Source organism: Oncorhynchus kisutch, linkage group LG3 (genome assembly GCF_002021735.2).
Source record: "Oncorhynchus kisutch isolate 150728-3 linkage group LG3, Okis_V2, whole genome shotgun sequence".
NCBI lineage: Eukaryota > Metazoa > Chordata > Actinopteri > Salmoniformes > Salmonidae > Oncorhynchus > Oncorhynchus kisutch.
The window spans coordinates 47,652,524-47,713,471 of NC_034176.2; the positions used below are offsets into that span (position 1 = coordinate 47,652,524).

The window sequence follows — 60,948 nt, forward strand, 5'->3', positions numbered from 1 at the left end:
TGAACTCTGGAGAAAAAAAAACTAGGTTGAATCATGACATCAGTGATCTTCAGGTCAAAGTTCCCAACTTGGAATTCTGGGTTGAATGACCGTTCAAAACATATTTTCCCTGTCAGAGCTCATTTTTGTCAGATTTTCCAAATTGTCTTGAACTCAGTCTTTGATTTCACAGTTCCGAGTTTCCAGTTGTTTTGAACGTGGATTGACAGCATGGCCAATATTGAATGATTATCCTTTTAAGCTTGGAAAAGAGACCCTTAAACCTGTCTGGGATAGGCGTTCCGCTAGCGACCCACCTCGACAACATCCTGTGAAATTGCAGAGTGCCAAATTCAAATGACAGAAATCGTAATATTAAACTTTCATTAAAATACAAGGGTCATATATCCTTTAAAAGATAAACTTCTTGTTAATCCAGCCTGCCACGTTGTCAGATTTCAAAAAGGATTTACGGCGAAAGCACACCATGCAATTATCTGAGGACAGCGCCCCGCATACAAAAGCATGAAAAACATTATCCAGCCAAGCAGATGCACCACAAAAGTCAGAAATAGCGATAAAATAAAGATCTTCATTTGAAGATATTCATCTGGTTGCAATCACAGGGGTCCCTGTTACAGTGCCTTGCGAAAGTATTCGGCCCCCTTGAACTTTGCGACCTTTTGCCACATTTCAGGCTTCAAACATAAAGATATAAAACTGTATTTTTATGTGAAGAATCAACAACAAGTGGGACACAATCATGAAGTGGAACGACATTTATTGGATATTTCTAACTTTTTTAACAAATCAAAAACTGAAAAATTGGGCGTGCAAAAAGCCCCCTTAAGTTAATACTTTGTAGCGCCACCTTTTGCTGCGATTACAGCTGTAAGTCGCTTGGGGTATGTCTCTATCAGTTTTGCACATCGAGAGACTGAAATTTTTTCCCATTCCTCCTTGCAAAACAGCTCGAGCTCAGTGAGGTTGGATGGAGAGCATTTGTGAACAGCAGTTTTCAGTTCTTTCCACAGATTCTCGATTGGATTCAGGTCTGGACTTTGACTTGGTAATTCTAACACCTGGATATGTTTATATTTGAACCATTCCATTGTAGATTTTGCTTTATGTTTTGGATCATTGTCTTGTTGGAAGACAAATCTCCGTCCCAGTCTCAGGTCTTTTGCAGACTCCATCCGGTTTTCTTCCAGAATGGTCCTGTATTTGGCTCCATCCATCTTCCCATCAATTTTAACCATCTTCCCTGTCCCTGCTGAAGAAAAGCAGGCCCAAACCATGATGCTGCCACCACCATGTTTGACAGTGGGGATGGTGTTTTCAGGGTGATGAGCTGTGTTGCTTTTACGCCAAACATAACGTTTTGCATTGTTGCCAAAAAGTTCAATTTTGGTTTCATCTGACCAGAGCACCTTCTTCCACATGTTTGGTGTGTCTCCCAGGTGGCTTGTGTCAAACTTTAAACAACACTTTTTATGGATATCTTTAAGAAATGGCTTTCTTCTTGTCACTCTTCCATAAAGGCCAGATTTGTGCAATATACGACTGATTGTTGTCCTATGGACAGAGTCTCCCACCTCAGCTGTAGATCTCTGCAGTTCATCCAGAGTGATCATGGGCCTCTTGGCTGCATCTCTGATCAGTCTTCTCCTTGTATGAGCTGAAAGTTTAGAGGGACGGCCAGGTCTTGGTAGATTTGCAGTGGTCTGATACTCCTTCCATTTCAATATTATCACTTGCACAGTGCTCCTTGGGATGTTTAAAGCTTGGGAAATCTTTTGGTATCCAAATCCGGCTTTAAACTTCTTCACAACAGTATCTCGGACCTGCCTGGTGTGTTCCTTGTTCTTCATGATGCTCTCTGCGCTTTTAACGGACCTCTGAGACTATCACAGTGCAGGTGCATTTATGCGGAGACTTGATTACACACAGGTGGATTGTATTTATCATCATTAGTCATTTAGGTCAACATTGGATCATTCAGAGATCCTCACTGAACTTCTGGAGAGAGTTTGCTGCACTGAAAGTAAAGGGGCTGAATCATTTTCAGTTTTTGATTTGTTAAAAAAGTTTGAAATATCCAATAAATGTCGTTCCACTTCATGATTGTGTCCCACTTGTTGTTGATTCTTCACAAAAAAATACAGTTTTATATCTTTATGTTTGAAGCCTGAAATGTGGCAAAAGGTCGCAAAGTTCAAGGGGGCCGAATACTTTCGCAAGGCACTGTACATAACAAATGGTCCTTTTGTTCAATAAAGTCCTTCTTTATATCCCCAAAAAGTATGTGTATTTGGCGAGCGTCATTCAATAATCCACCGGTTTCCCCTCGTTCAAAATGCGTACAAAATTAAACCCAAATGTTACCAATAAACTTGGTCCGAACATGTCAAACAACGTTCCTAATCCATCCTCAGGTACCCTAATATGTAAATAAACAATACAATTTAATATGGAAATTAGTATATTCAATACCGGAGATAAATAACCAAGTGCGTCACAATCATTTTCTAACCAAGCAGATGCATCACGAAAGTCAGAAATAGCTCTAAAATAAATCGCTTACCTTTGAAGATCTTCATCTTTTTGCAATCCCAAATGTCCCAGTTACATAGTGAACGGTCGTTTTGTTCGATAAAGTACTTCTTTATATCCCAAAAATGTCTGTTTATTTGGCGCATTTGATTCAGAAATACACCTTTCCAACTCACCCAACATGCCTACAAAGGAATGTAAAAACTGACCTAAAAACCTGGTCCAAACAACATTTGTAATCCAACCTCAGGTATCCTAATATGTAAATAATTTATCAAATTTAAGACGGAATAAACTGTTTCCAATACCGGAGAAAAACAACACGGAGCGCACTCTCATTCACGGGCACCAAAAGACTAGAGTCCACCTGAGTGACACTTCGAAAGAACACGACTACTTCTTAATTTTAAAAATACAAAACATCGAACAATTTCTAAAGACCGTTGACATCTAGTGGAAGCCATAGGAACTGCAATCTGGGTTTTAAAAATGTGGGTTTCCCATAGAAAAGCACATGAAAATCCAATGACCTCAAAAATTGTCCTCAGGGTTTTGCCTGCCAAATCAGTTCTGTTATACTCACAGACAATATTTTGACAGTTTTAGAAACTTTGGAGTGTTTTCTATCCTAATCAATTATATGCATATTCTAGCTTATGGGCCTGAGAAATAGGCAGTTTCATGTGGGCACGTTTTTCATCCAAACATCAAAATACTGCCCCCTAGTCTCAAGAGGTTAACAAAAGTCTCTCTCATCTTAGTGTGCCAGAGCGCAGAATAACTGATTTGTTTTTGAACGCTCAACACCAATTGAATATGTCCGGTGTCAGTAAACATCGGCAACAAAGTGTAATTAAAATGTTGCAGCAGCACAGTCACCAACGCTCTGGATAACATGAAAACTGCCTAACCAGCTCTGCTAGGGGGAGTAAAAAGGTCAGAGTGGGAACTTGACTGTGGTTGTGAGGTCAGAGCTTTCAGAACAACCCTACTTACAGTGGGGCAAAAAAGTATTTAGTCAGCCACCAATTGTGCAAGTTCTCCCACTTAAAAAGATGAGAGAGGCATGTAATTTTCATCATAGGTACACTTCAACTATGACAGACGAAATTAGATTTTTTTTCTCCAGAAAATCACATTGTAGGATTTTTAATGAATTTATTTGCAAATTATGGTGGAAAATAAGTATTTGGTCAATAACAAAAGTTGATCTCAATACTTTGTTATGTACCCTTTGTTGGCAATGACAGAGGTCAAAAGTCTTCATAAGGTTTTCACACACTGTTGCTGGTATTTTGGCCCATTCCTCTATGCAGATCTCCTCTAGAGCAGTGATGTTTTGGGGCTGTTGCTGGGCAACACGGACTTTCAACTCCCTCCAAAGATTTTCTATGGGGTTGAGATCTGGAGACTGGCTAGGCGACTCCAGGACCTTGAAATGCTTCTTACGAAGCCACTCCTTCGTTGCCCGGGCGGTGTGTTTGGGATCATTGTCATGCTGAAAGACCCAGCCACATTTCATCTTCAATGCCCTTGCTGATGGAAGGAGGTTTTCACTCAAAATCTCATGATACATGGCCCCATTCATTCTTTCCTTTACACGGATCAGTCGTCCTGGTCCCTTTGCAGAAAAACAGCCCCAAAGCATGATGTTTCCACCCCCATGCTTCACAGTAGGTATGGTGTTCTTTGGATGCAACTCAGCATTCTTTGTCCTCCAAACACGACAAGTTGAGTTTTTACCAAAAAGTTATATTTTGGTTTCATCTGACCATATGACATTCTCCCAATCTTCTTCTGGATCATCCATTTGCTTACCGCCCAAATAGGTCCACAGACGATGCAATCTCAACCACACTGCACACTGCCCTAACCCATCTGGACAAGAGGAATACCTATGTGAGAATGCTGTTCATTGACTACAGCTCGGCATTTAACACCATAGTGCCCTCCAAGCTCGTCATCAAGCTCGAGACCCTGGGTCTCGACCCCGCCCTGTGCAACTGGGTACTGGACTTCCTGACGGGCCGCCCCCAGGTGGTGAGGGTAGGCAACAACATCTCCACCCTGCTGATCCTCAACACTGGGGCCCCACAAGGGTGCGTTCTGAGCCCTCTCCTGTACTCCCTGTTCACCCACGACTGCGTGGCCACGCACGCCTCCAACTCAATCATCAAGTTTGCGGACGACACAACAGTGGAAGGCTTGATTACCAACAACGACGAGACGGCCTACAGGGAGGAGGTGAGGGCCCTCGGAGTGTGGTGTCAGGAAAATAACCTCACACTCAACGTCAACAAAACTAAGGAGATGATTGTGGACTTCAGGAAACAGCAGAGGGAACACCCCCCTATCCACATCGATGGAACAGTAGTGGAGAGGGTAGTAAGTTTTAAGTTCCTCGGCGTACACATCACAGACAAACTGAATTGGTCCACCCACACAGACAGCATCGTGAAGAAGGCGCAGCAGCGCCTCTTCAACCTCAGGAGGCTGAAGAAATTCGGCTTGTCACCAAAAGCACTCACAAAATTCTACAGATGCACAATTGAGAGCATCCTGTCGAGCTGTATCACCGCCTGGTACGGCAACTGCTCCGCCCACAACCGTAAGGCTCTCCAAAGGGTAGTGAGGTCTGCACAACGCATCACCGGGGGCAAACTACCTGCCCTCCAGGACACCTACACCACCCGATGTCACAGGAAGGCCATAAAGATCATCAAGGACAACAACCACCCGAGCCACTGCCTGTTCACCCCGCTATCATCCAGAAGGCGAGGTCAGTACAGGTGCATCAAAGCTGGGACCGAGAGACTGAAAAACAGCTTCTATCTCAAGGCCATCAGACTGTTAAACAGCCACCACTAACATTGAGTGGCTGCTGCCAACACACTGACTCAACTCCAGCCACTTTAATAATGTGAATTGATGGGAAATTATGTAAAATATATCACTAGCCACTTTAAACAATGCTACCTAATATAATGTTTACATACCCTACATTATTCATCTCATATGTATACGTATATACTGTACTCTATATCATCTACTGCATCTTTATGTAATACATGTATCACTAGCCACTTTAACTATGCCACTTTGTTTACATACTCATCGCATATGTATATACTGTACTCAATATCATCTACTGTATCTTCCCTATGCCGCTCTGTACCATCACTCATTCATATATCTTTATGTACATATTCTTTACCCCCTTACACTTGTGTCTATAAGGTAGTAGTTTTGGAATTGTTAGCTAGATTACTTGTTGGTTATTCCTGCATTGTCGGAACTAGAAGCACAAGCATTTCGCTACACTCGCATTAACATCTGCTAACCATGTGTATGTGACAAATAAATTTGATTTGATTTGAAATGCTCTCTAGCAAACTTCAGACGGGCCTGGACATGTACTGGCTTAAGCAGGGGGACACGTCTGGCACTACAGGATTTGAGTCGCTGGCGGCGTAGTGTGTTACTGATGGTAGGCTTTGTTACTTTGGTCCCAGATCTCTGCAGGTCATTCACTAGGTCCTCCCGTGTGGTTCTGGGATTTTTGCTCACCGTTCTTGTGATCATTTTGACCCCACGGGGTGAGATCTTGCGTGGAGCCCCAGATCGAGGGAGATTATCAGTGGTCTTGTATGTTTTCCATTTCCTAGTAATTGCTCCCACAGTTGATTTCTTCAAACCAAGCTGCTTACCTATTGCAGATGCAGTCTTCCCAGCCTGGTGCAGGTCTACAATTTTGTTTCTGGTGTCCTTTGACAGCTCTTTGGTCTTGGCCATAGTGGAGTTTGGAGTATGACTGTTTGAGGTTGTGGACAGGTGTCTTTTATACTGATAACAAGTTCAAACAGGTGCCATTAATACAGGTAACGAGTGGAGGACAGTGGAGCCTCTTAAAGAAGAAGTTACGGGTCTGTGAGAGCCAGAAATATTGCTTGTTTGTAGGTGACCAAATACTTATTTCCCACCATAATTTGCAAATAAATTCATTAAAAATCCTACAATGTGATTTTCTGGGGTTTTTTTCCCCCCATTTTGTCTGTCATAGTTGAAGTGTACCTATGATGAAAATTACAGGCCTCTCATCTTTTTAAGTGGGTGAACTTGCACAATTGGTGGCTGACTAAATACTTTTTTGCCTCACTGTATTGGCCAGAGCATTCAGTGTGCTCTCTGAACGCGAAACACTCTGAATTACGAATGGACAATCTGACAGCACAGTTGCAGTCACCAATGCTCTGGATAACATAACAGCCTAACCAGCTCTGCTTAATAATGTTCAGTGAGCTGTTCTCTCTCTCTTAGGTGTCTTGAAGTAGCTGGCAAATTAGTACAGAATGGTCAGATCAACCCTTACAATGCTGAATGGGTGTAGACAAAGAATGGTTCTCCAATAGTAGTACCAAAACATTGAAACACGGTTTTCTCAAAAGTGAGTTTACAAGTTGATCAACTTTCAAAGCAGAATTACTTTCCAATTGTTTCCTCAGATGCACGGTATGATGTAGCTATGTCTCAACTTTATCCAATGTAAAAAGCAGAAATTCAATAATTGTTGCTACATAAGACCGAATCCAGGTGGTGAGTCACATGTACCATTGACAAAAAAAAGTAAGTTCCGGTTTGCTTAAGGGGGTGGCTCTCCCATAGGCAGCAATGCATTAGCAACTGGGTCTGGTCTGCTTAGTTCAGTGACTCTATATGACCCAGAAAAAACTAGCGAGTGGGATTTCTCACTTCCTTTTCCATCTCTGGTAAAGCTAACTAGCTAAATTGCCGTACATGTTTAATGCTTTTCGACTTGTCCCCAAATTAATGTCATTGGTTGAGAGTTTGTTTTGATATTTTAACCTGCGTGTCGTGATCGCGTTTGGTGGAGGGGGGACAAAATAAATGTATGCACAATAGCGCACGGTTCCGTGTAAAACATTAGGGGAACATTACAGGTAACATTAGAAACACGTTCTCTCCCTAGACCTGTTAGCTGGGAATGCAGGGAGTTGTGCAATTACAGCATTCTATAGGACACATTTACTTTAAATCCAATGTTCCTATAAGTTATGTATAATTGTGGGTAATATCGGATTCTATATTTAATAATGTTTCGAACAATACGTTTCCCTTCATGACGACATGTTTAGCCAAAACATGGCTTGTGCAATAAGGAGGTGCATCTTGGGATATGTAGTAGGTAATTTAGGGACATACCTCCAATTCTAAATGCATTAACCATCAAAACACAACAAGGACCATGATGCTGCTCGAAATTGCGCATGGATATTGCAGACAGCTGATGACCATAAAGAATGATAGCGGCATCTAATGGCCAAAATACTTTATTAGCGCCAATGAGTGCTTCCACCATTTTAATGTGGTCAACTGGGTGGGAATTCAATTTCATTGGCTGATCCCTCCTGGTGACCCTGTTGTAGTCATGTCCAACCGGGTCCTCATAGTGATCAGCCAATCGTGAAGAAGAAAATTGACCTCTTCACATTGGAGATAGTCTAATGGCGCTGCCACAGACGCTATAATGGAACAGATACAAAAAAATATTTGTCCTCTATCTAGCTCTATGCTGATAACTCATCTAATATGCTAGCTACTTCGCTGAAATAAAAGGTACCTGAAAACAGCGAGCGAACCACCACTGGAGCCATTTGAGGAGAGAGTGATAAAGTAAAATGTTGTTTTGTTCTGGTTTGTGTAATTTAAAGGACAGGATACATATCTAAGTGTTTCTCAAATACATTAAATCTAGGTTGTTTTCTGATTCGGCCGGCCCGCTCGGCGCCTTGAAACAATGCACAGCTACAAAGCAGCTAGGATTTGATAGGCTAGTAGCTTAAGCTACATGTATCATATGCGAAGTGTAAATGGGAAGCTGTCTATCGAATTATATCATGTTCAGCTCTTCTATAACACACCACTCAACATTTTACGTGTAGCTACTTCACGCGAACTAGTGGAGTATGTACGTTGCTAGCTAGCTCTTTGCATGGCATGCACATTTAGGATTTTGCCGATTGAGAGGATAGTTAGCAAGCTAGCATTGCGTTGCCCTGCCCGCCATCTTTTTAAAGGAATAGATTGTGATGCTACGTAATCATCATGCACGCCATCGCTACATGTAAAATAGCTACTATTTTGTGAGATAAAGGGTGGATAAGAAGTTGTGTACATTTAGCAATATGCATTTTAATTGCTAAGCGTGTCAGATTTTGGACGTACCATAGGGGGGAAAATGTGCTTTTGGGAATGTTTTATCTCTGCATCGTTGTTGCCTAGCTACAGATGTGATTTAACCAAATATTGTTGGTATCCATTACTGGGAGTTACAGGTTTGGTACTGTTTGGTGTAGCTACAGATTGTAACACCATATAATGTAATTACAGGTTTGCCTATACAGAAGCTGCAAGATAATGTTATGCTAAACTGGTATTGGCTATACAATCTTCGTTCTCGATTTGTGGAAACGGGAGTCCCATAAAATTAGTTTCAGGGGGTCCGTTTGAATTTTGAAAATGCTCCGTTATTAAAATAAAATGCATGTTTGCTCCATGAAGTAATCCAACAATGTGTATACACTGCCATCTTGTCTCTTTCAAGTGTTCTCTCATTTATCGAGACAGGGCTGTCATGACATGCAGCACTTTGAGGTGGACACCCACCTGTTTCGATTAATAGGAGAATATTGGCAGCGTACATATTGTTGGATGACTTCATGGAGGAAACATTTATTTTAATAATGGAGCATTTTCTTAGTTTTAACGCTCCACCTGCAACTGGACACGGACATTTTAGATTCTACATTTTGGGCGAATTGAGAATGAAGAAAGTATTGTTAAGGTCGGTCGGAAATATTCTGTGCTACACTTACAGTAAATGAAAATGCCCGAGAAGCCGGTGTTTGGAGGATATATTGGCACGGGTGTTGTCTGGAAGACTGCAAACTAGATGCACTTCGTTTCTTTATACCTTTTTTTCAATTGACATTTCTTTGTATATATCCATAAAAACTATGGCAGCTGATTCATGATTTCTACAGGCTGAGAAACGCTGCCTGCCTCTCTCCTCCCGACCCTTACACGTTCATTATTATGAGACCCTTGGAGATTTGAATATTGAAACTATGTTGCAAATGTTGGAGAGACGGACAGTAAGGTTTATACAAACGTCATTGATTTAGCAGGCGGTAAATTTGTGGAATAGACTCCGGCTGGAATGCGTTTTTAACCAACCAGCATTCAGGATTAGACCCACTCTTTGTATAGCAAACAGTACCTAACCTGTAACTCCCAGTAATGGATACCAATTTTTGGGGGTACATTATCTGGTGTAACAATCTAGCTAGCTGTTGCCCAGCTAAATGCTAAATTCTTTGCCCATTTGACAAATTCTAAGTGATCAGGTGTCTGTGCAGGCTATATTACTTAGGCTAGATGTAATGTGTACTCACATTTTTTATTAATGACATTTTTTTGTATATAATTTAGCTACCACTGATAGCTCAAAGTCTTTGTCATAAAATGTTAGCCTAATTGACTCAAGTAAACTTTACTGTCTGTGAGGATGCTATCTTGAACTCTGAGTGTCTCATATTTTCTGAACTGCAGCTCCCTTCATTTTCTATTTCCAATATTTGTTTATTTTGTTTTGCAGGGCACGGACACTCAGGTCATGAGATGGGATGTGTGTACTGCTGGAGGAATACGGAGCTGAAAGAGGTGCAAAGTATCCATTGAAAACACTCAGACGTTTTGCAGAACTGGGAAGAAGTGTTCTCCTGTTGCCAGTATGTCGGCTGTTCCTGCGGCCGTCCCGACGCTTGTTAATCCACCGCCACCAGAGTTCTTCAACCCCAACAAGCCTGGCAGGAAAACTAACCAACTACAGTACATGCAGAATGTTGTGGTGAAGACTCTATGGAAACATCAGTTTGCGTGGCCCTTTTATACGCCTGTGGATACCATCAAATTATGTCTTGCTGTAAGTCGAGTCCACACTCCGTAGTTTTCTCTTTTGTTATTGGTAGTTAGTAATAGGTAGAAGCAGATCCTTTAAGCTAGTAGGACTGTCCCCAACAGAAAAAAACCTTGGTCCACCGAAAGTTGTGTTTTTTCGACCAATTTACTGGTCAACATTTTTAAAGTGTATTTTTCCATATAACATCAAATATATGCATTGCGCTTGTCTGATGCTTTAAGCTTACAGGTTGATGAAATAAGACAAGTGCCGCAAGAGTGCGCCAGAGATCTAGATAACCAGAATTTTTTTTAAACGTAACCTGACCCTACTATTCTCCTCCCTCTCCTGCTGGCTTTCGTAGATTCTGCCATTACTCATCTAATGTTGCCAGGTGTTTGGGTAAAATGAACATTTTTGTTTTATCCTATAAATTACTGACAATCTTTCTCCCAAATTCCAAATAAAAATATTGTCATTTAGATAATTTATTATCAGAAAATGACAACTGTTCAAAATAACAAAAAAAGATGCAGTGTTGTCAGACCTTGAATAATGCAAAGAAATAAGTTAATTAATTTCTAAACACAATACTTATGTTTTAACTTAGGAAGAGTTCAGAAATCAATATTTGGTGGAATAACCCTGATTTTCAAACACAGCTTTCATGTGTCTTTGCATGCTCTCCACCAGTCTTTCACATTGATGTTGGGTGACTTTATGCCACTCCTGGAGCAGAAATTCAAGCAGCTCGGCTTTGTTTGATGGCTTGTGACCATCCATCTTCCTCTTGATCACATTCCAGAGGTTTTCAATTGGGGTTCAGGTCTGGAGATTGGGCTGACCGTGACAGGGTCTTGATCTGGTGGTCCTCCATCCACATCTTGATTGATTTGGCTGTGTGGCATGGACCTGGTTGTGTGGCATTAAAATAACATCAAATTGATCAGAAATACAGTGTAGACGTTAATGTTGTAAATGACTATTGTAGATGGAAACAAAGGATTTTTTTAAATGGATTTTTTAAAACTCAGCTAAAAAAGAAATGTCCTCTCACTGTCAACTGCGTTTATTTTCAGCAAACTTAACATGTGTAAATATTTGTATGACCAAAACAAGGTTCAGTTTATGTCTCAGTTGTTGAATAAGTTCCACAGACATGACTAACAGAAATGGAATAATGTGTCCCTGAACAAAGGGGGGGTCAAAATCAAAAGTAATAGTCAGTATCTGGTGTGGCCACCAGCTGCATTAAGTACTGAAGTGCATCTCCTCCTCATAGACAGCACCAGATTTGCCAGTTCTTGCTGTGAGATGTTACCCCACTTCCATCAAGGCACCTGCAAGTTCCCTGACATTTCTGGGGGGAATGGCCCTAGCCCTCACCCTCCGATCCAACAGGTTCCAGATGTGCGCAATGGGATTGAGATCCGGGCTCTTCGCTGGCCGTGGCAGAACACTGACATTCCTGTCTTGCAAGAAATCACGCACAGAACGAGCCTGATGGCATTGTCATGCTGGAGGGTCATGTCAGGATGAGCCTGCAGAAAGGGTACCACATGAGGGAGGAGGATGTCTTTCCTGTAATGCAAAGCATTGAGATTGCCTGCAATGACGACAAGCTCAGTCCGATGATGCTGTGACACACCGCCCCAGACCATGACGGACCCTCCACCTCCAAATCGATCCCGGTGTAACGCTCATTCCTTTGGCAATAAACGTCAATCCGACCTTCACCCCTGGTGAGACAAAACCGCGACTCGTCAGTGAAGAGCACTTTTTGCCATTCCTGTCTGGTCCAGCGACGGGTTTGTGCCCATAGGCAACGTTGCCGGTGACGTCTGGTGAGGACCTGCCTTACAACAGGCCTACAAGCCCTCAGTCCAGCCTCTCTCAGCCTATTGTGGACAGTCTGAGCACTGATGGAGGGATTGTGCGTCCCTGGTGCAGTTGTTGTTACCTGTCCTGCAGGTGTGATGTTTGGATGTACCGATCCTGTGCAGGTGTTGTTACATGTGGTCTGCCACTGCGAGGACGATCAGCTGTCCGCCCTGTCTCCCTGTAGTGCTGTCTTACCCGTCTCACAGTACGGACATTGCAATTTATTGCCCTGGCCACATCTGCAGTCCTCATGCCTCCTTGCAGCACGTCTAAGGTACATTCACACAGATGAGCAGGGACCCTGGGCATATTTCTTTTGTTGTTTTTCAGAGTCAGTAGAAAGGCCTCTTTAGTGTCCTAAGTTTTCATAACTGTGACCTGAATTGACTACCATCTGTAAGCTTAGTGTCTTAACGACCATTCCACAGGTGCATTAATTGTTTACGGTTCATTGAACAAGCATGGGAAATGGTGTTTAAACCCTTTACAATGAAGTTCTTTGGATTTTTACGAATTATCTTTGAAAGACAGAGTCCTGAAAAAGGGACGTTCTTTTGTTACTGAGTTTATATTATTTGTTCCCGCTCGACTAAAACAATCTCGGTTGACTAACAGACTAAATGCTAGAATGTGAAAAATTATAATTCCCTTGTACTGAAAGGACTGTTTTGGTGGGATGAAGTTTTGGCCTGCCTGGTGCCAGACCCATAAGAACATCCAAACATTCCAAACATCTCCGCCCATGACGGCTCATTTTCAGTTCTCCACTCCCCACTCAGACCACTCCCAGACAGTCCTAGCAAACTTCTTGAGAAATGGCACTTTGCTAAGAAGCTATTTTTGTTTATTTTTCACCATTTTAATTGAAAACAATCACAGTAAGGTACTTAGTTACCCAGAAATTATTTTGAAATAAAAAGGTCTGCTTTGGACCTTTAAACCATGTTTTGAGGCTATGTAGTGTTTGTTTAGATTAGACTTTTACAAACATTGGAGTAAAACAAGCTTATATTTTGGGTTCTAATAGGGGCATGAGGCATTTATAAGATATTCTCAAAGCATCAATGGGTATATGTCATTCATTTATAAGTCCAGAAATGGATGTAACAGCTAAGGATTCTAGCTTTAATGCTACATTTGGCTCTGGGTAGAAGTAGGCTCTTATATTTGAATGTAAATGCACTGTGTGGATGTATGTACATTTTTGTGTGGTTCCTAAGTAGTAGTAACATTACGATGTGTGAAAGGATGAACCCCTCATTGTTCAACATTCATCTTAAAACATTTTTATTTCCTGGCCATTTATTTGTATTGCTCCCTCATATTGAATGTTTTTTTCCAATTGATGCTACCATATAGGACTATCATAAAGTTATCAAGAGCCCAATGGACATGGGAACAATAAAGAAGAGGCTAGAGAATAACTACTATTGGAGTGCCAGCGAGTGCATGCAGGACTTCAACACAATGTTTACCAACTGTTACATCTACAACAAGGTAAATTCTCCTTTACCATTCATTCCAAATCGAAATACAAAAAACAGCAATAACAAGTAGTTCAAAGAGCATACTTCCTTTTTGTTTTTTCACAGGATCACATAAACTGACATGTACACACACAGTTTTCCAGTGACATTGATTTTAACTTGTGTACATTATTTTGACTCATCAAGATGAGGATTGGGATTTGAAAAGTATTTACACTTTCTCTACTCTGTCTAGAGGCGCCCCATCACCTTTCTAGGTATTATTGATACTGTAACTGATAATTTTGATCAGGTGCTCCGTCTGACCTTCGCCTTCATCTTGACCCATAACTCATTCCCTCTTGTATTCCCACAGCCTACAGATGACATTGTGCTGATGGCCCAAGCTCTGGAGAAAATCTTCTTACAGAAAGTGGCTCAAATGCCTCAGGAGGAGGTGGAGCTGCTACCACCGGCCCCCAAAGTTAAAGCTGCCCACAAACCAGGAGGGCCTATTAGTGCAGGTAACGCCATCCTTTCACAGTTGGGAGGGACTTGTGCGCTGAGGAAAAGTTGTTTGAGGTGAAATGTCTGTCGCTTACAAAAGTTTGCTTCCTGCGTCTTCCTTTCAGGCAGCCAAGCAGAGGCTGAGCCAACAGATTCACCCCCATCCACTTATCCCAGCTCCCCTCCACCTGTGTGTCAGACTCCTGTCATAGCAGCCACGCCAGTGCCAACCATCTCTGTTATCCCTGTCCAAGCTGTGTCTCCCGCTGCCTCCATGATGGCTGTGGTTCCCACAGCACAGCCAGTCATCAAAGTAAGTCCAGAAAGTCTTTCAGGTATTGGAAACAGCGTTGGGTGTGAATATGTGGGTGTGAGCAAGTGTGATGTCATTAGTGTTTGTGAAAATGTGTACAGTGCCTTGCAAAAGTATTCATCCCCCTTGGCGGTTTCCCTTTCTTGTTGCATTACAACCTACAATTTAAATTCATTTTTATTTGGATTTCATGTAATGGACATACACAAAATAGTCCAAATTGGTGAAGTGAAATGAAAAAAATAACTTGTTTAAAGTGGTGCATGCATATGTATTCACCCCTTTTGCTATGAAGCCCCTAAATAAGATCTGGTGCAACCAATTACCTTCAGAAGTCACATAATTAGTTATATTGTACACAGGTGGACTTTATTTAAGTGTCACATGATTTCACATGATCTCAGTATATATACACCTGTTCTGAAAGTCCCCAGAGTCGGCAACACCACTAAGCAAGGGGCACCACCAAGCAAGCGGCACAAGGAAGACCAATGAGGTCTCCAAACGGGTCAGGGACAAAGTTGTAGAGAAGTACAGATCAGGGTTGGGTTCTAAAAAAACAAATATCCACAACTTTGAACATCCCATGTAGGAGACTCCCCAAACATATGGAAGAAGGTACTCCAGTCAGATTTAAGGAAAACGCTATGTCTGGCACCAACACAATACCTCATCACCCTGTGAACACCATCCCCACAGTAAAGCATGGAGGTGGCAGCAACTTTGAAACTGGTCAGAATTGAAGGAATGATGGATGGGGCTAAATACAGGGAAATTCTTGAGGGGAAACCTGTTTCAATCTTCCAGAGATTTGAGACTGGGACAGAGGTTCACCTTCCAGCAGGACAATGACTGTAAGCATACTGCTAAAGCAACACTCGAGTGGTTTAAGGGGAAACATTTAAATGTCTTGGAATGGCCAAGTCAAAGCCCAGACTTCAATCCAATTGAGAAGCTGTGGTATGACTTAAAGATTGCTGTACACCAGCGGAACCCATCCAACTTGAAGGAGCTGGAGCAGTTTTGCCTTGAAGAATGGGGGAAAACATCCCAGTGGCTAGCTGTGCCAAGCTTATAGAGACATACCCCAAGAGACTGTAATTGCTGCAAAAGGTGGTTTTGTTTTGGGGGGAGATGGTTTGTCCTCGGGGTTTCGCTGTTATACTGTTATACTCACAGGCATTATTTTAACAGTTTTAGAAACTAGAGCGTTTTCTATCCAAATCTACCAATTATATGCATATCCTAGCTTCTGGGCCTGAATAACAGGCAGTTTACTTTGGGCCCGCTTTTCATCCGGATGTGAAAATACTGCCCACTACCCAAGAGTGGTTAACAAACTATAGTTTTGATAAGTCAGTTAGGACATCTACATTGTGCATGACACAGGTCATTTTTCCAACAATTGTTTACAGACAGATTATTTCACTTTTATAATTCACTATCACAATTCCAGTGGGTCAGAAGTTTACATACACTAAGTTGACGGTACCTTTTAAACAGCTTGGAAAATTCTTGAAAATGATGTCATGGCTTTAGAAGCTTCTGATAGGCTAATTGACATAATTTGAGTCAATTGGAGGTGTACCTGTGGATGCATTTCAAGGCCTGCTTGACATCATGGGAAAATCAAAAGAAATCAGCCAAGACCTCAGACAAACAAATTGTAGACTTCCACAAGTCTGGTTCATCCTTGGGGGCATTTTCCAAACGCCTGAAGGTACCACGTTCATCTGTACAAACAATAGTATGAAATTATAAACACCATTGGACCACGCAGCCATCATACCGCTCAGGAAGGAGACGCGTTCTGTCTCCTAGAGATGAATGTACTTTGGTGCGAAAAGTGCAATTCAATCCCAGAACAACAACAAAGGACCCTGTGAAGATGCTGGAGGAAACGGGTACAAAAGTATCTATATCCACAGTAAAACGAGTCCTATATTGACATATCCTGAAAGGCCGCTCACCAAGGAAGAAGCCACTGCCCCAAAACCGCCATAAAAAGCCAGACTACAGTTTGCAACTGCACATGGGGACAAAGATTATACTTTTTGGAGAATTGTCCTCTGGTCTGATGAAACAAAAATAACTATTTGGCCTTAATGACCATTGTTATGTTTGGAGGAAAAAGGGGGAGGCTTGCAAGCCAAAGAACACCATCCCATCTGTGAAGCACGGGGGTGGCAGCATCATGTTGTGGGGGTGCTTTGCTGCACGAGGGACTGGTGCACTTCACAAAATAGATTGCATCACGAGTAAGGAAAATGATGTGGATATATTGAAGCAACATCTCAAGACATCAATCAGAAAGTTAAAGCTTGGTTGCAAATGGGTCTTTTCTAATGGACAAGTACCCCAAGCATACTTCCAAAGTTGTTGTCCTTCAGCCATTTTGCCACATCACAAACCCCTGACCTCAATCCTATAGACATTTTTTGGGGCAGAACTGAAAAATCGTGTGTGAGCAAGGAAGCCTACAAACCTGACTCGGTTACGCCTGCTCTGTCAGGAGGAATGGGCCAAAATTCACCCAACTTATTGTGGGAAGCTTGTGGAAGGCTACCCAACATGTTTGACCCAAGTTAAACAATTTTAAAGGCAATGGCACCAAATACTAATTGAGTGTATGTAAACTTCTGACCCACTGGGAATGTAATGATAGAAATACAAGCTGAAATAAATCACTCTCCACTATTATTCTGACATTTCACATTCTTAAAATAAAGTGGTGATCCTAACTGACCTAACACAGGGAATTTTACTAGGATTAAATGTCAGGAATTGTGAACTGAGTTTAAATGTATTTGGCTAAGGTGTATGTAAACTTCTGACTTCATCTGTATGTATGTCATTTATTTTGAATTATATAAAAAATGTCATGTTAAGTCCGGGAAGACAGGTCTCTCCCGGGGGTCTTTTTATTTAATTCTACAGTCTAATGGGATTTCGTGTGGGGAACGTATTTTACAATTCTGCTCCTCAAAATGTTGTCTTAGGATGTAATAATTTATTAGAAATCAGAAAATGTGGAATATGCCATATCTTGATAAAGAGAAGCAAGCCACTGATGTCTTTGTTTGGTCATTTTCACAGAAAAAGGGGGTGAAGCGGAAAGCAGACACAACAACTCCCACAACCTCAGCAATCTCGGCCAGTAGAAGTGACTCTCCTACCCAGCTCCTGGAATCCCAACAGGGGAAAGTCTCATCCAGGCGGGAGAGCACGGTGCGACCCGTCAAGCCCCCCAAGAAGGGCACCGAGGACGGAGAGGTGCCACTGCTCGGTGGCAAGAAAGGCAAGCCCGGCGAGCAGCTCAAGCACTGCGACTTCATCCTGAAGGAGATGCTCTCCAAGAAGCACGCAGCCTACGCTTGGCCTTTCTATAAGCCTGTAGATGCGGAGGCGCTTGAACTGCATGACTACCATGAGATCATCAAGCACCCCATGGACCTCAGCACTGTCAAAGTAGGTCCCCTATTCACTCCCTCGACTCACTCCTAACTCTTCTAAATTGCCCTCCAAAGCCTGGCTGTTTACTTGGTGGAAGAAAATAATTTGACCCTGTTTTTTTAATTTCGTGATTAAAACTGTCCCTGAACGACAGTCGACACCGTAACAGCTAAGGGGAGGATGATTACATTTGTTTTGCTAGTAGATTTGCTTTTGAGTTTTGAAGAGAGAGCTTTCTCAGTAATAAGACTGACTGTTTGCGCTGTGTCCACAGAAAAAAATTGACAGTCAAGATTACCAAGATGCCCAAAGCTTTGCAACGGACGTCCGGTTAATGTTCTCAAATTGCTACAAGTACAACCCCCCCGACCACGAGGTTGTAGCCATGGCCAGGAAGCTACAGGTAGGATAAAGTTCATCAGATCTTTAACTCACCTCATTGGAGCACTGTCAGTTGAACTGCCCCTTGTCTTCTTGTTTCTCAGGATGTGTTTGAGATGCGATTTGCCAAGATGCCAGACGAGCCTGTTGACGCCACCCAGCCCTCCACCACGCCGGTGGTAAGCAAGAGTACAGAGAGCAGTGAGAGCAGCGGCAACACCTCCAGCTCGGAGAGCTCGGACTCAGAGGAGGAGCGGGCCACGCGGCTCGCCGAACTGCAGGAACAGGTGGGTTCGGAACAGGTGGGTTCTCACAACCAAGGACCAAGATCCAAAACCCGTGGATGGATGAACAGGGAGATGCCTCCTTCGTCCCCCACATCAGATTTAGACCGCTACCACTTAAAAATCAAAGCCACTACATGATGTTCAGAGATCCACAGTAAAAGTGACATAGTTAACCCTCTACCGCCACAAACTGTTAGAATATCTTGGCTTGCATACTGTAACTGTAGAGCTCACATTTTAGAGCAATGTTTTACATTTAATTCATACCAATGGTGACAATATTTAGCTCTGATGATGAAATAGTTTGTTGTGCTGCTAGGATGTTAACATGATCTTTGGAGTTTTCTATCTTTGTCCACTGATTTCCCCTTTGGCTTTCTTACCAGCAAATCACTGTGGAGCACCCCAATGGTAACAGGGCGGGGAAAAAAAACGGGTGTGCCAAACGTTTTCAGGTGATTTATCTCTTACTTCCCCGTCCCCACAAAACTATTTATATTTTTGTATTGCACCTTGTTGAAAGAGCGGTAGAGGGACCAGCACTCTGAAACGGATTGTAAGTGTGCTTGGTAGATGGTAGGGATGGGGGTTTGAAATAAAATGTGGGATATCCGGATATTCGAAATACATGTGTTTTTTAAATGTTTTTCATCTGAGCACTGCTGCGTGAGGGAGAGGCATTGGTACGCTATTGCTGCAGCTGCGGAGGGGCCGTTGTGTGTGAGATGGGAGCAAGCCGAGCAGACGGAGGGGAGAGAGAGACCAAGTAACTTTAGCCAAGGCAACTCGACTACAGCCAAGACTAACTAACTTGTAGCAGCCCCAATGTTATTTACCATCCCATAAAACACAGAGGAGGCTGGTGGGAGGAGAATGAGCTCATTGTAATGGCTGGAATGGAATGGTACCAAATGCATCAAACACATGGAAACATATTTGACTCCATTCCAGCCATTACAATGAGCCTGTCCTCCTATAGCGCCTCCTATGATATAACCGTGCCTTTCTTGACTGGATTAGCCCAGACAAGCTAGCTAGCTAAGCTAGGCTAATTGAGGCTACAGTGCATTCGGAAGGTATTCAGACTTCAGATTTTTTTTCCCATATTTTGTTACGTTACAGCCGTATTCTAAAATTGATTAAACATTTTTTTTATCAATCTCCACACAAAACCCAATAATGAAAGGCAAAAATGTTGTTTTTAGACATTTTTGCACATTTATATATATAAAAAAAAAAAGTGAACTGAAATCGCATTTATGTAAGTGTTCAGACCCGTTACTCAGTACTTTGTTGAAGCACCTTTGGCAGTGATTACAGCCTTGAGTCTTCTTGGATATGACGCTACAAGCTTGGCACACCTGTATTTGGGGATTTTCTCCCATTCTTCTCTGCAGATCCTCTTAAACTCTGTCAGGTTGGATGGGGAGAGTTGCTGCATAGCTATTTTCAGGTCTCCAGAGATGTCTGATCAGGTTCAAGTCCAGGCTCTGGCTGGGCCACTCAAGTATATTCAGAGATTTGCCCCGAAGTCTTGGCTGTGTGCTTAGGGTTGTTGCCCTGTTGGAAGGTGTACCTTCACCCCAGTCTGAGGTCCTGAGTGCTCTAGAGCAGGTTTTCATCAAGGATCTCTCTGTACTTTGCTCCTTTCATATGTCCCTCGATCATGACTAGTCTCCCAGTCCCTGCCACTGAAAATCATCCCCACAGCACAATGCTGCCACCGCCATACTTCACCATAGGGGATGGTGCCAGATTTCCTCTAGACATGACGCTTTGCATTGAGGCCAAAAATATCAATTTGGTTTCATCAGACCAGAGAATCTTCTTTCTAATGGTCTGACAGTCCTTTTGGCAAACTCTGCCTTTTACTAAAGAGTGGCTTCAGTCTGGCCGCTCTACCATAAAGGCCTGATTGGTGGAGTGCTGCAGAGATGGTTATCCTTCTGGAAGGTACTTCCATCTCCACAGAGGAGCTCTGTCAGAGTGACCATCAGGTTCTTAGTCATCTCCCCGAACAAGGCCCTTCTCCCCCGATTGCTCTGTTTGGCCAGGCGGCCAGCTCTAGGTAGAGTCTTGGTGGTTTCAAACTTCTTCCATTTAAGAATGAGGGAGGCCACTGTTTTTGGACCTTCAATGCTGCAGAATGTTTTTGGTACCCTTCCCCAGATCTGTGCCTCGACACAATCCTGTCTCGGCGCTCTACAGACAATTCCTTCGACCTCATGGCTTGTGAGACCTCATATAGACAGTTGTGTGCCTTTCCAAATCATGTCCAATCAATTGAATTTACCACAGGTGGACTCGAATCAAGTTGTAGAAACATCTCAAGGATGATCAATGGAAACAGGATGCACCTGAGCTCTATTGAGTTTCATAGCAAAAGGTCTGAATACGTATGTACATAAAAAAAAAAAAAAAGTTTTGGAAATTTGCAGAAATTTCTAAAAACCTGTTTTTGCTTTGGGGTATTGTGTGTAGATTGATGTCAAAAAATATATATTTAAACCATTTCTGAATAAGGCTGTAACGTAGCAAAATATGGAATAGGGGAAGGGGTCTGAATGCACTGTACATGCTGCGCTTTCTACCCAACCCCATTAAGATTAAACAGCTTACCTGTTGGTTTCTCGTTGTAGCCTACTCTTTCTAATATCTCTAACTTTTTTAATTATATTGAGCCAATTTGATTGGCCAACATTAAAAACAAGCTACCCACTGAATGCTACCCGTCGGCTGCCAGTCTTTTTATGGGGCTCATGTCATAAAAACTACATTGAAACGTTTGTTTTATTAAATTAATCATTTGAAATGTAATGGTATATCTTTGTAGTATGTTACAATGTCACATGGATATTGCAATACAATTTTCCGTGTTAAAGTATTCGAATACTATTGTCCATCCCTAGCAGATGATCTTTCCCTCAGTAGTCAGCTTGCTCTTTGTCATGTCGGCCTAGAGTCCTTTCTAAGATTTTGTTGATGGTTACTTTTTCCCTCCATTGTTGCATTATTTTAGTGTTGTTATTTTATAGGAAATGTTAGTTTTCATGGGGGTAAGCATTTCGTCGGACGATGTAAACCATGTGTATCCTGTAAATACGACTAATAAAACTGTGACAGTGTTGGCTGGTGGCGAATGGTGATAGTGTTAGCAGTGTTTTGTTTTTTTAATGATTCTGGCAATGATTTCAAATGCTTTTTCCGCATTGTAGCTTAACTTAAAATATTTCCTCCTTTTTTCAAGTGGAATAAAAAAGACCAATGTTTTTGTGCTGAAGACCAGGAAATTTCAGTTTTATTAGGGTGTTCTCAATTAAAAGTTAATATATATATATTTTGTGTTCTATATTACATACTTGTTTCTTCAAAAAGCAATCAGTCAATGCGTCACTTGGAGTCAGCATGTGCATCTTGTTTTAAAGTGTTAGATAGCTACAGTACAGGCTGGGTGGCCCCGGTGTGCTTTTCCTACCGCTTTTTTCCCAGGCCAATGGGAAAATATTTATTGAGACACCTCATTTGCATGCCAGTATTCTACTGTTTTTCTGAGATAAATCAATGTACATTATACATATCACACACTTGATTGTTTCCTCTTAATATTTTGAGCTTTCATTTGAGAAGATATGCAGAAACATGAGTACTGTGTAGTCCATTAATGAATGCACATTATGCATGAATAAGATAACTTGAGGATGATTTAAGATGCAACAAAAGCCAAGTCAATCAAGCAATGAATTGGCTATAAAATGAGACTCCTTCAAAGGGAAAAGAAAATGTCCCTCCCAGGGCTAAAATATAACTAATATCACTGTCATAATTGTGACATGAGATTGTCCAAGACATAATGGTGCAAATTCTCTGCAACAGGTTACACGTGCCAACATCACACATTAAGCTAACCATCGATGCCTGTATTTTGCCATCACTCCCAGTATCTTGCCCCAGTCCCTCCATCAGCTTCACCCTACATACACCAACATCTGGACTCATAGGTGACTCTTGACTCTGCTTTTCTCCTCAGCTGAAGGCCGTTCACGAACAGCTGGCTGTTCTGTCACAGGCCCCAGTAAGTAAACCAAAGAAAAGGGAGAAAAGGGAAAAAGAGAAGAAGAAAGAGAAGGACAAGGGGAAAGCTGATGACAAGAAGAAACCCAAGTCAGCACCCCAAGTCAAGCCAGCTAATCAGAAAAAGGCTCCAGTCCGGAAACCAAACAGCATGGTGGTGGCTACCAGGTACTACTGCCCAGTCCTTTCATATCTGTATTTCGTAATTCATCACACTGTCCTGAGCATCACAAGTAATTTGCTCAATACTGCCAGTAACTTTAGCTTTTGGATGAATCCTTGTTGCAACAGTGTTACGCACTGCTGTGTTTACACTTTAACTCGTATCCCCATGTAGCCTGATCCAGACATGTCAGTCTGTCACGAATCATGCTAAGCTGAACATCCTGAGAGAGGCAAAAGCTGTAGGCCTAACAAATATCTGACCAAAACTATTTCAGGCAACTGAAGAAAGGGTCCAAGGTGGTGGTGGCGAACAACGAGTCAGAAGAGGAGCCATCCCTTCCCATGTCGTATGACGAGAAGCGCCAGCTCAGCCTTGACATCAACCGTCTTCCGGGTGAGAAGTTGGGCAGGGTGGTCCACATCATTCAGTCCCGGGAGCCATCGTTGCGTGACTCCAATCCAGACGAGATAGAGATAGACTTTGAGACACTCAAACCCTCAACCCTTCGTGAGCTCGAACGATATGTCAAGTCCTGTTTGCAGAAAAAGCAGCGGAAACTTTTACGTAAGTCGTGAACTATTACTCTTTCTTGGTGTTTTCACAGATTCCCTTCTCCAGTCACTAATGGTTACGGCTTCAGGGATAAACCTCTCCTTTCTGTCTGTTGCCTAAATGATTTAAAGCTCCCTTGCATTTGTTCCTTCCTCCCCCTTTTGAACTGAGGTTACTCACCCTCCCATTCTTTGCATGCCTGGTTTTAGTGGTTCATTGAAAATTAGCTTTCAGTTCAGATAAAATTGTCTCTCGTATGCAGAGCAGTTTGGCAATTTACGTAGAGTACTTGTGTTGAATGCGACAACAGAAATGTATCCTAATTCAAGAGAGCAAAGCTGACTTGAACTGGAACTATTGTTTTGGTCCAATAGAATTTTAAGTGGACTCATTACCACCACCAAAACACAGAAAAAAAACTGGATGTTAGAGAGACCAAGACGTGCAGCTCGTTACCACATCAGCAAGGTACAGCATGTGGGAACTTATTGCAGGGCACTGTGTGTCTCTCGCAGCGGGCATTGAGGAAAACAGTGCCAATTCTAAGGAAGAACTGGTTCAGGAAAAGAAGAGTTAGAAAAGAGACTACGGGATGTGAGTGGACCACAACAAGAAACCGCTTGACAAAGGTACCTGTGTTTCAGAGCTCACAATGTGCAACAGGCTGCCAAATGGACTAGAATAGTATAGGCAAGAGATGGGCAAGTGAAAACTAGGCCCGTGAGAACTTGAGGCCTTGATGGCAGTTTTGTTGATGCTTTGTAGAATTAATGTTTCTCTAGTTTCGATTATTAGTTACCCCCCGACCTAGCGACTGTCTAGGCATGGAGGTCCTCGTGTCAGGAAGTGGCATAGACCTACTTGAGTCATCACTGTCCAGTAGCTTTATGATGAGTGATTCCTCACCGAACTAGAACAGGACCATGATTTGGGGGATTTTCATGAAATTGCATCCATAGAAGGGTCGTTGAAGGATTGTTGACAGATATTTGACATTTGTGCCTGAAAGTGTAATTGAGAAATAATTAAAGGGATAATCCACCCCCAGAAAATAAACTCTAAACTCCTGTCAATTTTTCTAATGTTTTATGAGTGGGTAAAATAACTATTTTCACCATGTTTTAACTTTTAAGTGGTCTGTCTGTGAAATCAGGAAATCGTGTAGGAACGCGTCATACATATACAGTACTCATCACTGGAGATGGGGAGGAAAAACACAGCATAACATTTCATAACGCTTTTAAAACAATTACTTGCACTCCAGATCACCATCATCTGTTTATATCGTCATGACAAAGTATATATTTCAGTTAGATGTCCTCAATCTAAACAGTGTACCAAATGATTCAACTCTATCACACAATGCCCCCTGTGGGTCTGTAGGAAAGGGCCATTGTCATAGCTAGCAACGTCTGCACTCTGCACATTGAGGCAGACTGAGAGGAACTGCAAGTTGAACATGATGAGATTGTGGACTCCTAAATTGATAGCATTACATTATGGGTTTTGTAGTCGACTTGTGCTGCAACAGATTTTCACATGCTGCTACGAACCTTGTTATAACCTTGTTCCCACATATATAACCTTGTTCCCGCTTATTTAACACTGTAAATCTTATGACTTTGGTTTTGGGTGGATTATTCCTTTAATTGAAGTTGGAACATTTGTGACAGTTTGACCTTACCCAGGCCTCCTTTAAGACTCCATGTTTAATCTGTATGTGCTACAAGGGGATTGGATCATAAAAATTGCAGCATTATCATAACTCTAAAACTAGGTGAGATCCCACTTTGGAACTTTGATATAATGTGCCTGTCGATCAGTTTTCTTTCTTCAACTATTGGTCAGGACCCAAAGTGGGCCCTGGGCATGTGAGAGGTGGATTGCGAGTTATGAGAATACATCTATAATTAATTTGGGTCGTTTTGGATTTGGGTCACAGGAGGACGATTCATTTCTCATTTGGGTCTCGAGCTAAAAAAGTTTAAGAACCCCTGCTGTAAGATTTATATTATGATCAACAACATATTGGAAAATGTTTTTCAATATTCATGTTTAGATTGATCTTTATTCATAAATGAATGCAAGAAAATCATATATATATATATATATATATATATATATATATATATATTAACCGCCATGGTAAAGTTCATATGACAGATTAAACATTATGGTGTCTAAAGTAGTTCCTGAGTAAGGCCAAAATTATTTCTCAATTGTGCTTTTAAGATACAAATGTCAAATAATGTAATCATAGCTTCTTCCAAAGGATCCTTTTATGGATAAAATCCGTGAAAATCAAAAGAAACATGGTCCTCTTTTGTTTGAGTTTCGTGGGCAATCACCCTGATGGCACATAGTGATAGACAATCATTAGAAATAATACAAACATGGAATGGGACTAGGGCAGACCCCAGTGAGTCGACTCGTCGATTGTTTGGTCGATAGGCTGTTGTCAGACCGAGATTTCTTTAGCAGAGCAGTAGCAAAACATATATATTTTTTTTATATCATGGTGTACGTAACACCTGTCTGAGTGAACTGATTCATTGAGGAGGCCGTGGGGATGACACAGTCCATCAGTCTAAGACGTGCTACTGAAATTGTATATTATATTACATAAGAACAATGGTGCCACACTAATAAAAATAACATTATTTGATATAAAATGCACTTCCTCCTGCATTTGATATTGGCCGCTGTCCGCAGTTCAGAAACACATCAGTGTGCTGTTGAATTGGCGCCTTTTCCTAGACCATGTTGCTATGTGAATATAAGCAAATTTAACAAGCATATTGGTGTTGAGAACAATGCAGAGGAAAACAGCCCTTGCCTTATTTTCTAAGAAAAGTGAGGAAAGAGAACTCCAACTTAATTAGGTCTATAATCAGCGCTTGCTCCTTACCTTCTTTTTCTTGATTTCCAGTATTTTTCACAACTAGTCAAAATGATTCTACACAACTTTCCCTTTACCTCCGTTTCGAGTTTTTGTCACATCCTCGGCATCCATTTTTCTGTCACGTGTTATGGTGTTCAGATTGTTATAACCAATTTATTGATGTGATTATGATGTGCTATAGGTCAGGCTCTATTGTGCCCTATTCGGACGGGATTTGTTTTACTGGGGGAGATCAGTAATGTAATTACACTACCATTTTGAAAGAAAAGCACATTTTCTCATGTCAACATTAACCATGTCTACACTATATTTCTGATGTTATTCAATTTGATGTTATTTTAATGGACAAAAATTGTGCTTTTCTTTCAAAAACAAGGACATTTCTAAGTTACCCCAAACTTTTGAACGGTAGTGTATGTGCACGAGCACAAAACACCACATCTGTAGTTCTAATCCCGTCCGAATCTACTATGTCAATCATTTTTAACATGGCAGGAGAGCATCAATTCCAGCCAGAATAACGTACTCCAAGGTCCTCTGATAATACTAGTCCGGTGCAAATCGAAATCCCTGTGTTTTGAGACATGTCTGAGTTTGATAGGTGTTGCTCACGGTTTGCGCAAGAAAACATGAAGCGATTCAATAAATTGCGTATAGCTATATATGAATGGCATTAAATGTAGCCTATCAACTTTCACAGTGAATGCTTTTGTGCATTCAAACTGAAAATTGCCAAATGCAGTCTTATCCGGCCCGAGTCCGAAATGAATGACAGTACAGACTAGGCCCGAGTCATTCGGCCCAGATCTGGTAGTCTGAACTTTTGTTTTTATGTGTTATTTAACTAGGCAAGTCAGTTAAGAACAAATTCTTATTTACAATGACGGCCTACCCAGGCCACACCTAAGCTAGACGACGGAAGGCCAATTGTGTGCCGCCCTATGGGATTCCAGATCACGGCCGGTTGTGATACAGCCTGGAATCGAACAAGGGTCTGTAGTGACACCTTTAGCACTGAGATGCAGTGCCTTGGACTGCTGCGCCACTCGGGAGCCCTTAACTGAGCCAAAGCTGCTATTTTTGGGCCAGAATTGGCCCAGCAATGTCCCAAATCCACTCAATTCTACCCCACCCTTCCCCCACTAAAACATTGTTAAATGTAGTTAGTAATATTATTTTAAATGTAGGTAGTTATATTGTAGTTATCAACTGAAATACGAACAACATAAACATAGAAAAATACATGACATTTTCTAATTTTAAAACTTTTAGTTAAATAGATTAAATTGACTTTGTGTGCGTGTCATCCCTCAACAGGCACTACACGCATGTACAGTAGCATGGATGTACCCAAATAAATGCACTAGAAAACAGCTTATGCAAATGCATCTACTTTGATGTAATTTTATCTGCAGATTTGACATGACTAGCTAGCAAGCAAAGGGATAAGAACATTGCCAGCCTGCATAGCAATCAAACAAATATAATGAACAAGTCAGCTTCTCCAGCAACCTAACCTATAGAACTAACCAGGTTAAGTGGAAGGATGAAATAGTATGAATTTACACGTCATTTTTACCAGTGTGCTTGTTTTCTTTGGCAACCGTGGTATAAGCGGGATAAACGCCTCTGCTCTGTACAATTTCAACTAATAAACACGGGCAGGACCAAGTCATCCATTATTTCCAGATAATGTACAAAGCATCAGTGTTTATCCCTTACATGTACAATTGAAGTTGGAAGTTTACATACACCTTAGCCAAATACATTTACACTCAGTTTTTCACAATTCCTGACATTTAATCCCAGTAAAAATTCCCTGTTTTAGGTCAGTTAGGATCACTACTTTTATGTTAAGAATGTGAAATGTCAGAATAATAGTAATTTAGTTATTTATAATAGTTAATTATTTATTTCAGTATTTCTTTCATCACATTCCCAGTGGGTCAGAAGTTTACATACTCAAAAAGTATTTGGTAGCATTGCCTTTAAATTGTTTAACTTGGGTCAAACATTTCAGGTAGCCCTCTACAAGCTTCCCACAATTAAGTTGGGTGAATTTTGGCCCATTTCTCCTGACAGCTGGTGTAACTGTGTCCGGTTTATAGGCCTCCTTGCTCGCACATGCTTTCTCAGTTCTGCCCACAAATGTTCTATAGGATTGAGGTCAAGGCTTTGTGATGGCCACACCAATATCTTGACTTTGTTGTCCTTAAGCCATTTTGCCACAACTTTGGAAGTATGCTTGGGGTCATTGTCCATTTAGAAGACCCATTTGACCCACTGATGTCTTGATGTTGCTTCAATATATCCACATAATTTTCCTCCTCATGATGCCATCTATTTTGTGAACATAACGATGTTCATTATGGTCAAACAGTTCTATTTTTTGTTTCATCAGACCAGAGGACATTTCTCCAAAAATGACTATCTTTTTCCCCATGTACAGTTGCAAACCGTAGTCTGGCTTTTTTTTAATGGCGGTTTTGGCGCAGTGGCTTCTTCCTTGCTGAGCGGCGTTTTAGGACTCGATATTGGACTCGTTTTACTGTTGATATGAATACTTTTGTACCTGTTTCCTCCAGCAGCTTCACAAGGGACTTTGCTGTTTTTCTGGGATTGATTTGTACTTTTCACACCAAAGTACGTTCATCTCTAGGAGACAGAACGCGTCTCCTTCCTGAGCGGTATGACAGCTGCGTGGTCCCTTGGTGTTTATAATTGCGTACTATTGTTTGTACAGATGAACGTGGTACCTTCAGGTGTTCGGAAAATGCTCCCAAGGATGAACCAGACTTGTGGAAGTCTACAATTTTTTTGACTGAGGTCTTGGTGGTTTATTTTCATTTTCCCATGATGTCAAGCAAAGAGGCACTGAATTTGATGGTAGGCCTTGAAATATATCCACAGGTTCACCTCCAATAGCTCCACCTCCAACTAGCTACAAGCTATTTAGTCATTGTTAGCCACTGCTAGCGGCTTTTACCTTCTGCACAGCCAGTTTTTTTTTTTTTTTTTTTTTTTTTACCTGGATAATACTCGCCAGTCTAGCTTCCCTGCCCCATCCACCGCTGCCCCCTGGACACTGATCACTTGGCTACATAGCTGATGCATGCTGGACTGTCCATTAATCACGGTACTCCATTCTGCTTGTTTATGTTTTATCTGTCGGCCCCAGCCGCACTTAGGCTCTGTGTGTATCCGACCCTCCCTGCCTAGTCAACGCCATTTTACCTGCTGTTGTTGTGCTATCTGATTAGCTGTTGTTGTCTCACCTACTGTTTTAGCTAGCTCTCCCAATTCAACACCTGTGATTACTGTATGCCTCGCTGTATGTCTCTCTCAAATGTCAATATGCCTTGTATACTGTTGTTCAAGTTAGTTATCATTGTTTTAGTTTACAATGGAGCCCCTAGTTCCACTCTTCATACCCCTGATACCTCCTTTGTCCCACCTCCCACACATGGTGGTGACCTCACCCTACAACCAGCATGTCCAGAGATACAACTTCTCTCATCACCCAGTGCCTGGGCTTACCTCCGCTGTACCCGCACCCCACCATACCACGGTCTGCGCATTATGCCCTGAATATATTCTACCATGCCCAGAAATCTGCTCCTTTTATTCTCTGTCCCCAACGCTCTAGGCGACCAGTTTTGATAGCCTTTAGCCGCACCCTCATACTACTCCTCTGTTCCGCGGGTGATGTGGAGGTAAACCCAGGCCCTGCATGTCCCCAGGCACCCTCATTTGTTGACTTCTGTGATCGAAAAAGCCTTGGTTTCATGCATGTCAACATCAGAAGCCTCCTCCCTAAGTTTGTTTTACTCACTGCTTTAGCACACTCTGCTAACCCTGATGTCCTTGCCGTGTCTGAATCCTGGCTCAGGAAGGCCACCAAAAATTCTGAAATTTCCATACCCAACTATAACATTTTCCGTCAAGATAGAACTGCGAAAGGGGGAGGAGTTAGCCTGCAAAGTAATGTCATACTTTCCAAGTCCATACCCAAACAGTTCGAACTACTACTTTTGAAAATTACTCTCTCCAGAAATAAGCCTCTCACTGTTGCCGCCTGCTACCGACCCCCCTCAGCTCCCAGCTGTGCCCTGGACACCATTTGTGAATTGATCGCCCCCCATCTAGCTTCAGAGTTTGTTCTGTTAGGTGGCCTAAACTGGGATATGCTTAACACCCCGGCAGTCCTACAATCTAAGCTAGATGCCCTCAGTCTCACACAAATCATCAAGGAACCCACCAGGTACAACCCTAAATCTGTAAACAAGGGTTACCCTCATAGACGTCATCCTGACCAACTGGCCCTCCAAATACACCTCCGCTGTCTTCAACCAGGATCTCAGCGATCACTGCCTCATTGCCTGTATCCGCTACGGAGCCGCAGTCAATCGACCACCCCTCATCACTGTCAAACGCTCCCTAAAACACTACTGTGAGCAGGCCTTTCTAATCGACCTGGCCCGGGTATCCTGGAAGGGCATTGACCTCATCCCGTCAGTTGACGATGCCTGGTCATTCTTTAAAAGTAACTTCCTCACCTTTTTAGATAAGCATGCTCCTGTCAAAAAATGCAGAACTAAGAACAGATATAGCCTTTGGTTCACTCCAGACCTGACTGCCCTCGACCAGCACAAAAACATCCTGTGGCGGACTGCAATAGCATCGAATAGTCCCCGCGATATGCAACTGTTCAGGGAAGTCAGGAACCAATACACGCAGTCAGTCAGGAAAGCTAAGGCCAGCTTCTTCAGGCAGAAATTTGCATCCTGTAGCTCCAACTCCAAAAAGTTCTGGGCCACTGAAGTCCATGGAGAACAAGAGCACCTCCTCCCAGCTGCCCACTGCACTGAGGCTAGGTAAACACAGTCACCACCGATAAATCCATGATTATCGAAAACTTCAACAAGCATTTCTCAACGGCTGGCCATGCCTTCCGCCTGGCTACTCACACCTCGGCCACCCCCCCCCCCCCCCCCGCAGCTACTCGCCCAAGCCTCTCCAGGCTCTCCTTTACCCAAATCCAGATTGCAGATGATCTGAAAGAGCTGCAAAACCTGGACCCGTACAAATCAGCTGGGCTTGACAATCTGGACCCTCTATTTCTGAAACTATCCGCCGCCATTGTCGCAACCCCTATTACCAGCCTGTTCAACCTCTCTTTCATATCGTCTGAGATCCCCAAGGATTGGAAAGCTGCCGCAGTCATCCCCCTCTTCAAAGGGGGAGACACCCTGGACCCCAAACTGTTACAGACCTATATCCATCCTGCCCTGCCTATCTAAGGTCTTCGAAAGCCAAGTCAACAAACAGGTCACTGACCATCTCGAATCCCACCGTAACTTCTCCGCTGTGCAATCTGGTTTCCGAGCCGGTCACGGGTGCACCTCAGCCACGCTCAAGGTACTAAACGATATCATAACCGCCATCGATAAAAGACAGTACTGTGCAGCCGTCTTCATCAACCTTGCCAAGGCTTTCGACTCTGTCAATCACCATATTCTTATCGGCAGACTCAGTAGCCTCGGTTTTTCTGATGACTGCCTTGCCTGGTTCACCAACTACTTTGCAGACAGAGTTCAGTGTGTCAAATCGGAGGGCATGCTGTCCGGTCCTCTGGCAGTCTCTATGGGGGTGCCACAGGGTTCAATTCTCGGGCAGACTCTTTTCTCTGTATATACCTAATCCACCTCTACGCAGACGACACCATTATATATACTTCCGGCCCGTCCTTGGACACTGTGCTATCTAACTTCCAAACGAGCTTCAATGCCATACAACACTCCTTCCATGGCCTCCAACTGCTCTTAAACTCTAGTAAAACCAAATGCATGCTTTTCAACCATTCACTGCCTGCACCCGCATGCCTGACTAGCATCACCACCCTGGATGGTTCTGACCTTGAATATGTGGACATCTATAAGTACCTAGGTGTCTGGCTAGACTGTAAACTCTCCTTCCAGACTCATATCAAACATCTCCAATCGAAAATCAATTCTAGAGTCGGCTTTCTATTCCGCAACAAAGCCTCCTTCACTCACGCCGCCAAACTTACCCTAGTAAAACTGACTATCCTACCGATCCTCGACTTCGGCGATGTCATCTACAAAATTGCTTCCAACACTCTACTCAGCAAACTGGATGCAGTTTATCACAGTGCCATCCGTTTTGTCACTAAAGCACCTTATACCACCAACCACTGCGACCTGTATATACTCTAGTCGGCTGGCCCTCGCTACATATTCGTCGCCAGACCCACTGGCTCCAGGTCATCTACAAGTCCATGCTAGGTAAAGCTCCGCCTTATCTCAGTTCACTGGTCACGATGGCAACACCCACCCGTAGCACGCGCTCCAGCAGGTGTTTCTCACTGATCATCCCTAAAGCCAACACCTCATTTGGCCGCCTTTCGTTCCAGTTCTCTGCTGCCTGTGACTGGAACTAATTGCAAAAATCGCTGTAGTTGGAGACTTATCTCCCTCACCAACTTCAAACATCTGCTATCTGAGCAGCTAACCGATCGCTGCAGCTGTACATAGTCTATCGGGAAATAGCCCACCCATTTTTACCTACCTCATCACCATACTGTTTTTATTTATTTCCTTTTCTGCTCTTTTGCACACCAATATCTCTACCTGTACATGACCATCTGATCATTTATCACTCCAGTGTTAATCTGCAAAATTGTAATTATTCGCCTACCTCCTCATGCCTTTTGCACACAATGTATATAGACTCTCCTTTTTTTTCTACTGTTATTGACTTGTTAATTGTTTACTCCATGTGTAACTCTGTCTGTTCACACTGCTATGCTTTATCTTTGCCAGGTCGCAGTTGCAAATGAGAACTTGTTCTCAACTAGCCTACCTGGTTAAATAAAGGTGAAATAAATAAATAAAATTGACTCAAATGATGTCAATTAGCCTATCCGAAGCTTCTAAAGCAATGACATCATTTTCTGGAATTTTCCAAGCTGTTTAAAGGCACAGTCAACTTCTGACCCACTGGAATTCTGATACAGGGAAATAATCTCTGTAAACATTACTTGTGTCATGCACAAAGTAGATGTCCTTAACCGTCTTGCCAATACTATAGTTTAACAATACATTAGTGGAGTGGTTGAAAAATGAGTTTTAATGACTCCAACCTAAGTGTATCTATGTCTCTGGGTCTATCCGCCCTTTCCTTGCTGTATTTGGTCCCCTCCTTTCTGCCTCTGTCTGGTGCAAGCTGCAGCCACTTTATGACGAACTTCTCCAGCTCTATATCTGTAGCTTTGGATGTGAGTGTTTCTCCTGACAGCACCTTTGAATAACAGAAAAAAATAGCAAAAGTAGTTACAACAATTTGTCAGATTTGACACAACACAAAAATCCTAGGATTCCAGACCTCAAATGGGAAGCACATCAATGTAATAACTACAAAGGTTTTCAATTTCAAAACAGATCAAGATATTTAAATATAACCATGTTGTAGCACCACTGTGTGGTCAATATGAATGTGCATGCATATGTTGAGTCTTGACAGGGTTTGGAACATGTGTACCAAGTTTGGTTACAATACAAATATCTGTGTCTGATTTTATGTACCAGAACATTCCCACATTGTTTATTGGTCAGTTGACATTTTAAAAATAGGTAAGGTTAGGTATGGGATTTGGTTATATGTAAGGTTAGGGGAAGGGTTATGGTTTGGGGCATGTACGTCCCAAGGATCCCAGATAGCACTGGTCATAAACCTATAGGAGCTATGGATGCAAGGACTGGCAATCCATTATATCAAGATTTTAGTTTTGTCGTGACTCTGGCTTGTCATTAAATGTGAGAACTTATTTTATCAAATCAATTCTGTCATTATTATTATTACGTGATTAAACTAATCATGTAAATTGAATTAACTAGGAAGTCGGGGCACCATGGAAAATGTTCAAATTACACCAATTGGCTCAATTATTTATTTACTGACTAAACAACAGAAATACATAAACAGTAGATATTTGTTACTAACAATGATAGGAATGAGTCCCTAGTGGGCCAAGCTTATACGACGGCTTGGTGGACAAAGGGAATAATGGGGTGAGAGCGGGAAAGACTAATGGATTCATTACACACAATCTATAATTATGTACGCAAGTATATATTTATGTCATTGTTGTCTTCTCTGTTGGAATCCAGTCCGTCTGCTGGAGAGTTCATCAGAGTCACTCTGGTTGCGTTTCCCCGAATATCAAAGTATTTCCTGGTTAGATTGGAAACTTCAGAGCACCATTCAGAAATGGTAGAATACATGTTTCTATATATTTCTATAATGGGTATACAGTGTCTAGTGTGTCTACACACCCTTGAACAGTTTTCATATTTGAGGTCGACTCCTTTTACTGTACAGCCACACCAGCTCAGGGTGCCGGCCTTCAGATTCACATTTTGAGTATTTGGCGTACGGTGGTGGAAGGTGGAGACAGTCCATCAGAGAGGCTGAGGGTGGAGAGACAAATAAGAAGACGTATTGTAGAGCACATCACTTTACATGGGGTTCAAGTGAGGAATGGGGTCAGCTAGAATGGATGGACTGTAATTGTTGTTCAACAAATAATACGTTATTATGAGTGAACTGTTGTCACATACGTTTATGGCTGTGAACAGTCAAGAGTATTTGGTGCATGGTGGTGGAAGGTGGAGACAATCTGTCGGATGCTGAGGGTGGAAAGACAGTCTGTGTCAATATATGGAAAAATACACATTTTAAAATGTTGACCATTCGATTGGTCGAAAGAACAGAGGACTCTTGGTCACCAAGATTTTTGTTGTTGGGGACAGTCCTAAATGGGACACGTTTTCAGTGTTTCTGCGTTAGGCTTTAGCCATGGAGGGAAATAGAACAGATTCAGACATTTCTGTAAGAAACTCTGACTGCTTGGATGGCTACCTCTTTTTCTCCTCTAACCATGCACCTCAAAAGTGTTAGTCATTGAACAATGTCACCATAACTGCATCTTCAATTTAATTATTATTGACTAAATATGGCCTATTACTAATTATGCCGCTTTGGGCTGTTTATAATATACTGTCCATTGATGCTCTCTGTGAAAAGGATGGTTGTCTGTTTTCTCTAGTTGATATGTCTGTGTTTGACTGTGTGCCTTAGTATTAACCCTCTCCTCCTTCCTTCTTCTCTGCAGAGAAGGCAGGCTCGGCGCCAGCAGGGGGCGCCTCTCGGCTGAGCGGCAGCAGCAGCTCCTCTGACTCTGGCAGCAGCAGCTCCAGTGGCTCCAGCTCAGAAAGCAGTGACTCCGATTGATCAGAGAAAGACCCCCATACCCTGAGTCCCTCTCTCACCTTAGGTAATTTACCCTCCTTTTTAGCTAGTAGGGTATTGTCTTCTTTTCTTCCCCTGGATTACTTTTATAAGATAATGAAGACTTTCGATGACTGAAGATATTGATCATGTTTTGTATTTAGCAATGCCTTTAGAGACAAAGTAGGAAAACGTGTAAGAAGATATAGCTGACTGAACATAGTCAGGGTTTGTTTTTGCTGGCCCTCAAAGGGAAATGCCTGGTATCACCAGAACCACATGTTAGTTATTTTAATTGAAGAGAAAAAAAAAATTCTGCTTTACATGGGTGCTCGTAGCTGAATCAACTTTGAAAGACTGTTATACCAGTAGGAAATCTTTAATAACACTAAGATTGATTTTGGTTTGGACAACATTGTCTCAAAGGACAAATGTGTTTTTTCTCTTCCTGGGATGGCTGTTGCCTGTAGTTTGACCTTTGCCACCTCACAACATTCCATTCCATTTTGTTTTACTTTATGTATACAGCTATATTGAAGAAATTAAGATTGTTATTTTTTATGAGCATAAATCTCATTTCCATTGACAATGCAAAACAAATGGTTACTAGTCATCTATCGCAAAGAATTTATTTTTATCAATCTTCCATGCTCCAATCAGTATTTAAATCTGTTATGTCTCAAGGGTCTGTTAAAATATAGTTGTGGGTTAACACTAGACTGCAGTTGAATAGAACATTGACTTAATCATGGCCCTATCTGTATTTTCTGAGGATATTTTATATACACATTTGTGGCAAAGTAAAGTTGCTATTCGAACACCTTTTGCTGATTGTCTAATTATCATTTTTGTGTCTTGTTTTCTTAGCAGTGTTTTGCTTTGATATTTTGCATCAAGAATGTGGAGCATATACAAATGAACTTGTTTGGTTTGATACTTCCCAAAGTAATGTATTACTAGATGTACTAATACCTTTTAACATCTACTTCTTTATAAAGAGTTCACCTGATGATTTGTCAGGTGATTTTCTTTTATCAAGCAGTTGAGACTGAGTTCTATGTTTTTCTCAATTTTATTCGATAGTTCTTGACACTTCTATCGTCCTTTACATGTATCTATGCAGCCAGTGTTTAATGTTAAATGCTCCCCTCCTAAGATGTTTTAACACGCATCACATACTCTTGTGATTTGTTTCCTGGCCTGTTTGTATATTTGGCATGTGCCATATCTGACAACTTTCATTATTGAATGAAATAACTATTTCCATTGTCTGTGTATGGGCTAGTCTTTCATTGAACATGATGGTTATATTCCACATGTAGGTGAATTAACACTTACAGTATAGCCTGTTTCTTTTGAGTCGAGAGCAATGGGCTCTCCGTCTCATCTGGGTGATCGACTAAACACAAAATGTATAAAAACTCTATTGGTTTACTAAAGACAGAATTATTTTGTTAACATTTGAGCATTGCAAAGACCTCAAACAAAGCTACACTGAACAAAAATATAAACACAACATGCAACAATTTCAACGATTTTACTGAGTTAAAGTTCATATAAATGAATGAGAATACCAATATGCATCGGTTGGTCACAGATACCTTTAAAGGTAGGGGCGTGGATCAGAAAACCAGTCAGTTCGCCATTTGCAGTGCGAAACATCTCCTTCGAATAGAGTTGATTAGGCTGCTAATTGTGGCCTGCTCAATGGGTGACATGTCTGGTGATTTTGCAGGGTATGGAAGAACTGGGACATGTTCAGCTTTGAAGGAATTGTGTGCAGATCCTTGCAAAATGGGGCAGTGCATTATCATGATGAAACATGAGGTGATGGCGGGGATGAACGGCAGCATGCCAGTGGCCATCCTAAGGGGAGCATTTGCCCACTGAAGTCTGATACGACGCCAAACTGCAGTCAGGTCAAGACCCTGATGAGGACGTTGAGCACGCAGATGAGCATCCCTTATACGTTCTGACGAAATTCTTTCGGTTGTGCAAACCCACATTTTCATCAAGCAGGCTGGAGGATCACACAGCTGAAGAAGCCTGATGTAGAGGTCCTGGGCTGGACGTGGTTCCTCGTGGTCGGAGGTTGTGAGGCCGGTTGGACGTACTGCCAAATTCTCTAAAACGACATTGGTAGAGAAATTAACATTACATTCTCTGGTAACAGCTCTGGTGGGCATTCCTGCAGTCAGCAGGCCAATTGCACGCTCTCTCAACTTGAGACATCTGTGGTGTGGCAAAACTGCACATTTTAGACCTGATGTTTTATTGCCCCCGGCACAAGGTGCACCTGTGTACTGATCGTGCTGTTTAATCAGCTTCTTAATATGCCACATCTGTCAGGGGGATGGATTATCTTGGCAAATGAAAAATGCCCACTAACAAGGATCTAAACAAATTTGAGAGAAGTAAGCTTTTTGTGCATCTTTTATTTCAGCTCATGAAACATGGGACCAACACTTCACATGTTGCGTTTAAATTTTTGTTAAGTGTCCTAATAAACAATGTAGTCCAAATTCAGAATAATGTATTCAAACTGCTTGTTTACCCTTTTACAAATACACCTGCTATGACTGGGTTTTTACTATTATGTATGTGAGGTGGTAAATGTATTTGCGATCGGTTAGAGATCATTTACAATGGCAATTCATGAATCTGAGATCATTAAATTAGTTGCTAGTAGTGGTGATATTTTTTACTTTTAACAGCTAAATTCTCATTAACACAGACAACCTCTTACATTAAAACATTTAAAAACAGCTTGGTGTGCCTGAGTGATGTCATACGAGTTGAGACAAGTATATACAGTACCTTCAGGAAGTATTCACACCCCTTGACTTTTTCCACATTTTGTGTTACAGCCTGAAATTAAAATGGATTAAATTGAGATTGTCACTGGTCTACACACAATACCCCATAATGTCAATGTTGAATTATGTTTTTACAAATTAATTAAATAAACTGAAATGTCTTGAGTCAATAAGTATTCAATCCATTTTGTTATGGGAAGCCTAAATCAGTTCAGAAGTAAAAATGTGCTTAACAAGATTTTTGAATGACATCCCTCGGTAAATGTCAAACAGATTCAAACACAAAGACTAGGGAGGTTTTCCAATGCCTCGCAAAGAATGGCACCTATTGGAAGAAGCAGACACTGAATATCCCTTTTGAGCATGGTGAAGTTATTAATTACACTGGATGGTGTATGGATACACCCAGTCACTACAAAGTTACGGGCGTACTTCCTAAGTCAGTTGTCAGAGAGGAAGGAAACCGCTCAGGGATTTCACCATGAGGCCAATGGTGACTTTAAAACAGTTATACCGTTTAATGGTTGTGATAGGAGAAAACTGAGGATGGATTAACAACATTGTAGTTTCTCCACAATACTAACCTGAATGACAGTGAAAAGAAGGAAGCCTGTACAGAATAAAAATACTCCAAAACATGCATCCTGTTTTAAATAAACCACTAAAGTAAAACTGCACATAATTTGGGGCAAATTCAACAACACATCAGTGGGTATCACTATCAAGCATGGTGGTGGCTGCATCATGTTTTGGGTATGCTTGTCATCGGCAAGGACTAGGGAGTTTTTTTTAGGCTAAAAAGACACTGAATAGAGCTAAGCGCAGGCAAAATCTTAGAGGAAAACCTGGTTTCAGTCTGCTTTCCAACAGACACTGGGAGATATTCACATTTCAGCAGGATAACCTAAAACACAAGACCAAATATACTCTGGAGTTGCTTACGAAGACGACATTGAAAGTTCTAGTTACAGTTTAGATTTAAATTGTCTTGAAAATCTATTGCAAAACTTGAATTGCTGTCTAGCAATGATCAACAAGTAACTTGACAGAGTTAGATTTTTTTTTTTTAAGAATGAGCAAATATTGTACAATCCAGGTGTCCAAAGCTAATAGACTTACCCAGGAAAATCTCAGCTGTAATCACTGCCAAAGGTGATTCTACACTGAACAAAAATATAAAAATTTAACAATTTCAAAGATTTGACCTAGTTAGTTCCTATAAAGGCAACAGTCTATTGAAATAAATTCATTATGCCCTAATCTATGGATTTCACATGACTGGGAATACAGATATGCAGATGCATTGGTCACAGATACTTTTTATTTTTAAAAGGTAAGAGCGTGGATCAGAAAAACAGTCAGTATCTGGTGTGACCATTTGCCTCATGCAGCACGACATGTCCTTCGCATAGAGTTGATCAGGCTGCTGATTGGCCTGTGTAATGTTGTCACACTCTTCTTCAATGGCTGTGTGAAGTTAATGGATATTGGCAGGAACTGGAACACGCTGTCGAACACGTCGATCCAGAGCATCCCAAACATGCTCAATGGGTGACATTTCTGAGTGTAGGCCATGGAAGAACGGTGACATCAGCAAACCGCTCGCCCACACGCCGCAATACACACTGTCTGCTCGGTACAGTTGAAACAGGGATTCATCTGTGGCCTCCCATCCTATTAACTTCTCTTGTCCCCTCTCTCCGCTATAGAGTTGTTTGGTATTTGTCCCTCACCTTAATCTCTGAGACGGTTTCTGGCCTATGTAATATGATTCCACCTTATTCCTATATTGTCCATTTGCTTGTTTGATGACTGCCATGACCCAGGTCATAGCGGGACTTCTTGTACTTATTCCTGTCCTCAGCCATAGACAGGGTTGTCTACGTTAGCTCAGTGTGCGGTAGCCCTGTCCTCTGACACTAAACTAATCTCTGTATTAATCCAGGGCTTTTGATTGGGGAAGCAGCGAACCCTCACAGTGGGGATGTTGCTGATGTATTTTCAAAAAAGCCAATGACGGAGGTGTGTTAACTCTTCAATGTTATCGGCAGAGTCTCGAAACATATTCCAGTCAGTGGTGGCAAAGGAGTCCTGTAGCATCTCTGATTCTGGTGACCATTTCTCAATAGAGCGAGTCACAGGTACTTCCTGTTTTGAGTTTCTGCTTGTCATCAGGAAGCAGGACTACGGAGTCATTTACCAAATGGCAGACGAGGGAGGGGCTTGTATGCTTGCTTGCTGGTAGAATAACAGTGATCTCGGACTTTATTGCCCCTTGTGGCGTTGGAGACGTGTTGATGGAAGTTGGGCATCACGTGTCTTAGTGACTGGGAATTAAAATCGCCGGTAACCAGATAAGCAGCCTCGATTTAGGTTTTCTTGCTTGTTTATAGTCTTGTACAGTTCGTTAAGTGCCAGCGTGTTATTTTTCTTGTCCTGGGGTGGAATGTATACAACAGTCACAAAACTCCCTCGGGAGGTAGAAGGGTTGGCATTTGACGATCAGGTATTCCAAGACGAGGGAATAGTGGGTCGGCACTTCCATCGCACTGGAGTTAGCACACCAGTTGATGTAGAGGCAAACCCCTCCCCCCTCGATTTCCTTAACTCCACTGTCCTGTCTGCGCAGTGAATGGAGACTCCATCAAGTTGGATAGCCATGGGGGGTATCTTGACCGAGAGCCATGTTTCCACAGTCCCGTTGGAGCCAGAGCATTATGGTATTGGAACTGACCATGTTACCGTGCCTTCGGGAAAAATTCAAACCCCTTGACTTTTTCCACATTTTGTTACGTTAGCCATATTCTAAAATGGATTAAATATAATTTTTTACTCTAATCTACACACAATACCCCATGATGAAGAGAAAACAGGTTTAGACATATGTTGCATTTATTTTTGTTCAGTATAACATGTATTTACTCAGGGGTTGAATATTTACCTAATCAAGAGTTTGATTTCTTTTCTGATTTTTTTTACAAAAAATCCACTTTGACACGTGTAGATCGTTGACAGAAAATTATATTAATTTGAATACCCCTTTATAACAAAATGTGGCAAAAGTAGGGGTTTGAATACTTTCTAAAGGGTTTTCACCAGCTTCACTGATTTGTTCCTTTTAGTTCTTGGTCATAGGTAATTTTTATTTCAAAACAATTGTATGTATTTTGCATACCCTCCTGCTGCAACTTTCTTAAATATTTTGTAGCACAGTATAGTAACTTCTGTAGACATGTCTTTGAGAAATGTAAGATTCATGTTGTTTTAAGGGTGAAATTATATGGGGATGCAGGGCAAACAAAGTGAATATTTATGTAATTATTTACATGGGATCCCTTATTTTCTGAGTTCCTTTGTTTTAATTAAACTACAAACATACAATTGTGAGCTCCTGGAGTCTTTGTATACTATCCACATAACAGCTGTTAAAGCTGGCAGGGGCATTAGCTATGTTAAAGGTTTGTGGTATGTAACAGACAGAAATTGAATTGAAAGTGCAGACTTCTATTTCACAGGACAATGCACATAACCTCCACTTGCTGTTGCAACAATTGTCTTGTTACAAGTGTTTGTGAGAGACAAGCGCATATATTGACAATACTGCATTGAAATGCAGTATGCTATAAACTATCATTTATTTTTTTACATTTAACTAGGCAAGTCAAATTCTTATTTTCAATTATGGCCTAAGAACAGTGAGTTAACTGCCTTGTTCAGGGGTAAAAAGACATGTTTTACCTTGTCAGCTCGGAGATTCGATCTTGTAACCTTTCGGTTACATGTCCAACGCCCTAACCACTAAGACACCTGCTGCCCCAATGTAAGCCTTAGCTAACACTGCCATACCCCAATGTACATGCACAGGCTTACTTTGACCACCACATAGTCGGCCAGTGAATGGTCATGACATGTTTCTGGCAGACGTCTTTCAGGACACAAATAATCAACTTCAGTCTGCACCATATATTTTTGCACAGTTTACAAATATGGAAGCGTAGGGCATATGAATAAATGTGTCACTATAACTGTCACATAATCAAACATATTCTGGAACTTCCAGCGTCAGCAATTGGATCCACTGTGACAGTCCGTTTGTCCCGTACCACGACTGCCTGGTTTCCATACTGACTGTACCACGTACTTTGACTCCGACTGAGGTAGTTACTCGGTGGTCCCTGTTCCAGCTCCATTTGCTGCTGTTGCCAAATTAGCAGCGACGTGTCCTTGAACCTAAACCGAGCATAACCCTCCGAGAGGGCTTTCTCGACTAAAGGATATCTCTCAGACATGATGTTGGCGTCATCGCTCCAATCTCTTGTTTTGTTAACACTGACTGCCTGGATGGGCAGTGCTGGGGTAGCGTTGTCGTAGTTCTCGAAGAAAACGGGTCGGGTTGAGCGACAGATTAAGCAGCTAGCTATCGTTAGCTAGCTAGATAGATTTTCTGGTTGGCAGTAGCTAGTAAATGACACCGTCACCAACCATACTGTTGTGACACCCAACCGTGTAAAACGTTGACTACACGTACTTGTGGATATAGATAACGTTAGCTAGCTTGTTGCTAACGTAACAGTCATTGTTAGCGATCCAGCTTCCTTAAAAAAAATACACATACGTCTATCAACTGGGTTTGTTCAGTGCGATTCCGTAGTGATTTGCAATATTGGCGCAGGTTTTACAGCACAAATTCATCAGACATGGCTGAGCCGAGATGTATTTGTCGCTGCTGCGAGTTAACTCGACGCTTAAGTTTCATCAGAAGTGTCAAACTCTGGGTTCCGGCGGAAGTCATTCATTGTCAATGGAGCAGTCCGCAACGCAAAATTTGGGATCCAGCACTAGGCTCCGGTGCGTACCACGAGTTCAATATTTTCAACTCGTACGTTGTATTACCGTGCGGTGGTACAAACAGAAGTTCATAAAAGTTCCCTATGGGGAAGAGTCACCATAGAGGCTAAAATTATGACTATTGTAGTTAGAGACAAGAAGACACCGGCTGAAGGACTTGTGTAATTTAGCATGCCATCATGCTGGGCAAGCAAGTGAATTGAAATCCGTACTCTATATGAAAACCGAAAACCAGTTAAATGTATTGATGTTGCTAGAGATTGAGACAGACAAGAAAACTATACTGAACAAAAATATAAACACATTTGAAGTGTTGGTCACATGTTTCATGAGCTGAAATAAAAAATAATGGAAACATTCCAATACGCACAATAGTATCTCAAATGTTGTGCACAAATTTGTTTACATCCCTGTTAGATGGCTGAAGTTTTGATGGAGTGTGCAATTAGCATGCTGACTGCAGGAATGTCCACCAGACCTGTTGCCAGAGAATGTAATGTTAATCTCTACCATAAGTCACCTCCATCGTTGTTTTAGAGTTTGGCAGTACGTCCAACCGGCCTCACACCCGCAGACCACGTTGTATGAGAACGGTATGCCGTTGTCAATGTGAACAGAATGCCTCATGGCGGCTGTGGGGTATGAGCAGGCATAAACTGACAGCAAACGCAATTGCATTTTATCGATGGCAACTTAATGCACAGATACACCGTGACGAGATCCTGAGGCCCATTGTCGTGCCATCACCTCATGTTTCAGCATTATAATGCATGGCGCAAGGATCTGTACACAATTTCTGGAAGCTGAAAACATCCCAGTTCTTCCATGGTCTGCATACTCTCCAGAAATGTCACCCATTGAGCTTGTTTGGGATGCTCTGGATTGATGTGTACGACAGTGTGTTCCAATTCCTGCAACTCCACACAGCCATTGAAGAGTGGGATAATGTTCCACAGGCCACAATCTACAGTATGCAAAGATGTGTCGTGCTACATGAGGCAAATGGTGGTCACACCAGATACTGACTAGTTCTGTTCCACATCACTACTTATTTTATTAAAGGTATGTGAACAACTGATGCTGTAGTTCCAGTCATGTGAAATGTATAGATTAGAGCTTAATGAATTTACTTCAATTGATCGATTTCCTCATATGAAGTGTAACTCAGTCAAATCTTACATTTTTTTCATGTTATGTTTATTTTTGTTCAGTAATGAATTGTTGTAATGCACACCAGTCTGTTAGTATCTCACCCAGCCTATGTAACCAGTAGGTCAATAGGAGAATAACTTTAATCTGTTATAATAATTTGCTTTGGTCGACCAGGACGAAAATGATCTCCATGTTGCAAACCATTCTGCAACCGTGCGAAGCACATGTGCATATAGTACGGAAAATGCAGGCTACACATCCAGCAAAAAAAACATACGACAAAACAAATGTGCATCTGGTAGACAAGCAGTAGCAAAGACGGAAGCTGTATATGGCAATATTGTGTCCAAAAATCAATCGAAGTAGAATGATTAAGACACAATGGTTCCATATTATATTATTTAGTTTAACTTTTAGGCCCTTGAGATTGAATAAATCACTTTTTCAGGAGATATCAGCCCATGAAAGCAGCTTTCTTGCATAAATGTTTGAAAAGCATGCACTTCAATAAAACATTTGAGCCAAAATGCCAAACGTATCCATGTCTAGTTGAAAGGGAATGACCACAGAGCGAGCATGGAGACAGACCTCAGGGAGTATAGAATATAGTTTTGAAGACATTAAAACCATTCAGTAAAATCAATTATCTTATGGTTTGCTGAAAGCCAGATGCAAAACAAAACCACAATAAATTTGAATTTAGTTATGCAATATTGTTTAAATCAGGTCCCACAAGCTTGACATTCATTACTGGAATCAGGGCAGTAAAAGAAAGTAGCAGCCCAAGTTAATTAAATAAACTGGTTAAGATGTGCTAGCGCTCCAGAGAATTGACAAGGCTGTCAGCTGTGGTGGTAGTACTGTAGGCTAAGCTGCTTCAAGGCATTGCCTTCACTTTTTCTTTGGGACTGCCTCCAAGGGTTTCCCAATGTCCTTCCCACGCAACTTCAGTCCTATGGATAACATGGAGGAAAATCGCTCAGATTTTTGTTGACACCACCTCCAAACACCTGGGCTTTATTGTTCCATTAGCGATACTGATAAAAAAATATGATTGTAATCAGACTAGGTAGTACAAAAATAACCCAATAATGGTGTCAAACAGGCCTATGGTGCAAGAAGGGTGATATGAAGCTATGACAGAAAAAAGACCTGTAAATAAAACTCACCAATTGCTCTTTCAATCTTTCCCATGACTTGGTTATTGGGGATCGCCTTTCCAGATTCGTAGTCTCCAATTATCTGTGGTTTTTCATTGATTTTCTAAAAATAAAATGACCAACATATCCATGACTGGTAAAGAACATTTATTTGATCCAAGCCCTGCTAAGCCAAGGTAAATACACTTCAATAAACAACCCTCAGTGAAAATGAACTGAGTTCCTTTTTTTTTTTTTTACTCTTTATCCACATTTGGGAGAGTGTACTTACAGTGGCCAGGTCTTTCTGCGTCAGGCCCTGATTTTGCCGGCCTTGTTGGATGACCTTGCCCACCTCCAGAGATACTCTTTGGTGTTGAAGCTCTTCAGTCTCTCTGTCAAGCTTTGCTGTATTCTTGGTGATCACGTGCTGTTTGTTTTGTCCTGCAGCCCCTGAGAGAGGGAGAGAAAGGTAATAGCAAGGTTTCACAAACTCAGTGCTCGAGACCAAGGGGTGTACATTGTTTTTTCCCCCTAGCACTACACAGATTTAAATAATCAACTAATCACCCAGCTTTGATAATTCAAATCATCTGCGTCGTGTTAAGGCAAAAAACAAAATGTGCCCAGAGGACCAAGTTTGGGAAACTCTGGGTAATAAGCTAACATAAATTCAACAAGATCTAATTATTGTGACTATGTATTTTAAGATACAAGACTGAAACAAAAAGGACCACCCTCTGTTCTTCATTCATTCATTTACTCCCCTTCAGTACACAATTCAAACATTTGCTCAATACTGCCATGATTTCATCCTTGGAAAATCATGAAAATCTAGTTGGCAGTAAAGAACAAAAATTTAAAAACTCAAGGCCTTGATGACATTGAGATGGTGTGTGTAGCAAGCTATCCATCTTCTCAACATTGAATAATAACCACAGACATGGCACAACATCCTACCAAACCAATATATAATACAAGGACAGGAGCAAATTGATGGGAGTTCTTACATTTCTTAGTGGTATCAAGTTCTTCTCCACGTCTTTGAGCTGCTGCAACAGCCTAAACGACAGTAACGTGTCACATTGTTGTGTCAATGTGTCCTGACTGTGTAGAAAGTTCATACATTTTAACTTGTTAAACGTTAGCCACATTACAAGACACACACCGTTAAAGGGAAAGTCAATAGTAATACCACCACCATAATTTGGTTAACATAACTAGCTACAGTATAGTAACGTTAGTTAGCTAACGTTACTAGCTAGCTAGGTACATTTGGAACCATTTCTGGCCAACTTATTACAAGTTAGAATGCAAATAAGCTAGCAGGGTAGACAGCTAGTAAGACTTGAAAAAAAACGAAAACAGTTTAAGCAAAAAGATAGCCAAGCTAGCTAGGTCCAGGTCCCAGTTCACTAACAAGCGTGTTCAGACGCTGGCTAGCCAGCCTACGCTAGTAATCAGCTAACGTTCGCAAACGCATTAGCCCAAGCCTGCCTCTACCTCACTAACGTTAGCTACCTGTTTCGACTTCGACTGTGCGACAGTTGGTCCCTTCTTCCTCAGTATGGTCACGGTATCCCAGTCACTTTCTGCCATGTTTTTTGAGTTTACCTTGATGGAAACAACGTATAAACAGGTTGGTTTAGATACACATGTAAAGTCAGTATGCTATACGACAACTTTAGCGCACGCTAATATAACGTGGTAACTATGAAAGTACCGTACTCTATCGAATAGTCGACCCCGCCGTTCACAAGAGTTCTATAATGACGTCACATACCGTTCTTAGCGCATTGAGCAATACTAATGCCGCATTCAAAACAATTAGGAACTCGGAAAAATACGAGGTCAAATCAAGAAGTCAGTGATTTTCAGGTCGGAGCTCTAGAAAGAGGCCAGAGTTCCCGATTAGGAATTCCGCGTTGGGGTGGACGTTCAAATCGATTTTCCCCAGTTGGATTTAGTTCCCAATTGTTTGAACGCTCAGACGGACCGAGCTCCCTGTTGTTTTGAACGCGTCATATGAACTAGAGACAGCCTCCAAAATGGCCGAAAGTTGTAGTCAACGTAAATTCACTCTGGCTGTCTATTCGATATTAGAGCGCTCTTGTCTGAGTGTGCACTGAGGAATTTACGAACGTAAACCACCTGTTGAATATGACCAGTGTCAGTAAACGTCGGCAAAAAACGTAATTAATTAGACTTCAGCAGCACAGTTAGTTACCAACGCTCTAGTCTAGATAACATTAAAACAGCCTAACCAGCAATGCTAGGGCGAGGAAAATGGTCAGCGTGGGGTGTGCTCTCATTTATTTACAGAAGTAGCTAGCAGGCTAACTTTACCCAGTTAGCTTGGGTACTTGACTGCCATTGTGAGATCAGAAAGCTCAGATCCACCCTACTCCTTGTCCAGTGTGCACACTGAAAACTCCCAGAGCGAAATGCTCTGAATTTACAAACGGACTACCTATGTAGTTGGAATACCTATGTAAGAGTGCTGCTCATTGACTACAGCTCAGCATTCAACACTATAGTACCCTCCAAACTCATCATAAGGCTTGAGTCCCTGGGTCTCGACCCCACCCTGCGCAACTGGGTCCTGGACTTCCTGACAGGCTGCCCCCAGGTGGTGAAGGTAGGAAACCAGCCATCTCGGTGTACATATCACAGACAAACTGAAATGGTCTATGCACACAGACAGAGTGGAGAAGAAGGCGCAACAGCGCCTCTTCAACCTCAGGAGGCTGAAAAAAATGTGGCTTGTCACCGAAAACCCTTACTAAATTTTACAGGTACACAATCGAGAGCATCCTGTCATGCCGTATCACTGCCTGGTACTGTAACTGTACCGCCCACAACCGCAGGGCTCTCTGCACAACGCATCCCCGGGAGCATACTACCTGCCCTCCAGGACACCTTCAACATCCGATGTCACAGAAAGGCAAAAAAGATAATTAAGGACAATAAGCACCAACTGAGCCACTGCCTGTTCACCCCGCTTTCATCCGGAAGGTGAGGTCAGTACAGATGCGTCAAAGCTGGGACAGAGAGATAGAAGCTGTTTTTCAATCTCAAGACCATCAGATTGTTAAACAAGCCATCACTAGCACAGAGGCGGCTGCCTACCAACAGACTTGATATCATTGGCCACTTTAATAAATGGAACACTACTCACTTTAATAATGCCACTTTAAGAATGTTTACATATCTCACATTACTTATGTCATATGCATATACTGTATCCAACACTATCTATGGCATCTTAGCCGCTCTGTCACTGCTCATCCATATAGTTTATATATTCTTATCCCATTTCCTTTACTTGATTGTGTGTATTAGGTTTTGTTGTGGAATTGTTAGATATTAGGTTGATGTGGAATTTCTTAGATATTACCTGTTAGAGACTGGTGCACTGTCGGATCTAGAATCATACGCGTTTCCACTCACTACCAAATATGGTGATGTGAGGAAGCCCATTGGCCACAGTGGGTGAAACTGGAACAAGATGGATTTTGGCCGACATTCTGCACATTTTCTAATCAATTAAACATTTGATCTACATTACAGTTTTCTGTTTCCAAAACAAAAATCTGTATCACACAGAGTGCACTAAGGTTGGTAGACTTACCTAATTGTTTATAGAGATTACTTTGTTTAGGACGAGTGCACTACGTACTGGACGTTTTCCTAATGAAAAATGTCATGCATATTCAGTAGCGCACAAATGGTACTTGACCTCTTCTAGGTGATAGCTAGCTAATTCTCAACTCACAAATTACAAAAAAACCATACTTGGTTTAAACAGCTAGAAATCGATGTCTTTGTACGTTTTTCCACTACTAGTCCTCCGTCGCGGGAAATAAAATAAATTCACGATAAGACACATACGTCATCAATCAATGTAAAATGTTCTCTATGATTTTGTTTAGGGGGAGGGGAAGCAAAATTAAAAACATCATTACGCAAAGCTAATTTCTCGATTTAATATGAAATTGTTGAGCTGGAATCTCATGTTTGTGTAACGGATAGCTTAGATAGCGGTGGTTCGCGCTAAATAGCGTTTCAATCGGTGACGTCACTTGCTCTGACCGCGGCTTTTGTGGAGCGATGGGTAACGATGCTTCGTGGGTGACTGTTGTTGATGTGTGCAGAGGGTCCCTGGTTCGCGCCCGGGTATGGGCGAGGGGACTGTCTAAAGTTATACTGTTACATTTGTGTCAAAGATCCCAATAACTACTGCAATTATTACGAGATAGATGAGGCTATGTGCAGCAATCGGCTGCAACACTATCCAGAGGAAGGGAGGAAAATCAGTTTTCCAATTTTCGTTGAAAGGTATATAATAAATAAAGATTAGATGCATTTGGATTAAATATTGCATGGTGAGGCACATGTCTTTCGCTGTAATCAATAGTGTGCTGTATCCATGACTACCCATCTAATCAATCACTAAAGCAATGATCACAGATATATAAAACATGCTACCATCAATGAAACAATAGCCGAGTATAACACAACTAGCATGAGGCAGCATGGCTAGCTAACGTTAGTTGACTAATGTGCCCAGCTATAATACATCCAAGGGTATGCTGCACAACCAATAGGAGCTGTTATTTGTGACACTGGGTCATTGCAAAGCAATTTTTCCAGCCGTAGAACACCGTTAAGTACCTCTTAAGTTATGGTTGATGTCTGTAAGACATTGTATCGGCAAACAACTTCAGTTCTTTTGCCCTGTGATCAGATTAGTTCAGAATACCATAAAAATGCTATAATTATATGCATCTTCAGAAAATAGACAAAATTCAAAAAGTTGTACATTTAGCAGACATTTATGAAAGGCCAGTTAACGTGGTGGAACATATAGATACCATGAGAATAAAGAGCATTTGATCACAACCTGGATGAACACGCTGAGCATCCCCTCTCAATAGGAACACGATGCAAAAAAAAGACAGACATGCACCAAGTGTAGAATTAGAGCATCGCTTCAAAAAGAGCAATCAGGAGAATCAAGGCAGCAGTAACTGAAAATGTTTCATAGGATAAGCTAAAGTGTGGATCTTCTTTCTAGAATCTGTTCTAATCAGACAATGGTTGTTATGGTGGTATCTCAGAGAGGAATGTGTTAGTTTTGATTGAAGATAAGGAGTGTGATGTAGACCCCCAGAAGTCGGAAGACTACATGGATAGAGTCCAAGTATTCAGACTTCTTTCCTTTTTCTACATTTTGTTACGTTACAGCCTTACGCGCTGACCACACCACCTGCGTCACGTGTGTGAGCGTTGTAAAATAAATGTACACATACAGGTTATTCAATCATTGCACCCACACTACTCGCACGCGTCAACGACAATCTTTGTAGCTTTAGCGCTAAAATACAACTTGGCTCCTCTCCCATCTCCTCATTGGTTTTTAGGAGCATATACCCACATGGGTGATTGAAAGATGAACAGAGGTCCACACTTTAGTCCAGTTTGTGGTGGTAATTCACCTTAAAGTTGGTTGCCAACCGCTATATAAAGTCCATAGAAGAAGAAGAAGCCTGAAGGAGGAGAGATTACAAGAAACAAACTCAGTTTACCCTTTTATTCGTGGATTAATTGAGTAAAGTAACTTGTGGATTTCAGGTCAAATAACAACACAATGATTTTATCCCAGGACAAATTATCTAGCAACAGCAAGCTAGCTAGCTAAATTGCCATATGTTTAATGCTTTTTGACCTGTTCCCAAATTAATATTTATTAACCCTGGTGTCCTGGCTAAATTACCAATCTGGCCCTCATACCATCACGGTCACCTAATCATCCCCAGTTTACAAATGGCTTATTCATCCCCCTCCTCTCCCCTGTAACTAAACTCAGCATAAAAAAGCGTCCCTTTTTCAGGACCCTGTCTTTCAAAGATAATTAGTAAAAATCCAATTACCTTCACAGATCTTCATTGTAAAGGGTTTTAACACTTTCCCATGCTTGTGATGAGCCATAACTAATTAATGAACATGCACCTGTGGAACGGTCATTAAGACACTAACAGCTTACAGATGGTAGGCAATTAATGTCACAGTTATGAAAACGTAGGACACTAAAGAGGCATTTCTACTAACTCTGAAAAACACCAAAATAAAGGTGTCCAGGGTCCCTGCTCATCTGTGTGAACGTGCCTTAGGCATGCTGCAAGGAGGCATGAGGACTGCAGATGTGGCCAGGGCAATAAATTGCAATGTCCGTACTGTGAGACGCCGAAGACAGCGCTACAGGGAGACATGACGGACAGCTGATCATCCTCGCAGTGGCAGATCACGTGTAACACCTGCACATAATCGGTACATCCAAACATCACACCTGTGGGACAGGTACAGGTTGGCAACAACAACTGCCCGAGTTACACCAGGATCGCACAATCCCTCCATCAGTGCTCAGACTGTCCACAATAGACTGGACTGAGAGCTTGTAGGCCTGTTGTAAGGCAGGTCCTCACCAGACGTCAACAGCAACAACGTTGCCTATGGGCACAAACCCACCGTCACTGGACCAGACAGGACTGCCAAAAAGTGCTCTTCACTGACGAATCGCGGTTTTGTCTCAACAGGGGTGATGGTCGGATTCATTTCTGTTAGTCACATGTCTGTGGAACTTGTTCAGTTTGTTTCAGTTGTTGAATCTTATGTTCATACAAATATTTAAGTTTGCTGAAAATAAACGCAGTTGACAGGGAGAGGACGTTTCTTTTTTTGCTGAGCTTATTCCCCAGGTCATTACTATAAATGAGAATGTGTTCAGTTAATTTACCTGGTAAAAGAAGGGTACCGGAGTGCCAAGTCTATGTCCAAGAGGCTTCTAAACAGCTTCTACCCCTAAGCCATAAAACTCCTGAACAGCTAATCAAATGGCTACCCAGGCTATTTGCTTCTGCGCTGCTGCTCCTCGCTATTATTATCTATTCATAGTCACCTTAATAACTATACCTACATGTACATATTACCTCAATTACTTTGACAACAGTGCCCCTGCACTTCAACTCTGTACCGGTACCCCCTGTATATAGCCCCGATATTGTTATTTACTGCAAATTATTTGTTATTCTTATCTCTACTTGAAAAACATTTTTTCAACTGCATTGTTGGTTAAGGGCTTATAAGTAAGCATCACTGTAAGGTGAAATACCTGTTGTATTCGGCACATGTGACATAACATTTCATTTGATTTTAAATATCAACATGTGCGCTATTGTGCACATGGACGCACGTGTGTGTGCGGTCTGGTCTGCATGTTATTATAAAATGGATTAAATACAAATAAAAAAATCACACACACACAATACCCCATAATGACAAAGTGAAAACAGGTTTTCATAAATTTTTGCAAATTTCTTACATAAACAAATGCCTTATTTACAGAACTATTCAGACCCTTGCTATGAGACTACAAATTGAGCTCAGGTACATCCTTTTTCCATTAATCATCCATGTGATGTTTCTACAACTTGATTGGAGTCCACCTGTGGTACATTCAATTGATTGTACATGATTTGGAAAGGCACACACCTGTCTATTTAAGGTCCCAGAGTTGACAGTGCATGTCAGAGCAAAAACCAAGCCATGAGGTGGAAGGAATTGTCCGTAGAGCTCAGAGACAGGATTGTGCCGAGGCAAAGATCTGGGGAAGGGTACCAAAAAATGTCTGCAGCATTGAAGGTTCCCAAGAACAGAGTGGCCTCCATCATTCTTAAATGGAAGAAGTTTGGAACCACCAAGACTCTTCCTTGAGAGTCTTCCAAGAACCCGATGGTCACTCCGACAGATCTCCAGAGTTGCTCTGTGGAGATAGGAGACACCTTCCAGAAGGACAACCAACTCTGCAGAACACCAATCAGCCTTTATGGTAGAGTGGCCAGACGGAAGCCACTTCTCAGTAAAAGACAACTGTCCGATTGGAGTTTGCCAAAAGGCACCTAAAGGATTCTCAGACCATGAGAAACCAGATTCTCTGATCTGATGAAATCAAGATTGAACTCTTTGGCCTAAATGCCTAGGGTCAAGTCTGTCAGAAACCTGGCACCATCCCTACGGTGAAGCATGGTGGTAGCAGCATCATGCTGTGGGGATGTTTTCGGCGGCAGGAACTGGGAGACTAGTCAGGATTGAGGGAAAGATGAACGGAGAAAAGTACAGAGGTCCTGGATAAAAACCGGAGCTCAGACTGTGGCGAAGGTTCACCTTGCAACAGGACAACGAGCCTAAGCACCCAGCCAAGACAACGCAGGATTGGCCTCAGGCCAAGTCTCTGAATGTCCTTGAGTGGCCCAGCCAGAGCCCGGACTTCAACCCGATCGAATATCTCGGTAGAGACCTGAAAATAGCTGTGCAGCGACGCTCCCCATTCAACCTGACCTAGCTTGAGAGGATCTGCAGAGAAGAATACTGGTGTGCAAAGCTTGTAGCGTCATACCCAAGAAGACTGAAGGCTGTAATCACTGCCGAAGGTGCTTCAACAAAGTACTGAGTGAAGGGTCTGAATTCTTATGTAAATATAATATTCCATTTAAAAAAATTTTTTTTATACATGAGCAAACATGTCTAAACCTGTTTTTGACTTGTCATAACGGGGTATACATTGATTAGGGGAAAAAACTATTTAATCCATTTTAGAATAAGGCTGTAACGTAACAAAATGTAGAACAAGTCAAGGGGTCTTAATACTTTCCGAACGCACTGTACACAACTATGGCAGGACACGATCAGTAACGACTAAGATCCTCATTTGGGTTCTGGGTCAAAAGAGTAGCAAGTAAGGCTGCCTTTCTGCTGACTTCTGTGGTCTATGTCATACTCCTCTTATACATAGAGAGAAGAAGGAGAATAAGGGAGGAGGTGTTGGGAGGGAATAAGGAAACGGGAGACAAGGTGGGGCAGAAGGTGAGGAAAGGAGAATAAGGGAGGAGGTGTTGGGAGGGAATAAGGAAATGGGAGACATCCAGCAGAAACTAGAGTGGAGCAGAAACTAGAGTAGAGGTGAGAAAGAGAACAGGAGACCATGAGCATAGACCCACAACCCCAGCAGATGATGCCAAATGTAGTTCAGGTGGTCTGCAGCAGGTTCAGGTGACAGAAGGAGTGGATAAGAGCTTCTGCTAAAATGACTTAAATGTAAAAAGGTGGTGTCCTTAGGCTCACAAACATCTAAAGAACTTCTTAAACTTCAGTGTATTGTGTAGAAGAATAAGAGAACAAGGATTTAGAACACAACCATAAACTTGAATTAAACTTAAAAACACTGGTACTGGCCTATATACACACAATGACTGGGGGTTCCAGAGAAGAGGTTTAAAAACAACTGATTCCCAGTGATGGGTTCTGATTTCTTGACTTATGAAATCATAAAATGTACTTATTCATGTCACTGAGGGAGAGAGGGGAATGTATAATGTTTACATTACGTCAGGATTTGTTATTTTTAGCCATCAGGGATCCTATGGGAGGAGAATAAACAGTCTGGTATCAGTCACCATGACCGCTGTGATTTGGAGTTGAGTGAGCGCACTGGGACAGAGGTCAGGTCAGAGGAAGTACAGATATCACTAAGGTTCTGTCTGTCTAGCAACAGAGATGCATTGGCTGTTCAGATGTGTAGGGGGAGACTCAGCATAGGAGAAAGGGTTAAATACCAGTGCTTGTGTGAATATGTATTTGTCTGTTTAGTTGTTCGATCCTCTGGGATGAATAAACTGTGTCCGTCGAGTTCTTACTCTGATATTTAGAACCTAACACCAGAAACTTCAGAGGCCTCTTCTGCTCCTGGAAAGGATAGAAGATGCTCTTGTCGTGCGAGAGAAAGAGAACACATTTCCATAAAATGAAAAACATAAAGATTGTAATTACACACGTTTTAGAAAGAGAAAGATTACGTCAACCAGTCCAACCAAACACTACCAATGAGCAACATAGCATGCATCAACAACATGCTTCTGACATATTCAACTAATGAATACTAATAGAAGGTAGAACATAGAATTGAAGTAAGACAAGCTTCACATATAAATGTGCTGGCTACACACAAATCACTTAATTTAACACATTAAAATAAGGATCTCAGTCAGTGTGTGTTCAGACACACCTCTGCTGTGAATTCAATAAATGTGATATTAAACCTTACACACTTTTCAATTACTCAGGAGGAAGATATGGCTGTCAAACATCAGACGTAGGGACATCAGTCTGCAGAAGTCCTTCAAAGACCTGAAGGGGTTTATGCTGTGTGCGAGGAGCACTTTGAAGAGTGTTTTATTCTGATTATGTAGAGCAACTATCTTTGTCAATAAAAATGAATTTCAGTCATATCTGAAACTTTTCTGTTGAAAATGTATCTTTCAACAGGGTTCAATGGAAGACACTGTCCTCTGAGGCAATACCTACCAGAATACATTGCAGGAATCCACCCCCTGGATCTGCAACAGATGCACGGCGTAGTAGCAAAATAAGTAAGCCAACTATAAACTTTGTAGATTAGCAATTTAAGATGCATCGTCATTGTTTTATATCAATGCAACAGGTTTAAAGTCTTGAATTGTCTCGTTTTGAAGGAGAGGACAGGGAAGCAGATGGAGTTTTATGTGAGAAAGAGCGAGAATAGGAGAGTGGAAGAGAGCGTGGACCAAACTCCAGCAGATGTACCTGCATTTTTTTTTGTTGCAAGGATTTATACATGGCACTAACCTCAACATCAAAACCTTGATTCCAAATCACAATTCCATACCTACAACTTTGATTTTGGACTAAATTACCTGAATGGACTACTACTACCACGGATGATCAATAAAAAACCTCTAATAAGCCAAAACCTGCAGAAGAAACACAGCGGAACCTGGAAATACCATCCAACACAAAACTGAAAGATATCCTCCTCGACACTGAAAAGATATAGCTAGCTAACGACCTCCTTTTCCACGTGGAAAAGATGGATAGAGACTTACTAGCTATGTTAACTTGCTAGCCGGGACTTTCTACAAGGAATCTGCCTCCCGAAAAAAGCTTCTCCCAAGTGGGTGTGAGACCTACTCCCGTTGCCTGCTCCCACTGCAGCTTTGATTCGTTCACTGTCTGCCCTGGCCTGTCTCCCCCTGTCTGGTACAGGTACCCCCATCACACTCCCCCCTCGCTCCCGAGCGTTCGCTCGCCTCCAGCACAAGTGCACTGTTGGGGCGAGTGACTCTGAACTAACAATGGCTAGCCCCAAGTTGATATATTTTTCTCTTGTGCTTTATGCCATTTGCCTCATGACTCCTGCATGCTTTGTTCACAAGGAACTTGCTTGTTTACCCAACCGTGGGACAGTCTGTGTGTGTTCCCACACTCGGGACACTGACTCTCTATTAGTTACACGGACTCCTGGCCTCCCATTCTATTCTACCCACCTCTAGCCGGCTTTGTATTCATGTTACCTGTACAATATGATCTTGTTGCCATCTAAGGCACATTCAAATGTTATAAATCAACACTGCAGAGTTCTCCCTATCCTCTGCTGTGCCCTGATTGTATTAATTAATTGTTTGAGTTATTTTAACCTTTATTTAACTAGGTAAGTCAGAGCAAAGCAGCAGCTGGCAAAGCAGCAGCTACTCTTCCTGGGGTCCAGGAAAATTAAAGCAGTTTATACAATTTTAAAAACATTACAATACATTCAGTATTGGGGCCTGTGTGCCCTCAGGCCCCTACTCCACCACACACCATACAGTTGAAGTTGAAAGTTTACATACACTTAGGTTGGAGTCATGAAAACTTGTTTTCAACCACTCCACATATTTCTTGTTAACAAACTAAAGTTTTGGCAAGTCGGTTAGGACATCTACTTTGTGCACAACAAGACATTTTTCCAACAATTGTTTACAGACAGATTATTTCACTATCACAATTCAAGTGGGTCAGAAGTTTACATACATCGGGCGGCAGCGTAGCCTAGTGGTTAGAGCGTTGGACTAGTAACCGGAAGGTTGCAAGTTCAAACCCCCGAGCTGACAAGGTACAAATCTGTCGTTCTGCCCCTGAACAGGCAGTTAACCCACTGTTCCTAGGCCGTCATTGAAAATAAGAATTTGTTCTTAATTGACTTGCCTAGTTAAATAAAGGTTAAAACATACACTAAGTTGACTGTGCCTTTAAACAGCTTGGACAATTCCAGAAAATGTCATGGCTTTAGAAGCTTCTAAAAGGCTAATTGACATTATTTGAGTCAACTTTGAGTCAACCTGTGGATGTATTTCAAGGCCTACGTTCAAACTCAGTGCCTCTTTGCTTGACATCATGGGAAAATCAAAAAGAAAATCAGCAAAGACCTCAGAAAAAAAATTGTAGACCTCTAACAAGTCTGGTTCATCCTTGGGAGCAATTTCCAAACGCCTGAAGGTACCACATTCATCTGTACAAACAGTAGTACACAAGTATAAACACCTTGGGACCACGTAGCCGTCATACTGCTCAGGAAGGAGGCGCGTTCTGTCTCCTAGAGATGAACATATTTTGGTGCGAAAAGTGCAAGTCAATCCCAGAACAGGAAAGGACCCTGTGAAGATGCTGGAGGAAACAGATAAAAGTATTTATATCCACAGTAAAACAAGTCCTATATCGACATATCCTGAAAGGCCGCTCAGCAAGGAAGAAGCCACTGCTCCAAAACCACCATAAAAAGCCAGACTACGGTTTGCAACTGCACATGGGGACAAAGATCGTACTTTTTGGAGAAATGTCCTCTGGTTTGAGGAAACAAAAGTAGAACTGTTGGGCCATAATGACCATCGTTATGTTTGGAGGAAACCAAAGCAAAGAAAGTAAAAGTTAGAGCCCCCTCTCCTACCTTACTAGCACCACATGGTGCACTAACCAAAACACAGGGGATGGTCCGCCCAGGTCTTACCTAGTGTGTAAAGACAGTACATACTACAGGTACCATAATTTGCAAATAAATTCATAAAAAATCCTACAATGTGATTTTCTGGATTTATTTTCTAATTTTGTCTGTCATAGTTGAAGTGTACCTATGATGAAAATGACAGGCCTCTCTCATCTTTTTAAGTGGGAGAACTTGCACAATTGGTGGCTGACTAAATACTTTTTTGCCCCTCTGTATATCATTTTCAACGCCATTCTATCTGCCCCCCCCCACTCCATTCCTGACAAGCAACGCATCGCATCAATATTTTCTTTCCTTTGACAACTACTGTGTTAACATGCTCTGCCCGTGTCATTCGAGTGTCAAACCAGACCCCCAGGAATCTAAACATTCCCAACCTTTCCAGATTCCTTCCATACAACTTCAAGTATATTTCCTCCCCAACCTTCCTTCTAGAAAATTACTGTCTGTGTTTTCTCAACTGAAAATTTGAAGCCCCACCTGAGGGACCACTGTTCTACTTCACTAATCACTTCTTTAACTCTTCTGGCTAAATGGGTAATATTTCTCCCACTCTTCCACAGCGCTCCAATGACCTCCCAACATCAGGTCTCACCTGAGAGAATACATCGTCAATCATAATGGAGAACAACAAAGGACTAATGACAATTCCCTAGGGTGTTTATACTGAATCGGGTGCTGGTAATTAAGGGACCTTTTCAGCATTCTGAAAGCACTGTTCCGACTCTTCACTACTTCCACACACTCTTCACTCCACCAGGGGACTGCATTTCTCTTTCTTCGCCCTGTACCCATAGGAATCACCTGCCTTGCGGGCCCTTACTATTGCTCCTCTAATTCCATCATTGAATGTTTCTATATCTGAATTAAGATCTCCTGAAACTGACCCCACTCTGCTTTCCCAAATATCCATCTCCTCAATCCATTTCCTACTGATTCTTCTTCCCTCAATCCTACAGTGCACAAGATAGGATAGTGACACTGTAGATTCCTTCAAAACCTCCCAACTGCATCTACCTGCCATTGAACTTGAGATCAAAGTAAGATCCAGAGCAGATTCATTTCCTGTTACTAGGTCAATCCTGGTTCCCCGGCCATCACAGGCCCTATTTCATCCAGTAGTTCCTCCAACACTTGTCCGTTTACATCAGTCCATAACCCTCCCCAGAGTGTACTATGAGTCCCCACACCACATTACCCGTCTCCTATCTTGACCTTCTACATTCCCAGGGGCCAGCAACTCCAGTCTTTTATACGGGTTGTAAAAGTTCACTATTACCATATTCCCCCCCCTCCCAACCACACCTTTACCACTTCAACTCCCTTTCCCACACACCTATATGGGATCCCACGCTTTATAAAGGAATCACACCCTCCCCCTTTCTCTACGGACTGCAACATAACCTTGTAATACAAAATCTAGCGTAGGTTTTAGCCATGTCTCCTGGAGACATATGTGACTCACCACCTGGATTCTGCCTTATGTAGCAAAATTTGAAATAGTGTTTTTCACATTAGATAAAAGTAGAGACTTAGAGCTACATAATAATGGTATATCATGCACTGCATTTGAGGAACAATGGGAAAATAATTCTGCTTTGAAATGTGATCAACTTGTAAACTCACTTTTGAGAAAATCGCCTTTGAATGTTTTGGTATCTAGTGAAGAGCTCTTCTTTGTCTACAACCATTCAGCATCGTTCACACCCTCTTAAGCTTTAGCCTCACCCATCTCATTTTGCTCTTGAAGCGCACACGTGACACTCTGGCCGATGATTTGTTTACCTCTGGATAACACGAAAACAGCCTAACCAGCTCTGCTGGCAACAATTTCATTATGCTTTTTGCAGACGTTTACTGACACTGGCCATATTCAATGGGTGTCGTACACACATCACGCAATGTTAGCTAATGAGCCAGCCAGCCAACGTTAGTTAGTTAAACAACAATGAACAGTGCCAACAATGCCACAGTGCTGGGAGCTAACCAGCCATGTTCAATGTTAGCTAGCTAACATTAGGCTCTAACTAGGACAGCAAACGGCTCTGGGAAACAAATAATAATGTCAGCTAGGGAGCCAGCCAGCTAACGTTAGCTAGCTAACTAACAGTACACTTTAGCTTGAAATGAAACCACTTTCTATCAAAATTAGAAGACGTGTAATATCTGAAAATGTACTGTAGCTAGCTAACGCTAGACTATCTTACCCGTATACATCATTGTGCATTGACACGTCTGCCTGTCAGGAATGCCATACCACAGTTGCCCTTAGTTTGAAGATATAA

The 60,948-nt window shown here is 41.9% G+C and overlaps 3 protein-coding genes across 14 annotated transcripts; 1 reads left to right on the forward strand and 2 right to left on the reverse strand.

Moving 5' to 3' along the window:
- The first annotated feature begins 7,999 nt into the window (after positions 1 to 7,999).
- Positions 8,000 to 42,143, forward strand: LOC109880085 (bromodomain-containing protein 3). 8 transcript variants are annotated; one of them, XM_020472316.2, is made up of 12 exons: positions 8,024 to 8,223; positions 10,208 to 10,534; positions 13,751 to 13,888; positions 14,234 to 14,381; positions 14,490 to 14,677; positions 17,774 to 18,145; positions 18,405 to 18,533; positions 18,616 to 18,813; positions 19,185 to 19,253; positions 22,826 to 23,037; positions 23,310 to 23,599; positions 35,683 to 37,069. In XM_020472316.2, the coding sequence occupies exons 2-12, from the start codon at positions 10,343 to 10,345 to the stop codon at positions 35,799 to 35,801; spliced, it is 2,055 nt and encodes a 684-aa protein (XP_020327905.1). In that variant the 5' UTR covers positions 8,024 to 8,223; positions 10,208 to 10,342; the 3' UTR covers positions 35,802 to 37,069. The 8 variants fall into 8 exon arrangements, with proteins under 8 accessions (XP_020327910.1, XP_020327905.1, XP_020327908.1 ...); XM_020472319.2 differs by having other exon boundaries at positions 8,032 to 8,223; positions 18,616 to 18,798; positions 35,683 to 36,621; XM_020472318.2 differs by having other exon boundaries at positions 8,043 to 8,166.
- edf1 (endothelial differentiation-related factor 1) lies at positions 37,212 to 49,466 on the reverse strand. Of its 5 annotated transcripts, none has more exons than XM_031807401.1 (6): positions 49,385 to 49,466; positions 47,275 to 47,367; positions 46,764 to 46,815; positions 46,046 to 46,206; positions 45,784 to 45,877; positions 37,212 to 45,567 (listed from the first exon to the last, which is right to left on the reverse strand). In XM_031807401.1, the coding sequence occupies exons 2-6, from the start codon at positions 47,350 to 47,352 to the stop codon at positions 45,506 to 45,508; spliced, it is 447 nt and encodes a 148-aa protein (XP_031663261.1). In that variant the 5' UTR covers positions 47,353 to 47,367; positions 49,385 to 49,466; the 3' UTR covers positions 37,212 to 45,505. The 5 variants fall into 5 exon arrangements, with proteins under 5 accessions (XP_031663261.1, XP_031663262.1, XP_020327911.1 ...); XM_031807402.1 differs by lacking the exon at positions 49,385 to 49,466 and adding an exon at positions 49,151 to 49,180; XM_020472322.2 differs by lacking the exon at positions 49,385 to 49,466 and adding an exon at positions 47,482 to 47,780.
- brd3os (BRD3 opposite strand) lies at positions 39,683 to 42,939 on the reverse strand. The gene has a single exon (XM_031807403.1). The coding sequence runs from the start codon at positions 42,901 to 42,903 to the stop codon at positions 42,643 to 42,645; it is 261 nt and encodes an 86-aa protein (XP_031663263.1). The 5' UTR covers positions 42,904 to 42,939; the 3' UTR covers positions 39,683 to 42,642.
- Positions 49,467 to 60,948: the final 11,482 nt, after the last annotated feature.

Bases quoted from the DNA above. Each gene is read 5' to 3' on its own strand.
- LOC109880085 (XM_020472316.2), top strand. From the start codon at position 10,343: ATGTCGGCTGTTCCTGCGGCCGTCCCGACGCTTGTTAATCCACCGCCA. The intron at 13,889-14,233 runs GTAAATTCTCCT...GTATTCCCACAG, and splicing joins ACTGTTACATCTACAACAAG to CCTACAGATGACATTGTGCT. The intron at 23,600-35,682 runs GTAAGTCGTGAA...TCTTCTCTGCAG, and splicing joins AAAGCAGCGGAAACTTTTAC to AGAAGGCAGGCTCGGCGCCA.
- edf1 (XM_031807401.1), bottom strand. From the start codon at position 47,352: ATGGCAGAAAGTGACTGGGATACCGTGACCATACTGAGGAAGAAGGGA. The intron at 46,816-47,274 runs GTAGCTAACGTT...ACTGTCGTTTAG, and splicing joins CACAGTCGAAGTCGAAACAG to GCTGTTGCAGCAGCTCAAAG. The intron at 45,878-46,045 runs GTAAGTACACTC...TTTTATTTTTAG, and splicing joins CGCAGAAAGACCTGGCCACT to AAAATCAATGAAAAACCACA.
- brd3os (XM_031807403.1), bottom strand. From the start codon at position 42,903: ATGTCTGAGAGATATCCTTTAGTCGAGAAAGCCCTCTCGGAGGGTTAT.